Raw genomic sequence first — 72,089 nt, 5'->3', positions numbered from 1 at the left:
TCTGCTGTACACTTGATCTCTAGTTTGTTGTAAACATATTATTTGATTTATCCTTCTCTGCATATCATTTGGTTCAGCTTGACTTTCTTGAAGAAGTTTCATGACAGGAATCCCTAGTGATGAAGGGAATTTAGCTTCTAATCCATAGACTAACTCATATGGGCTGGTCCCAATTGATCTCTTGGTTGTTAGTCTATCTGCCCATAAGGCATTCACAAGCTTCTTATGCCAATTCTTTTTGTTTTCTTCTAGCACTTTCTTTATGATGTTTACCAGGCTTTTATTTGATGATTCAGCAAGGCCATTTCCTTGGGGATAGTATGCAGTAGAATGACCCAAGGTAATGTGAAATTTGTGGCAGAAATTCACTATCTTCTTGGATCTGAAAGCAGCAGCATTGTCTGTTATTATCTTGTCAGGACAACCAAATCTAGCCAATATGTTATTCTCCAAAAACTGAATGATTGTTGAATCATTTGCTTGTCTGCATGGAACAGCTTCAATCCACTTAGTGAAGTAGTCTGTAGCTGTTAGAATCCATCTGTGTTGGCCTGAAGATGAAGGGTGAATTTCCCCAATGAAATCCAAGCCCCATTGTTGAAATGGTCTCTCTGTTGCAATAGGCCTCAAAGGGAGTGGCAGTAATTTTCTCTTTCCCTCAAACACTTGACATTTATGACATGAGGTGGTGAATTTCTTGACATCAGAGAACATGGTGGGCCAGTAGTAACCAGCTCTCAATATTTTATCCACAGTGGACTTCCAATACAAATGTCCACCACAATTGCCTGCATGAAATTCTTCCATGATTTTGTTAGTCTCATTGTCAATTAAGTAGTTTAACAATATACCCTCATAGTTTTTCCAAAGCAAATTTCCATTCATAACACATAACTTTGAAGCCTTCATTTTTAGGAACCTACATTTAGTTCTGGACAGCCCTGGGGGAGCACACAGGTTTTGTAACACATAACAGATATCCGAATACCAGGGGGATTGTTCAAAGGCTACATTGATCTTTGGAGTCGCCAGCTCCGGTTCATTGTCCAGTTGGTTGATTTCCAAGGCTTGGAAATTTGTTTCAGACATTAATTTAGCCAGACCTTGTCCTTTTATCAGTTTGGTAGGTTTTATTTCAATGTCAAATTCTAAAATATTTGCAATCCATTTTCCTCTTCTGCCCTCTAAATTCTCTTGAGTAAGTATGTCTTTGACAATTGGGCTTGGTACATAGGCTATAACATGGGAGTATAGGATGTAGATCCTAAAGTCTTTAATAGCTTTGACCAAGGCATATGCTTGCTTTTCCATAATCTGGTATTTCAGGGGTGCATCTCTAAGAGCTTTACTAAAGAAAGCAATGGGTTTCTCATTTCCTTGGTCATCTTTCTGTAATAATACAGCAGCAATTGTGTGCTGGGAAGCAAAGGAAAATATGATAAATTCCCTATCAAATTGTGGATTTGTTAGGACTGGAGTTTGGGTGAGGGCCAATTTTATTCCTTCAAAGGCTTGACTTGCCTCTGTCGTCCATTTTACTTTTGAATCCTTTTTTAACATGTTATTCAGTAACCTGCTTAATTCGGCCAGATTTGGGATAAATCTCCTCAGGAAGTTGATTTTACCCAAAAAGGCTTGTAATTCCTTTATATTTCTTGGGTGAGGCATTTGTAAGATGGCCTGGATTCTATCTGGGTCAATTCTTATGCCATCCTTTGAAATGATGTGTCCTAACAGCTTACCTTCTTCCAAACCAAACTGGGATTTCTTGGGATTCAAGGAAATTCCATATTTCCTGCATGTTAAGAAGATCTGCCTTAGATGTTTCAAATGTTATTGATCTGATTTTGAGAAAGGTGTGAGGTCATCCAAGTAAATGACTAAAAAGTCATGAATCTCCTTGGCAAAAGCAATGTCCATTGCTCTTTGAAATGTTGCCCCTGCATTTTTCAATCCAAAAGGCATTTTTACATATTTGAAAGTTCCCCATGGGGTTGTAAATGCAGTTTTGTCTTGATCATCAGGGTGTACTAAGATTTGATTAAAACCTGAGAATCCATCAAGTAATGAGATCCTTGAGGCACCTACCACTCTTTGGAGGATGTGATCCATCTTAGGTAAGGGATAGTTATCTTTGAGGGATACTTGATTCAAGTTCCTAAGATCCACACAAAGCCTTATTTCACCAGTTTTCTTTCTTGTGGGTACCAAATTTGAAATCCAATCAGAAAACCTGATTGGTGCTATGATGCCAGCTTTGAACATCTTTTGCAGTTCCTTTTCAATTGAAGGGAGAAGCATGGGATTGATCCTTCTCAATTTCTGTTTGAATGGCTTTTGATTGGGCTTGAGAGGGATAGTATGCTGGATAACAGAGGTGTCATAGGATTTTAAATCCTCATAACCCCATGCAAAGACATCTTGAAACTCTTTGAAGAGGTCAATGTATTTAGGCTTTTGGTCAGGAGGTAAGGATGTAGACAATTTTATTATTTTGGGTTGTTCAGCAGTCCCAATGTTACATTCTTCTATGGCAGTGTTGAGGGGCTGCATTTTTGGTTTGTTGGGAACATCATTGGAGTCGAAAATGTCTTCTAAAGGAGCTAAGCCTGTTGGAAGAAAATTGTCCTTCAATTGTATCACTTCAGCCTCATCTTCGGCTGTCTCCTCATAGCTAATTTGTTGAATTTCTTGTATGTTCTCCTTGTTGAAAATGGTTGGATTTAGCATTTGTTTTGCTGTTTTGGGTGATATTGGGTGGTTAGTATGTTCAAACTGTATTTGTGATTGACTTGCTCTTTCAAGTATTTGTGATTGACTTGCTCTTTCAGTGTCAATATTTAGTCCTGCAAATTCTTGTTGCAAAGTCAAGAAGTTGTTTATTTGTGCATCATCTTCAAATACCTGCCAGTCTTTGACATTGTTTGGGACAGAAGGTCTGTGCTTTACCTCAGCTGTAAAGCAATGATGGGGCTCAAAAGGCAGCTTGCAGGTACTTGCAAATGTGGCTAAACTATGAGCGTGAAGATTATGGGTCCTAGAAATTTTGGTGATTTGGAATTCAGAGAAGAAGCTTAGTATTTCAGCCATAGCAGACCTATAAGACATCAGTCTCTTGTCATTGGTGACAAAATTTCCCTTTACTTGTTGGATGACTAAATCTGAATCCCCCATAATTGAAACTTTTGTGGCTTTGAAGAACTTTACTAGTTTGAGGCCTAGTAAAAGAGCTTCATATTTTGCCATATTATTAGTACACTTGAAATTCAGTCTATAGGCTCGGCCTTCTGCATGACTGTCTTGTTTATTGTGTATCCAAACTCCAGCTCCTGCCCCTAATTTGTTGACTGACCCATCAAATTCAAGGAACCATAGGATCTCTTGTTCCACGGAGAACTTAATGACCTCCTTGCGTGCTGGAATTGTAAGTTGAAGCTCTGGTTTGCCATCTGGTTTGTTTTCTAGGGCAGTCTCCTCACTTGATGGAACCTGTTCGCTTTCTTGAGCAGCAGCTGTGTTTAATGTTTGCTTAATCATTGTTTCTTGGGTAGAAGTTTGCTCATTAGTGTCTTCCTCTTGTATGAGTGTCTTGGGTTCAACCTCATTATCTGAGAGAGTTGTATTATCATTGAAGAGAATGTATGAGTCTATGTCTGAATGGACAACATATATGGGAAAGTTTTGAGGCTTTTCTTCACTGCTGACCATGTATTTCATTAATGTTTCTCTGTATAATCTCTTTGGTTGCCCAAAAACAGTGATGGTGGCATATGACATATCTAACTGCAGGGAACCTTGAAGTTTAGCCCCCCATGACCTTGATAACAACATCCCATACTTGGGTGGGATGTCAGCAACTACAACATCCATTAGAATTGTTTTGTTTGGGTACTGAACAAGAGACACACATAGATCTTTTATTAGGCCTAAGCACTTGACTTGGCTGGAATCAAAGGAGAATAGGTCCTTGTATGGTCTTGTAATATCCAGGTTTAGTATTTCCATCATTGATTTGGGCATCAGGTTGTGAGAGGCACCCGAGTCAAACATTGCATTGTGTAATATCTTGTCATGAACATGCAGGCTGACATAGAAAGGTAAAATGCCTACACCTGCTGTCTTTCCATCCACCTCTGGACCGAAAAGTAGCTCTGGGGTATCATCCAACACATTAACATCATCTTTGTTGCTAGTAAGTTGGAGGGATTTCCTGATTTGTTGTTTGTAGATGCTGTGTTTGGCCAATTCCGAGAGAGGAATTGCTATCTTTAATTTCCCAATTTCAGCCTCTAAGTCAAAAGGTTTATCAGGTTGAGTCTTTGTGTTGTGGATGACAGGCTTTTCCTTGTTCACTAGGTCTTCTTCTTGATTGTTGTCTTGATCTTGAGCTTGAGACCTATCCTTGTTGCTTATCTCTTGGGGAATAATACTTGGGTTAGGCTGCAAGGATGAGGGATCTATTGGCTGCTGTTTTGAGGAAAAGGTTTCAGCTATTTCCTCAACGGTTACCTCATCTGTATTTGGACCAGTTTTGTTACTTGGTTCTGTGACAATGGCTCTTTTGGGCTGCTGGCTGTCCTTTGTCTTTTCAGGCTGAGTTACATTTACAGTTCTACTCCTTAGCTTGTATTGTTTATGGACTTCATAAACAGCTGTGTCATAGCCCTGCTTAAAGTCAAATGACTCACCTGATTTGGTTTGGAACAGCTTGATTTCATCATTCTCATGATCTTCTTGTGTTAAAAAAACTTGACTTTCACCATCCAAACCCATTAGATTAATGTGGGGATCTTCATTGGGTTCACTTACTATGGAAGTCTCAGCATAATTCTCTTGGAAAGGGGGTCTTATGTCTGGGTCAGAATTGGCCTTGCCAACGTTTGGATTTTGAGTTCTCCTGAAATTTGGATTCCTAGGAGGGTTGTTTTGTGGTGCTTCCCATGATGACTTTCTCTCAACTGATTCCACTCTATCTCCCAATCTCTTCATACCAGTGAGTATTGCATCCAGTTTTTGATCAAAGGCCGAGGGTTCTTCTTTGTAGGTGGTTCTCTTTTCCAACCTTGCTCTGTTTCTTTTGGCAATCAGGTTAGCTTCCACTATGACGGCAACCTTTTGGGCATCTGCAAGGGTTTCAGGAGCTCTCTCCTTCAACTGGTAGGCCATATCAGGATCAAAACCATCAGGAAATTTGTATAAGGCCAAATCAGGGGGAGGTCTTAAATTTTGTGGGATTGCGTTATATACATTGTTGAATCTTGCACAATACTCCAAAACAGTCTCTTGGGGACCTCTTTTGATAGTGTCATATTCGCCAAGTATGTGCAGAGGATCTTTCTTTTTCTCCCATCTGTTAGTAAAGGCTTGATACAGCTCATCAGGAGTTGTGATGGAATTTGCATTCAGGGATCTGAACCAAGTTCTTACATCCCCAGTCAGACTTTGAACAAACATCCTCATTATCACACTGTCATCATCTATTTCATAGGTCTCAAAATGGTCTTGCATCCTTTTGGCATGCTGAATAGCTGTAAAAGGGCCAGTGGAGTCAAAATATGAGATTTTAGTTTGGTAGTCTTGGGGTAGAGCTGCAGCATTAGCTGGTAACTGCAAGGGTGCATATCTGTTAGCCATATTCACAAGTTTTGGGGGATTCACAGGAGCAACTGGGATAAAAGGAACGATGTGTACCACTGGGGTAACAGGGGTAGCAGCACCTAGAGTGTTGGTCAAGGGGATTTGTGCAGTGGGTGAAGATGTGAAAGGAGGGCTTTGAGATGTTGATGGTGAACTGGGGGAGACAGGAGTTGACCGAAACAGAACCTTGATAGGAGTTGGAACTGGTTCAGGGTGAGCTGTCTCAGGACTCAAATCACTAGGATTTTCCTGCCTTTGCTGCTTCCTAATTATTTTGGGAATTGTATTTGGATTTCCAAAACCTGCTGGTGGATTTGGGTCAGGGTTTGACCTAGTGTGTCTGGTTTCCCTTTTAGGAGCCAGCTTCTGAACTTCTTTTTGGTATTTTTAAGATATTTTTTAGGACTGTTTTAAGGGACTGCTCAAGCTTTTAAAACCACTGTCTTGGCAGACAACAGTTGAAAAACAATATGCTCAGTTCCCCAGCGGAGTCGCCATTTATGTTAACACCCAGGTTCTTCCGTATGACTCCCAAGGGAATATGGTCGGGGTAACCACTAACCAGTCTTTGGATTGCAGCCTCTAGCCAAGCTGTAATCAGAGAGGGCTCTCTCTTTAAAGTTTAGCTCTGTTTTGATAGTATTTTAGGCTAGCTATGATGTTCAAGGTTTTTTTTTTGAAATATGTTTGGTGATGATTCCAGTTAATATATATTGGTACTTACTAGCATGTCTTAGTCCATTGGGCATGGGGTCAGTGGTCCTTTAGTTTGCCTGATACTGTGTGATACCTTAGTGATGCTGCAGAGCCAGATTTGTGTCTGAGGAAAAACGTTCATAATAGTTATTAAATGGGGTGTATCCAGTTTATGTAAGGCACTTAAGAATCTCACAGAAAACTGCTAAAGAAAAGACGGTAAGAATATCAATCTAGAAGCAATGAAGAATTTCTAGTTAACATTGACACATATAGAATTAATAGACACATGAGCAGTTAAGAATTCATGTACATCGTTAATCCTGAAGACAAACATTCACAGCAGTAAAAATTGAGCACAAGGTGTAATGAAACAAATCCTGTACTATTCTTTTTCTTTACTGCTAGCTTAGTACAACATGAGTATGGTTTGATAAACATAAGAAGACAAGAAACAGAGATTGAGGAAAACTTGTTATTTCATCAGACAGCACAGGAATTATGCATCAGCACATCTAGCACCATCCAGACATCAAATACTTCAGGAAATCACTGAGCTGGTCCAGCCCTCTGTATTAGATAAAACTGAAAGTATACAATAGATTCTCCTTGGAGTCAAAAATCACCAACCCCTTATGCGTTACTAAGGGGAGTATTTATACAAAATTTACATGTAAAAATATCAAGAAAAGGAGTTAATGGCTCATAAATGTTATGCCAACTCCTGGAGCTTGGTAGCTGAAAAGTAAAAGCTGTAGTAACTTTTTATTGCTTTAGCTGTCAAAAATAGTCAGAAATTGATGACTTGGTGGGTGTCGAAGTCGGCTGAGGCTAAGCTGTCCAAATATGTGCATTTGCTTATCCTTTAGGCCAGATGTCATTGTTCTTGTGCTGAGTCATCTTTTCAGCTGCCTTTATTTCTGACTTTGTCATGCTGTTTGTCTTGTAGTGATCTGGAGCTGGCAGTGGCCGAACAACTGAGGCTACCGTGGCAAAATCTGAAGCATCGCTTGCCACCAATCCTCCTTAGGCATTTGATGTCTCCGAATTTTAATCAAGGTCTCATCTGCCTCTGTATACCTATAAAAGTTAAGAGGAGTTTCAAACAGATGATTTACCTCATTTTCAATGAAGAACAGGCCTTCAAGTTTTTCATACAAGCTCTGTCCTGTGGGGGGCCCTGTTTGCTCATATGTACTGCCAGATGCAATAATCTGATTTTCAATAGTGGTTGCCATTCTATTGGAAAATTGATCTCGAGAGATCAGTCTTCCTGCACCACTTAGGAGGCTGGGCAGTCCCTTTGATTGCAACACTGCCATCTTGACTTTATATTCCTCCACCTCAGCTTGTATCTCATAGCACTTCCTCTCCACAGTTTGTACATAGTTCCTAAGAGTTAGTACCTTCTTAGCAGTGAGGACAGCCTCGGTTCTGTTGGCAATGCCTATTGCTGCCAGTTCCTCCTTTTCTTGCCTGTTCAAGAAGTCTATCATCCTGTTGGCCTATTCTGGCTTGTCTCCCAGTGTTGTCTTGGCCTTATGGATTTCTGCTTGTGCTTGGCCCATTAAGTCCATCTATTCATGTATTGTTTTGATTGACCTCCATTGTTGATTGATGGAATGGCCAATTTTGGCCCATAGAATCCTCTTTATGTCGGCCATGGCAGTCTCTAGATTCAGTTCCTTCTCTAAGGCCTTGATCTTGTCTTTTAGGGCCTTTATTTCTCTGCCCTGCTCCGCTACAGTTACTTTCAACTTGTCATATTTGGCATCCAGTTCTGCCAATTTTTCCTTGGCCTTCTTTATTTCATTTTCCTGGAGCTCCATTTCCTTGATGGCCTTAGTCAATTCTTCTACACTTGTGCTGGCATCTGGAGTTGTTGTTGTTCCTGCTGCTTCTGTTGTGGGGGCCACTGCTGCCCCTGAAGTTGTTGCTGTTGTTGAAGTAGTTGGAGGAGCTTGGGAAGTGGATTCTCCCTGTTTATCTTGTAATGCTCCTTCCAGCTCTTTCTCCAAATCCCTGATCCTCTGGTCTTGCTGCATTATGAGGTCTAATTGGTCATCAACCTCTTTTTGCTTTTGAAGTTCTGCGGTTTGAGGGTGCTCTGTGGGCTGCAGCTTCAACCTCTTCTTTAATGCATTCAGGTCATCATCTTTCTTCTTCATAAGGGCCTTCAAACCCTTTGGATCACTAGGATCATGTCCTAGATGAATGATGATGTCCTCTAGAGACTTTATTCTATTGTCTTTGGCCAAGGAGGACATTCTCTCAAAGTCCAACTGTGTATTGGTGTTTTTCAGGGACTCTTTCAGCTCATGGGCCATGGTTGCCCTCTCCACCAAGGTTGCATAAACCATTTCTCCAGCTTGCTTGTGGAGTTCTATTTGGTCCATGGGATGAATGTCTTTGGCCATGACCTCCACCCTTGTCTTCACAAAATCTGCAGCCGACTTAGGCTACGGTATTGTAGGCTTAAAGTGACTGAGGATTATTTTTTCCTCTTTAATGTCATACACAGACATTAGCCTTTCTTGCTGGGCTGGTGTTGCATCTATAAATTGCTTGTAGACCTCAGCCCTCAGCAGATCATTCTGAGCTTTTATTTGTTTGAAAGAAACCTTAGTGCTCTTGGGCTTCTTGCTCTGCTGGGAGGAGGAAGACACCTCCAAACCAAGTTGCAATCCTTGCTCCTGCTGAAAGGAGCTTGTCCCTGTGTGCTGGCTGCCCTCCCTGTTTTTCCTTGAGCTGTCAAGGAATTCTTCAGTGATGTCTTCTACCTCTGGGGAGTCTAGCCTTTGCCTTTTGGCTCCTGGTTGTTGGGAGGATCCACTAATTGGAGTGGACTCTTCTCTATCTCTTTTCATACCCCTTTCTTCATGTGTTGGGGTCTGCAAACTAGGAGCAGCCAATGGCTCAGTCTGTGGAGGTGGAGTTTGCATTACTGGAGCTGCTGGTAGCTCCGTTTGTTGAGGGGCTGTTTGCTCTTGCTACTGTTCTATTTGCTGCCCCTGTTGGGGCTCTTGATGCTGCTCATTTGCAGGGGCAGGCTTTTCTTTCACTGCTTCCTCCTCTGCACCCATTATCCCTTTGCCTTTGTCTGCAGCTGGTGCTGCTGTGGAAGGTGCTTGTGTGACTGGTGCAGTCCTTAAGGCCGAGGTCCCTTCTCCTGTTGAATAAGGCCGCTTGAAAGGTACCTGCTGCACAGAGTCTAGGTCAATGGTTTTTTCAAGCTCCTTCATATTCTTTAGCATTATCTCTTCTTCAGTTAGCTTTTCAACTAGAGTACCCTGCTGCCATTCTTGCTGGTTGGCATATCTTTCAATGTGTGGGTATTGACAATGCCTATAACCTAGAAGCCTGTATTTGTTTCTTCTGGCAGTAATGAAGCCCTCAGGGTCATAAGGGACCCACCGAAAACTATATGATAGTTTATATTTGTCCTTGAGGATGAGGTCAGCATCTTCCCATCCTTCTTTTTTATTCATGATGAAGGGGCCCAACTGGTGTTTGAACTTGAGGTGGGCCTTCTTTCTGGAGCTGTGGAAATGGGTGAGGTCAGACTGAATCAACTGCCTATAATATTCCAAGGCAAATATCCTCATGGGCACATACTTTGGGAGTCTGTAAGGACAGAGCTCATAGCCATAGACTCTGATGACTGTGTGATCCTCATATAGGTACCAATCACCTATTTTACACTTTTTGGAAAGCTGCAGAGCCTTATGTATCTTAGTTGACATTCTGGGAGGAGGGGACCTCATCAATAGTCAAGAGACTGGATACACAAATTGGTCAACAAACTCACAATAGGAATAGGGTGAGTTTGTGACTTTGTGGTAGACAGAGGTCCAGAAGATGACAGATCTTCTTTCCCCTCTATAATCCAGCTTTTTGATATAGCATGGAAAAGCCTCAGACTGATAGTACATAAAGAGGTGGTAGATATAGGCCGAGTACTTGAAGACCCCCTGCCTATCCACTGCACCCAACTGATCATGGATTTTGTTAGCAATGAACTTGGCAAAGTTATATTTGCGGGCAGGGGGTTGGCCTGGGCTGTAAACAGCTAGTAATACTAGCATTGTCTCATCCACATGTTCGCTGGTTCTGTATCCCAGCACATAAGCAATCATGTCCAGGAGTAATCTGCCTACTTCAGTGAAGTGGACATCTAAATAAGGAGGTGGTCCTGCAGGCTGGCACTCAGGTCTCATGAATGTCCTGGTGACCTTTTGAATTTCCTCACTGGTCATCTTGGCACCAGTGTCCAGCAGATAGTTCATGGAGAATGGGATTAGCAGCTCTGTCTGATCAAAATGTAGCATTTTGTTGATGGACTCCGGATTAATGTAGAAGAGGATCCTCCCAGATGGGGTGCTGATGGCTCTGTGCTGCACATCATAGTTTTCAGCACATAGGCGAATGATTTCAGGAAACACATTTACAGAGGGGAGACAATAGTATGGCAGGTTGGACTCCCATATGCCATATGTATCATGACCATTCAGGTAGTCCTCTCTCAACTGCCTGAAGGTCTGCAGAAAGTCCCTGTTTCCCACATAGTCTTCAATAAGGTAGTCCTGGTCAGCAAGAGGCAAGGACTGCAGGTCTTTATTGGGTGGATTTAATGGAGCAACACTGAGAGTTGTGGGTGCAGGGGCAGCCATTGTATGATTTGATTTTGAATAAGATGAATGCAATGGTTTGCAAACCTCTTAAGAGCTCAAATGATAGGCCAACTGTAGACAATGTCTGAAATGTTCTTCACAGTGGAAAAGGCAGGCTTGGCAAGCTTGCTTCTGCAGTATTTAGTAGATTCACAGGGATTGTGAATTGCTAGGGGTAAATTGTAGAGGGTATGTGAGGTCTACTTAGGAAAGCAGCTGCAGCTGGTTTACACCCGGCAAAAGGGAACAATGCCGGGCCCCTCGAGGACAAATTTAGAATTTTGGTCCGCGTTTTAACTGTTTTAGTGTTGAATTATGGTTCCGGGGTAATGCAGGTTACCTTAGCTCACTTTTAGGTAGTAGACAGAGCTTGTACGGAATTTTGACAAGTGCTTTAATGGTGAATTTTACAGAGAAATGGTATGCATGGGCCAAATGGAAGAATTACGGTGAATGCCTGGATAAAACGCTTGAAAAGCCTGCGGGCCGAACTGTGGAGGCACAAGGTAGCTGAGTTGATAAGCTCGGGCGGCACAAATTCGAATTTTGGAGGTTCAGGAATAATCTGGCGCGGAAGCAGCAACAAGAGCTCTGTGTATTTTTGCTCGAAAATGACACAAAACGGCTATTTCGGGCGTTAATGACGACAATTTTAGCAAAAATGGGTTATTGGCGCTTTTCCGCCAATGACGTCAGCATGACGTCACGGCGGGCCCAGGTATGGAGGTGACGTGGACGGTGAGGTGGCGGCCAGAGTGGCAGATGCGGTGGCAGGGGAATGCGGTGGCCGACCGATGCGGTGGCCGACCACGTGGAGGGCCACGGGCGCAGGGGCGGGAGGTAGTCCGACGTCATGATGACGTGTAGGTGACGCAGGAGGGAAGGCGGAAACAGGGATGGTGGTAAGCGGTTTCCCCGCACCACCTTTGGGCAAAGGTGGTATCGGGGAGGGGGGCTCCGAACAACCCTGCCGCCTGCCACGCGTCCCTTGTACGGGGCGGAAAACCACCGTTCCCCAGACGCTAAAGGTCGGCAGATCCGACACTGAAAATGCCCGCCCATCATTGGATCGGGGGTGGCAGATGATGGACGGCTGACGGGCCTTCCGACGGATCGTGCATGTTGGGGAGGGACCCGCCAGCATATTAAAATATTTGATTTAATATTTGGGCGGAGAACTTTAGGTTTAGTGCTTTTTGTGGGTTTTTTCGGGGCAAGGTTAATCCAAGGGGGGAAAAAAGGTTTAAAAGTGGGTTTTGAGCAGAGGGAAGGGGTTCTTGTGGAATTTAATTGACAGAGGTGAGGTGATGGCTTAGGGGGAGGCTGTCACTCCAACCTGAGGTCAGAGCAATCCCATGACAGGGTTGACCATAGTCCCTGGTGGACTAATGTCTCCCTTAACAAACTTATTTAGCTATAGTGCTAAAGGGAGGATATTTATACAATGCTGGGATTTATACACCATAGTGTTATTATAGTAGGGAAAGGGGGACATAGGGGATTTAGATAGTAAAGTTAAGGGTTAATATGGATAAAAGAGGTGAATGAGGAGTGAAATCACTAAGTTTATTTGAAAACCACTTAGTTTTAGGGAGTAGATCAAAATGAAAAGAATTTTAGACAAGAAATGTGGCTTTTAAAGGAATAAGCACCAGCATAAAACCTCAAGTTCTCTTATGAACACAACTGATGAAGGGATGTTAGTTATGAATGGGAAAAGGGAAAATGGAATGTTAGACATGCTCCTTTGCTTTGCTGCCACCTGATGGAGAAGAAGAGCTTCTCAATCCATTGATGCTCCTTGGTGAATAGGTTAGCACATTTTCAATTGTAAGGAATGACATTTCTGCAACCCCATCTGCTTACCCATCTATTTGCCTAGCATTTTTTGTTTCTTCATGGAGGGTGCACTTAGACTTGCAGACCCTTATTTGCCTTTTCTTTTCTCTTGGCCTTTTCTTTTGATTTCCTATCTAGAACTACCCTTATTACTTCCAAGGTCCCAGATTAAGCAGTTGGGAACCTTAATTCTCTACCTAAGCTACTGGCCTGCCAAGATTAAACAGTTTGGACAGACTTCTTTCTCTATTCTACAACAAAAAATTGAAACATGGCATGGTCCAGATTAGGCTTTTGGACCATCCATCAAAATTGAGTCAACATAAAGCTATATACACACAGTGTGTTCTCTTGGAAATATGGGATCTTTGCATCATCAAAGCAGAGCATATTTGGAACTTTCTTTGCCAATCATGAAATATGAAACCTATTGGTATAGGTAGCTAACAGAGATGAGGTAGGCTTGTCTTCATCATTTTTCTTCTAGGTAAAGGATTTCTTTTAGGAATGTAATTTGATTTTTGAGCCCTTTCCAAGGTGGTCAGTTTGTTCATGTGTAATATATCTCATGAGCTCATCTCCTTGGTTAGCTAATCAACTTTCTTAAGGAGAACTAAAAGGGTTTCTTATGTTTGGTCCTTGGATTTGTTCTTCTTGAGCTCAATCTTAAATGTAGGATGTTCATCTACAACCATTTTGGAAATTCGATGGTTTTGTTCAACTTCCAGTATTAATTCCTTAGTCTCAGCCAGGGTTTTAGGTTTCTTATCCCTTAATGCATAGGTTAGATGACCATCCACAACTTTAATTAGTTTTTCAAGTATATAAGCATCGGGGGGTTTCAAGTGGTCAGGGATATCCTTAACTACCCTATCAAAATTTTAGATAAACTCTTTGATATATTCTCTTCCCCTACTTATCTGGTAAAATTTTTGAATGTTGAAAGTTCCATGTGCATCACATGACCATCTTATTTTGAACACATCCTCAAATTGGTCAGAGTATTCTATGGATACTGGGGGAAGACTTAGGTACCATTCCCTAGCTTGCACATCAAGGGATATTTCAAAAAGCATCATGATCCTATCTTCATTGAACACCAATCTAGGAGCAATTTTCCAATATAATTATTCAACATGGTCATGGGCACTTATTGTAGCATCATCCTTGAACTTGGGTATCTAGTTATTGTATTTACCATGTAAAGGATTGGGATCATTACTCAAGCTCATAGGGGCAAAGACACTAACCAAACATCTTTCACTTCGTGTCATTTTTGGTTGGTCTTACTTTAGGTTAGTGTTACAATATGTTTCCATGTTTGGGATAGGATCACTGACCTTTTCAAATTCAGGGAGAATGGTAGTTCTAATAGGTGATGGAGTTCATTCTCCCCTTCTTGCAGCAACCCTAGTTAAAGGAGGTATTTTTACACCTTCAAGCAAACTAGGAGATTGGAAAATGAATGTAGTCTCTCGAGGAATGTTTAAAATGTCATTTATGAATCAATTCCTCAATTATTCACTATGGAGGTAGACCTTCTTCCTCCCTATCAACAACGCAAAAATTTTACCGTTTAAACTAGAAGGGGTCGTAGTGTTGGGTTGTGTTATATTCTTTCCACAACTAGCCCACGTAGTTAACTGGGGGGTTAGAAGAGTGGCAAAGCCCCCCCTTCATTGCGCCGATTGCGTAGTGAGGGGAGTCACAGGGGGTTTGAGGGTTGCAGGTAACCCCACTCTATGGGGTCTGAGGCAGTGCCCCAGAAATTTTTGGTTTTGGACCCTATGTTAGGTTGGGTGGACCTACCTATGGTTTTGTGCATGATTTTCAGTCCATGGTTTGGAAACGATGGTTTTCAGTCCATGGTTTTGGACGCGATGGTTTTTCGGTCCATGGTATTCAATTCTTTGGCATGTATAAATATGTATTATAACATTGAAAGGAACATAATGAAAAATCAAGCTAGTAGTCTCGGTTTTGGGATCCAGGGGAAAATCTCTATGTATATGTGTTTTATATGTTATGCTCTAGCATTGTTTATTTTATGTGTTTTAGAATTCGTATGCAGGTAATTTCTGTATGGGGTTAAAACCTACATTTGGTATCAGAGCTATTTTGGCTTCAAGGAGATGCATTTGTTGCTAAGGGGTTTCACTCGGGCCTATGGTAGACAATGTTCAGTGGGAGATCTACGAGATTGATTCTGGTGGTGAAAGAATATGGCAAGCAGTGGAAAGATAGAGATCGAGAAATTTAATGGTCAAAGTTTTGAGTTGTGGAAACTCAAGATGGAGGATCTGTTGGTGGATAAAGATTAGTGGATCATTGTAGATCTAGGTACTAAACCAACGGGAGTGTTCGATGAAGAATGGAAGAAGTTGGATCAGAAGGAAAAGAGCACAATACAATTGTGTGTCTCAGATTCAGTATTATTGAATGTATCAGGGGAAGCTACGGTGAAGGCTTTGTGGGACAAGTTAGGGACTTTTTACCAATCTAAGTCTTTGGTGAATAAACTGTTCCTACGGAAAAAACTATATAACCTAAGGATGAAAGATGGAGACTCAGTGACAGAGCATTTGAATGTGTTTAATATTGTGGAAAGTCAGTTATCATCTATGGATATCAAAATTTCAGATGAAGATAAGTGCATTAGTTTGTTGTGTTCTCTACCAAATTTGTGGGATATTCTGGTTATTGCAATAGGTAGCAATGCAACTACCTTGCAGTTTGATGAAATAGTCTCATCCTTGCTGATGGAGGAGATGAGATAGAGAAATATGGAGAGATAGAATGGTGATGCCTTGTCTGTATGAGGACTATCCCAAAACAGAAACAAAAATAAGTCATCGAGTGGGAGATCTAAATCTAGAGGGAGATCTAAATCTCCAGGAAAACTTGTAAAGGTGGTGTGTTGGAAATGTGGAAAGGAAGGGCACTACAAAAGGGACTATAAATATAAAGCTCCTGACAAAGGAAATGGATCTGATGATGCTCCTTCTACAGAAGCGAAAACCACCTTAGATGAAGTTGAGGATGTGTACTTGGCTTCTTCAAGTACACATGTAGATCATGAGGCATCATTGATTGACTCAGGTGTATCCTTTCACTTCACTCCCCATAGAGAGTGGATCTGCGAGTATGAGAAATATGATGGTTGTGATGTATTCTTAGGGGATGATAGGAAGGATAGAATCGTTGGTAATCGAAAAGTAAAGTTTAAGTTCCAAGGTGGAAGGGTTAGAACACTTCTGTGTGTCCTACATATTCTTGCATTGGCCAGAAATCTGATTTCTGTAAGCAATCTGGATGATGCAGGTGTAAAAATAGTGTTTGAGAAGGATACCCACAAGATGGTTTGAGGAGCACTGGTATTTATGTTGGGAGTTCAGACTGGAACTCTATACAAGCTGCAAGGTAGCACTGTTGTTGATGGGTGCTAATAATTCCCTTTCTGATCTTCCAGGTCACTCTAGGTGCAAGAAGAGAGCATACTCAAGAAACTATTAAACCAATAACTTTCTCTTTTCTGATCCTCCAGATCACTCTAGGTGCAAGAGGAGAGCATACTTTGAGAGGTTATTAATTTTCCTTCCTTGAAATTTTCTTGTTTTTTTTTTTTAGAAATTGGCTACCTAATTTCACTTCCCCGGCAACGGCGCCAAAATGTTTGGTCAATTTAGTGAAGTCTAAATTGCAACTTTTAAATGTCAACCCGAGGCTCGTAAGCTGATGAAGTGAGGTGTACTATCTGTAATTAGATAACCATTTTCCAGTCTTTTGTCATTTTTAGTTTTTTAGTTTGTTTTCAAATGTATCTTTCCTACTGTGATGTGATGTGATGTGATGGAAATGAAATAAAGAAAGTGAAATGTGGGTGATTGTGGTGAGCTCTAAATGATTTCTCAAAACTTAAAAAGTATTCTATAGGAAAGCTTGAACACCAACTGCAATAAAATCAACTCTTAAAGGAAAATGAAGACATCAAATAAAAGACTAATGACATCGGCCCAGTATCTCTGCTGCTGCAAGAAAATGAAAATGAAATCTATATTAAATCCAACTAATAAGTAAAAACAACTATCTCACACTATTTCAACCTTTCATCTCAATCCTCTCTATGAAAAGATCTCATGGAATGTTTAAGCAATGTGAAATTGAAGTGAAACTACATAAAAGAGACTAGTCACAAATACTTTAACTTCCTCTTAACTTCTTGCCTTTCAGCTGAATTTATCATGTAAGAAACAGTTATGAATAAGTCAAGTAATGTGAGTTCTAAAGCAAACTAAACCAAGCTGTGCTAAGTGATATTTTGGCTATCAATAAAGATATTGGATTATGGAAAAGGAACCATCAATAGATTAACAACTTGATATCTAAGAGCAGAAAGTAAATATGCAAATTAAAGAAATGACAGTAAGGAAAATCAAAGCTGCAAAACAATTAAGGTCAGCAACATAGACAAGATGATCACGCATGCCACTAGCTATGAAAAGAAAAGAAAGAAAACTGTCTCGGGCTTGCCTAAGAAACCTGCATAACGCACTGATCAGTCATGAACAAAAGTGCAGAAATGTAAATCAACAGAAATCAACGTTTATGTACAGCTAATATACATGTCGAAAAGAAATAAAAACGCAGCCATTAAAAGACATCTGTACAGCTATTATACATGAAACAAGAAAAAGAAATGCTGGAAATTAAAGATTACTATACAGGGCTTCAGCAAACAGGGGCCATCTGCCTACTTCAGCTGGTTCAAGGAGCAGTTATATGCTTAAGTGTAAAACAGTCTTCTCATGTATTGACAGCAAATGTAAAAGTACAACGGGGAGCTCAAAATAACAAAGCGATTACAACAACGACTAACTATCCAGCGTTCAAAGACGCTTTATTTATAACAGAGGAAAGCAAACTAACTTAACGAAAACTAAGCTATTCAAGTAGCTGTGTAAAAACACGTAATCTTGCTGCGTCCTCGAATTTAGGCAACGGTCATTGTGGGCATTCAATCTGATGTTGGATTCATGTTTCCCACTCTCTTCGTGGCTAAGGAAGATGCCACCTATTCTTCACGTGCTCCAAAACAGAACACGCAAAGCCGTGCCACCGCCAATGACTTCTGTTGACTGTATTTGCCTCCTCGTTGACCACGGGTTTTTATGACCGGTTTGGGTGAGCTGGAAGGACACACACCATGTCCTTGGTTCCATGAACTTGCCCATGTGGCTCTTCTTCCCGGAGGACACCTGGAACATATCATTTAATAAAATGGCTGCGGAATCCAGGGTTGGCTGCGGAAACCGGGATCAGTTGCGGAAACCCTGTGTGAGCTGCGGAAACGCAGCACTTTGAACCAAAATTCTAAACCAACAACAGTCATTAGCATAATTAGCAAACCATGTAAAAAGTCCTAAAATACAATGATTTGAGCAATTTGATGGAGGGAATGAGTGGCAAAATAAGGAAATGAATAGGAAAAGGAGGCTGAGAGGATGTGTAAAGAAGTGTAGGTTTGAGGCTCAACAATACTCTACAGCAGAGGAGGAATCAGAAGATGAAGAGCCACAAACTCTAGGTGTGAGAAGATCAGTTCGAGAAAGAAGGTAGCTAGAAAGGTATAGCCCATCTTCTTTTTGTTCAAATTTTTCTTTATCTATTATTGATGATGATCCCAGAATTGTGAAGGAAGCAGTAGATTCAGAGGATGGAAAACTCTGGAAAGAGGCCATGGTTGATGAAATGACATCGTTGCACAAAAATGAGGCTTGGGATCTAGTGGAGTTATTGGCTGGAAGGAAACCCATTGGCGGCAAATGGGTGTTTAGGAAGAAGAAAAATGTAGAAGGAAATGTGGAGAAATACAAAGCTTGGTTGATAGCAATAGGTTATTCCCAGGTGTCAGGAATTTATTTTGGTGATATTTTTTCTCCTGTTGCCAAGGTAACTTATATTTGATTACTTTTATCTATTGCTGCTGCTTTTTATTTTGAGGTAGAACAGATGGATGTGAAGATGACATTTCTTCACGAGGATCTGGAAGAGGAGATCTACATGAAGCAACCTGAAGGCTTTGCGGTGAAGGGTAAGAAATAACTAGTATGGAAGTTAAAGAAGTCTCTGTATGGGATAAAATAGTCACCAAGGATGTGGTACCAGAAATTTGATACATTTATATGGGGACTTGCCTTCACTAGAAGCAAAGCAGATCATTGTTTGTATTTTAAATTAATTGGTTACCATGTTATTCATCTGGTCTTGTATGTGGATGGTATGTTGCTAGTTAAAAATGACAAAGAAATTATCAAGGATTTAAAGACCCATTTGTCCTCCAAATTCGACATGAAAGATCTTGGTGCTGTAAACTATATTTTTGGCATGGAAATTAAAAGAGATTGGACAAAGAAGAAGCTCTGGTTAAACCAGAGGAACTATGTTGAAACAATATTATAGAGGTTTAATATGCAGGGTAGTAAACTGGTGAAGGTTCCTATTCCTATAGGTATAAAGTTATCTGCTGAACAGTGTCCCAAGACACAAGAAGAGGAAGAGGACATGTCTCGTGTTCCATATGCAAGTGTAGTTGGTAGCCTAATGTATGCGATGGTCTATACTAGACCATACATTGCACATACAGTGGGAGTATTGAGCATGTTTATGTCAAAACCAGGGAAGGAGCACTCAACAGTAGTGAAGCGAGTTTTCAGGTATTTGTGTGGCACTAGTGATTATGGCTTGTGCTACCAAGGAATACTAGGATTGGATAGAGTGTTGGATATTCATGGCTCTCTAGATGCAGATAGGGATGGAGATCTGGATCAGAGAAGATCTACAAGTGGGTATGTGTTAAAACCTATTTGGAGGTGCAGCCAATTGGATGAGTAAGAAACAATCTATAGTGGCACTATCAACTACAGAGGTAGAATACATGGCAGCCACTCATGCAAGCAATGAAGCAGTTTGGTTGCAGAGATTGTGTTCAAATATGGGGTTAGTATGGGGAGCTATAAGGATATACTGTGACAACCAAAGTGCAATTTTCTTGGCAAAGAATCCTGCATATCATTCAAAGACAAAGCACATTGATGTTCAGTATCACTTTGTGAGGGATATGATAGAAGACAAAAAGGTGTTGCTGGTAAAGGTGGACACTTTGAAGAATATTGTAGATGCATTGACAAAATCTATGAGCTATGAGAAGTTCCCTTGGCGTAGAGAAACAATGGGTGTTGCAGGCAAGATAAATGACTAAGCTCTCTTGTGGCTCCTTGTGGAAAGAAAACAACAAGTGGGAGAATGTTGGGTTGTGTTATATTCTTTCCATGACTAGCCCATGTAGTTAACTAGGGGGTTATGAGGGGGGCAAAGCCCCCCCTTCGTTGCACCGATTGCGTAGTGGGGGGAGTCACAGGGGGTTTGAGGGTTGCAGGTAATCCCACTCTATGGGGTCTGGGGCAGCGCCCCAGAAAATTTTGGTTTTGGACCCTATGTTAGGTTGGGTAGACCTACCTATGGTTTTGTGCATGATTTTCGGTCCATGGTTTTGGACACGATGGTTTTCGGTCAATGGTTTTGGATGCGATGGTTTTTCGGTCCATGGTATTGGATGCTTCAGCATATATAAATATGTATTATAACATTGAAAGGAACATAATTAAAAATCAATATGGTAGTCCTGGTTTTGGAATCCAGGGGAAAATCTCTGTGTATATGTGTTTTATGTGTTACGCTCTCGCATTGTTTATTTTATGTGTTTTCGAGTTCATATACAGGTAATTTTTGTACGGGGTTAAAACCTACACCTAATAGGAGGTCCTATAAAGAAACTACTAGGTCAAGGGAAAAAATGGAGAAATAAATCATTATCACCTCAGCTAAGGCTCCTTTCTCTATATAGACTTTCATCGATGGGAGGAGACCTAGTATAAGGGAATAACTAGGATGGATGGATCTACGAATGGATAGAGAGTGGTTCTTAAAGCATATTCACAAGAGAGGCTCATTTCGATAGCTTGCTTGCTTTAAAAGCAGGGTGATGGGCTCTCTAGGAAACACTAAGAGTATTCTTGGGCCTAGGTTTGAAGGATATGCCTTAAAGAGTGGCTTTATAGACCTAAGAATCCTTATGGATGAGAGGCTTCTATGTAATCCTTGTTGAATTGGATTTATAAAGTTGCAGGACCACACGGATCCAAGTGGAGCCAAAACTAGGTCAAAGATATGTAGTTGATCAACCAATGAGGGGCTTGATGTAATTAGGGTAGGGTATAGGGTCAAAGGACCAATTTTCTTTTGATATTTGAATGTAATGATCCCGATGAGGATGCTAACCCAAGTCAACTTAAGGGAAAGAATTGGTCTTGTAGCTAGGGCTTGCTATATCTCGTGATTCCACCATCATCTTTTCTTCAAACTTGGAGGACCTATTGTTTGTCAATTTAATTGTCTTAGATTGATTACATAAATTATCAACTAGAGTTGGTAAACTTGTGAAGTGCAAGTGCACAATATATGCTAGAAGCCTATTTATTAAGTTGGGTTTATTGATTGATTGAGTTATTGGAAATGTGTTTTTAAGTTCTGTATTCCTATTTTAAAAATGAAATTAACATTGTTATCTAGTGAAAATAAAATGATTTTGAATCTAAAGAAATATTCCTTTCTTGAAAAATGAAACTATAAAGAACTCACACTTGCAGAATGAAAACTAGAATAACTCACACTTGTTGAATGAAACCTATATTAACTCAGACTTAGTGAATGAAAACTAGACTAACTCGCACTTGCTGACTGAAAACTAGATTAACTCATAGTTGCTTCAATTTAAGCTAAGAAATATTTTGAATAAAAATGCTCTGAACATAAAATTGAAAGGAATCTATATACCTAAATATATAGAGAGAAACATATTATGCTATGAATTTGAAATGCTTTTTGACGAAGTTCTAGAGAAGTCACAAGGAAACCACTGGTATTTTAATGAGTCACATCAACTACATAAATTGTAAAAGAGAGTTGTAATGTTATCATAAGAAGATGGAAACTATGAATGGCCAGGATTAATATTCGACGATAAAAAACAACTAACGAAGAATTTTGCTACTACTTTTCTAGTCAAAAGAAATATCATTGGTGCTATCCAATTCTATAATCAAATTGAGAATTATGAAATGAAACATGTATGAAAATAGTACATCAAATAATAACAAACAAGGAAATCTATAAGTTAAAAACCCTCACTGTTTGCAGGGGCCCTCCAGAAACAGGCAGTCACAAGCTCTAATGAACAATTAACTATGCATCAAGTCTTGAAAGGCGCTTCTATTAAATAAAAATACAGAGTTTTAAAACAATTACAATCACCAGAGATTCATTCATGTCATCCCCTCTTTTTTCCTACCTTACAATATTTATAAAATCCATTTAATGAATGTTTGAGGCTTTCGTGCCTACTTTCAACTAACATAGTTCTAATTTAACTATTAAACTAATAAATAGATAATGATTCGCTCATGATTTTCTATTTGGCAAAGAAAATCATGAGGTGGTTTCATCTCAGACTCTCACTCGCTTGCTCCAACTATGTGTTGACCATTTCCTTTGACCACATGATTTGGGTTTTCTTCTAATGATTTGGTGCAGATGAATAGGAGGATATCATTGAGGGGATCAACCTCTTTCTGCCCATATCTCTTTTTCCTACAATGGCACCTCGGACCTTTTTCAATAATGGATTTGGCTGCAAAAATAGATGTTAGCTACAGAATTGCATGAATCCGGTATCCAATGAAAAATTTAACTTAATAATAAGGAACATTTATGGAATATGAAAAATATGATAATTACTACCTTACCTATGCCAAAAAACTACAATTTGATGCCTATCAAGTTAAAGGAAATGGTCAAGGAGAAGGAAAATGAGTGAAGAAGAGTGTCAAGATGAGGCATTCACGAGGCTCTACATTCCCCTACATAGAGGTCATTGCATGTCCTCATGCAAAAATGCAAAAAATAGTGCCCTTGTAAGCTACTGCATCTCCTTTGAAACTTGAGCTATCACATCCAAATTTGTCTTTTTCGCCTTTTTCCTCGCCATTGCCATCCTTGGCTTCTTCATCATAATTTTATATTTCAAATTTATCACTTTTCTTTTAAGGACCTTATTCTTCTGTTTCAGCTTCTTATTTTCCTTATACCACAGACTCAAATGTAAGAGAATATTGTCATTTTGGGTGTTGGCATTATGATGCATGTGTTGTACTTGATGGCAAACAAGTCATAGAAGATCAACTCACTTATATATATCTAGATGAATCTATGGAAGAGATATCAGATGACAAATCTCAGTATGACAAGTCCAAAGGGGGAGATTGTTGGCATTATGAGACAAGTGTTGTCCTTGATGGAAAATCACACAAATGATAAATTATAGTGCAGCAAATTTATTTGATAAATTATAGTGTAACAAAGTTTCCTTCATATAGAGAAAATTTCACGCACTTTAATGAAGAGAAAAGTTTATTCCATGTAGAGAAACGTTCACGCACTTTTATGCAGAGAAAAGTTTATTTCATGTAGAGAAAAGTACACGCACTTTCATGCAAGGAAAAGCACGTATATGTTGGAGAACTTACCTTTGGTCCATGGTAGTTAGTCCTTGGTATTTGAACTTTCATGCAAGGAAAAGCGCGTATATGTTGGAGAACTTACCTTTGGTCCATGGTAGTTAGTCCTTGGTATTTGAACCTATGGTTTTTCATGTAGAGAAAAAGTTCACGCACTTTCATGCAAGGAAAAGCGCGTATATGTTGGAGAACTTACCTTTGGTCCATGGTAGTTAGTCCTTGGTATTTGAACCTATGGTTTTGGACCATGGTACCTCGTCAGAAGTGTTGATCTCACGCACTTTCATGCAAGGAAAAGCGTGTATATGTTGGAGAACTTACCTTTGGTCCATGGTAGTTAGTCCTTGGTATTTGAACCTATGGTTTTGGACCATGGTACCTCGTCAGAAGTGTTGATCTCACGCACTTTCATGGTTGGTTCATGGTATTAGTCCGATAGTTTTTGATCCTATGGTTTTGGCTCGTGGTATTGCATCCAAAAGTGTTGATCTCACGCACTTTCATGGTTGGTTCATGGTATTAGTCCAACAGTTTTTTGATCCTATGGTTTTGGACTGTGGTATTGAGAAAGGACTAAGGCTATAAAAGAGGAAGGAGATCATTTGGCAAAGCATCATCTGAATTATTGAATATCTAGATCTGGAATACAGTGATTGGGTTATGGTGCAGATCTGGATCTGAGCTAAAGAGGGATCTCACCGGTTGATGGAGAACAAGATCTAAGGATAGATCGGGATCAAATGGTTTGAAATGAACTATCTCTATATATTTGATTATGCTTATTCTAGATCTGTATATTGAATGATCTGAACTGGGTTAAGTTTGAAATCGCTGCAAGTCATGTTTGAATATTTATAGATCTGTACGTGGGTTGGCTTTGATGTAAGCGCGTATATATGTAGGTTTGGTTCATTGTAGTAGCGTATACAATTTGAGCTATGATATTTGAAGTCACAGGTGGTTTTGGTTGTTGATGGGTTCTGATGACAGTTTAAAGGTGTCAGTATTCTGCATATCCTGTTTGGTTGATTGTGTTTAGCTTTAGTATTGATGGATGAGAACTAATATTGGATCAGGATCATAATGACTCATATTTATGTGATCTGATGGGCTAGATCTAGGTGATAACACATATATTATCCTTGTATATGTATTGATCTGGTGTTTGGGTGATTCAGAAGATTGATTTATTATGTGCTTCAATGATATTAATGGGACCAGTATGAAAATTGGATGAAACGTGGCCTTTCAGATTATGTGTTGTGCTTCAGGAGTATCCAGTCTGAAAATGCATGAAACGTGGTACCTAGAAGAGAGAAGATTGTAGGCCGACATCTACGTACTAGTATCTTTGCTAGTACAAGAGCTAAGGGGGTTGTAGCTCCCTTCCAGGAGAAGCTGGAGAACAAGAGAGAGTTGTAGCTCTCTGCAGGTTGTAGCCTGCGTACTGGTAAAGGACTGCACCAGTACAAAATCATTGTAAAAGGAATTTTCTAATTGAAAGAAGATAGAGACATATTGCAGCAGGTGGTTTTCTCCCACATTGGGTTTCCACCTTATATCATGGTGTTCATGTGTGTGACTTATGTGTGATGATCTGTTCTATTTTACTGCACCTATTTACTGTTAATATGGTTGATAATGTTCTAATGCACTCATTAAGGATCAACTAACTGAATCATAAGAAGTTGTGGAAGTAGCATATATGAATCTGAATATGGAAATGAAAAAGTTTTATTGATGTGATAATACTGATTCACCCCCCCCCTCACTATTATTTCCAACATTGGGTCCTTTGGATTTAGTTATGCATTCTCAAGGCTTCATGTTCCCTTTGTATGTGTCTATTTAGCATCTCGAGTTCAAATATTTCTTTTTTTTTTAATTTTTTATGACTGGAGGTTCTTGTGGGCTATTAGACTGGTCTTCTTTTTCATGCACTATTGAGCCAGATGTGTTTTCTGTAGCTTTCTTTTCCAGAGATTCAACATAATCGTATATCTCTTGTTGTAATGGATCTATCTCCGATGTTTTAAGGCTTGAGATTTGAATGGGTGAAATGCTAGTAGGTGAGGGAGTCCTCTATTTCTCTATTTCCTCTTAATCACATTCCATGTATTTTAGAGATGGTTCCTTCAGTGTTGGATTAAGCCTAGAAACTATTCTCACAATTGATGGAGGATGGTTTTTTATTTGAATTCCTTTCTTTCCAATTTTGACCTCTTCTATATTCTTGGATGTGTTTTCTTCTTCTTTACTGACTTTCCTTCTTCTAATAGTTTTCTTTTTCATGCATTCTAAAATTTTGGCAGTAGGAATTTCATTCTCTGATTGTTCCTGGGACTGCTGTTGAGGTAACTTTTGAATAGGGATTTCATATACCCTTTTTCTCCCTCTTTTTCCTTTACTATTGCTAGTATGTTCCTCTGCTTCTTCCTTAAAATGGTTTCTAAGTAAGAAGTTTTCCTAGTCATCTCCTAAACCCTTAAGGTGGAATTCAATAAGCATTTTGATGAGTCCATGATGATACATACTTGTTTCTATAAATTGAATCTTTTTCAGTACATTTCCTGACTTTTTTATTAAGATATTCAACAAAAAGTATGGGATATTGATCTCATTCCCTTCCATAAAATGCATCATTAGGCAAATGTGATAAAAGAACATGCAGTCAAACCTTCCTTCACAAGAAATAAATTTTTGAATAACAAGTAATATATTTCTCCATTTACTTTTAAGTGCAGTGCTTGGGATTCCTTTCTTGAAAATGGATATGTCCATACCTGGATTCTTTAAGAAAATTCTCCACTCTTCATTTTCTATGCCTCTATTTTTAAACCATCGTTCTCCTCCTCTGGATAGGCCCGTAGCTTCAGCAATAAGGGACTCTGTCACTGCAAATTTGATATCTCCAATCTCAACTTCTACTCTATCAAAAGCTCTAGAAAAGGATTTGGTCACCTCTTTGTTGAAACCATCAAATTTGTCCATGAAATGTAGCCACTTCGCTTTCTACAACATCTCTTTCACTTGCGGGTAACCTTCCATGAACTTTCTTCCATTCGGCTAAAATCTCACAACGATCCCCATGATCAGAAAGTTTTTCCTCTTACTTGTTTCTTGACAGTAAATGGATCAGGGTTTCAAAATGAGGGGTTTCAGAAAGCATATAAATGAAAATTAGGACGAGAGAGGAATGAATGAAATGACTATTCTAGAGGATTTAATGAATGTGATTTGGTGATTTCGATGATCTCTTCAACAATGAATTTGAATTTGAGTTGGGAGTGTTGTGAAATGATTGGAGACAATGGGGTTGTTGTGGTGATATGACCAAAATATATTTCAACCTTAGGCAATGATGGTTTTTAACCGGTGGTACAATCATCATAAATTTCATATACTAAATGTTTTTTTATCCTTATTACTAAATTAAATGTTTGCATACCTTTGACTAGTTTTACATTGATATTTCTGACCTTTGCTTGCTCCTTTATTCATTGTCTTCAGGTACTTTCAAGAATGAATTTGATCACTGCTTCAATTTCCCAATTGATTGTTCCTATCAAACATTAGCTTTGGAATTCTGTAAAAGCTGCAGATTTCTTGCTATTGTATAGCTATTTTATTTTTGAAAAGAAAAGAGTGGGATATAAAGAAAATGGGTTTAGAACAGGTATGAGGAAAATTTAAGGTGTCAAAAATTGATTTTCACCTTAGATTTTTTGTATAAACATGCCAACCATTGTTGGTTTTCAAGTTTATACATTTATTATTATTATTATTATTATTTATTTATTTCCCTAGAAAGAAAAAGACTTTTGGAGATCAAGTTGGGGAAGAAGGAAAATATTTCTTCACCAACTTTAAATTATCATTATCTTGAAAATATTTGATAAATTCTTCCTTGGTCAATGGCTTACGATATATTCTCTGTCAGTGACAATTCACAAGAAAAGTGGTCCTTTCTTCATCAATAGTTCTAATCCTAACTGCACCATTATCAAATACTATTTCAATCTCATAAGGCCCAAGCCAATGAGTTTGAAATTTCCCTTGGAAATATTTGAAGTTTGAATCAAATAGTAATTCCTAATCTCTTGGGTAAAACTTTCTGTGTTTGATATATTTGTCATGCTATCTGGATTTCTTTTGTTAAGCTATATTGGTTCTCTGGGTTGTATCTTTTCTTATCTCATCAAGTTCATTCAGTTGTTCCATTCTTTATTTTTGTGCCTCTGAAAGATCAAGACCCAATTTGACTATTGCCTTGAATGTTTTGACTTGTAACTCAACAAGAAATATGACTTGCTTCCCATAAAAGAGATCATGTGGATTATGCCCTGTAGTATTTCTCCATGTGGTATGGTATGCCCATAAATCTTCTGGAAGCTTTTCTACCCAATCTCTTCTATGCAGATGTGCAATTTTGGTGAGAATTTATTCAATGACTTGATTTGTGGACTCCACCTATCCATTTTCTTGAGGATGATATGGAGTATACTTCCAATGTTTGATTTTGTACTCTTCGATTATCTTCTGTACCAACTTGGATGTGAATTGAGTACCTTGATATGTTACAATTTCTCTTGGGACACCAAAACGAGTAAAGATATCCTAAAAGAGAAATGAAACTAAAACATTTTCAGTAGCAAAAAGGAGTGCTTTAGCTTCTACCCATTTTGTAACATAATCAGTGCAAACAAGAACACACCTTTTCTATCTTGAAGGTGGCTTGATCTGACCAACAAAATCTAGAGTCCATTTTTCAAAAGTCTCAATAAGTACTTGAGGTTGTAGAGGCATCTCATTAGAAGGAACAAGTTTCCCCATCTTTTGACAACTATCACATCTCTTAACATACTCCCTCACGTCCTTAAAAAGGGAAGGCCAACAGTATCCTAAGAGAAGGACTTTGTAATAAGTTCTTTCATCAATGAAGTGTCCTCCACATGGCTCATCATGACAAGCTTTCAACAGCTCTAGTACTTCATCTTCTCTAACACACATTCAGATGATCAGATCTGGCCCTGTTTTATACCATTCTTCATTTATCCATGAATAAGATGCACTAATTTAAATTACCTTCCTTCTTCCTCAAGGGGACAAGTATGATGGTAATTTTCTTGTAGCCAAATAGTTAGCAATAGTTGTAAACCATGGAGATTTAGTAGATACTACGAAAATATATTCATCAGGAAAATAATCTTCTACGGGCATGTCATTGTTATCATTTTGAATCCTTGATAAAAATCCAGCAACTGTATTTTTTTTTCTAGGTCGATCCAAAATAGTAATGTTAAACTCTTGTAGCTAACAACCATCTAGTGATTCTGTCATTAGTGATTCTTTTATTCACTAAGAATCTAATTGCAAAATGATCAGTATGTACAAAAGTTTCATAACTAGTAATATAATGTCTGAATTTATTGATGGCATGAACAATAACTAAAAACTCCTTCTTTGTGACAATATAATTCAACTCTGCAAGAGTCAAATTTTTATTGGTGTAGTAAATGGCATATGGAGTTAAGTCTTTTTGTCCTAGTACAACTCCTAAAGCTATGTCTGAAGCATCAGTTCAAATGTGAAAAGGTAATTTCCAGTTTGGTCCTCTAAGAATGGGTGCTTTAGATATTTTCTCTTTTAATGACTAAAAGGCCTTTTGGCAATCATAATTCCAATTGAATTCACAGTCTTTTGTGAGCAGCTTGAAAAGTGGAGATGTAATTTTTGTAAAGTTTTCTGTGAATCTTCTATAATAACCAGTGAAACAAAGAAAACTTCTAACATCTGCTACAGAGGTTGGAATTGATAATTTATAAATAACTTCTACTTTATATGTGTCCACTCTAATTCCATTTCTTGAAATATGGTGTCCTAAAACAATTCCCTCAGTAAACATCATAAAAAAAAATTCACGGCTTAATGAGAGATTTTCATCTTTACATCTAATGAGAAATTTTTCCAAAATTTTGAGAGCTTCTTCAAAAGAATTTCCATAAACTGTAAAATCATCTAGATACACATCCACACAATCATGAATTAGATCAGTAAAAATGCTTAATACTACTCTTTGGAATGTTGAAGGAGCATTGCATAATACAAAATGAAGTACTTGGTAAGCATAAGTTCCCCATGGGTAGGTAAAGGTAGTTTTATCTTGGTCTTTTGGGGCAACTTAGATTTGATTGTAACCACTAAAACCATCTAAGAATGAAAAATATTTCTTTCCTGCCAATGCATCTAACACTTGATCTATGAAAGGGAGTGGAAAGTGATCTTTTAAAGTGGCTTTATTTAATTCCCTATAGTCAATACATGCTCTCCATTTCCAATTCTTTTTAGTAACAATTACTAAGGGTGAAACCCATTGATTGCATGATATTGGATAGATGAAATTGACATTCAACAATTTTTGTAGTTCTTCCTTAACAATTTCCCTTAGATTTGGATTCATCCTTCTTCGAGGTTGTCGAATTGGTTTGACATTTTCTTCAATGTATATATGATGTATACAAGTATTAGGATCAATTCCATTCATGTCAATATATTCCCATGCATAAGTAGAGGAATTTTCTTGTAACATCTTTATTAATTATTTCTTATGAAATTCTTCCAAATTATTGTTGATATTCAAAGTTTTTACTTGAAAGTTTTCAATTGTAGAATTGCCAGTTTTTTCCATAGAATGCAAGGATAGTTGACGAGATGATAAATATTCAATATTGCATTGTTCTTGAAAACTATAACTAGGTTCACAATATGATGAATATTCATTATTTTCCATTAAATTCAAAATTTGATATTCCTCATATTTGTGAAGTAGTAAAGATTGCTTTTATATCAATTTCATCATCTATCCATTCTTCATTTTCAAACTCTACTGTTGTTTTTGTTGGTGGATACAGTGTGAATTTCTTTGTTATGCTCCCATCAGAAATTAGCATATCGCTAGATCTACAACTTATAAAAGCATCAGTTGTAGCTAGCCATGGTCTTCCTAGAATCAATGGATGTTCTCCAAAGTTATTCTTGGATGTTAAAATCATAAAATTGATAGGGTATTCCCAAGAATCTAAGGATACATATATATCTTCTAATACAACATCAGGGTTGATTATAGATCTATCTGCCAATTGTAACAGTGTAGGTGTATATTGAAGATTATAAAATTTTAATTGATTCATAGTTTGTTACTCATGATATTTATGTCTGATCCTATATAAATCAATGTATTTGGGATCTCCCCACCATTGATGTGTGTTTTCACAATGGGACTTCTTGGATCAAGATATTTCTGAATTGTTGTTTTACCCATCATGATATCTACAATTTTTCCAACTTGTTGGATTCTTTAGATTCCTTTCCTTTTTCTTCCAAGGTTTTTTATGCTCAAGGCCCTAATTGTCTTTGCAAAAATTGGTGTTTCCTTAATGGATTGAAGAAAAGGAATCTTTATGCAAACATTCTTCAGTTCATCTAATAAGTCGTAATTAGGCAACAAAATCTGTTTTTCTACCCCTTCATCACTTTTTAATCTCTCAGGGAAAGGTGGTTTTGAAATAGAAACTGAAGGTTGTTCCATAATACGAGTTGAGTTATTTGAATGTGTTGGAGTAACTTGTTTTTGAGTTTTTTCCTTTTTCATTAAAAGACTTTTCTTCTTTAGAGATATTTTAATTTTCACTTTCTTGAATAACAACTAATGGGGACTTATTTTCTAATATTTTACAGGTCTAAGTTGAACATTGTTTAGATCTAGTGGAGTTATCATGTAAGTCTGAAAATTTTGTCCTTCCATATTGTAAACAGGTTGTGAACTTTTATTATTGTTCAGATTTGGGAGTGTTGGGTAGGAAATTGGATTGGTCTTTGAGGAAATGGCAATGAAAGTTGTGGATTCAAATTGCGAGGTTGAGTTTGTTGAACGGGTTGAGGATAATATTGTGGAGGAAAAGTAGGATATAATTGTTGAAATTGTGGAAATTGAGGATATGGAGGGTATTTTCCATAAGGATTTTTCCATCCTTGTGACCAAGGTTGTGGCCAATATTGCCAAGGCATTGGGGCAGTCTAATTACTTTGTAAAGATTGTGTAAAAGGTTGAGTGTTAAAACCTTGAGGTATATTTGGTTGTGGATTCTGCCAAGGTATTTTAGAAATAAAACAGAGAGGATTTACTTGATTTAGTACTCCTTATTCTTGATGGACAACTTTAATACCTGGTATTGAGGGACATTCTTTTGTATCATGATTTTCCGCACAAATAAGAAAACTTTCTACACTCTTTAAATCAAGAGGAAATTCTCTCAAGGCATGTTTCTTTCTTCACTTATGGAAAAAATGGACAATGCAACATTTTCAGCTTTTTCCTTGTTTTTTATTTTAAGGGTGTCAATTTGTTCACTAAGAATCCCTAAAATATCTATTTAAAATTATCAAGAAAATTTCCTAATTCTGCTCTACTTATTGTCCCAGCTACAAATTTATTAATCCTTGATAAAATAGGATCTCTTGGATTTTTCCTAGTTCTTGCTTTGCCTCTTGAAATGTGTATGCACAACTCATAAATTTATCCTAATGACAACTGAGAAATGTCTCTCTTACCCATTAGATTGAGAATATCAATTCATTCATCTCTAATGGATTTCAAATTTTCCTCATCTAAATTATTCATTTTTTCCATTTTCACATTATAAGAAAATCTTTCAACGAAGTCTTCAACATTTTCGTCTTCTTTCTATACCATTTTAAAGAATTCATCCTTGATATTATGGGGCATACATTAGTCCTTATATTTCTCTAAGAATGTAGTTTTCATTTGTTCCCATGTTCTTATGGAGTTTATTCCTAAACTCAAAAACCATTTTAATGTTGCATCTTTAAGGGTTGTATGGAATAATTTCAACTTTTGAGCATCATGGAGATAATCATATGATCTACACAAGACTTCAAATTCAAAGAGAAATGTCTCAAGATCTTCACTCCTTAATCCATGAAAGTTTGGAAGGATAGAGGGTGAGATATTTTTTATTGTCACAGTTGTATCTGTTGAAAATAATACTGAGGGGGGGGGGGAATCAGTATTATCTAGCAATTTACCAAATCTTCCTTATTTGATCTTTTGAAATATTCTTGTATATCAGTACCATAAAACAATGAGCATGAATAAAGAAAATAGACAGTCACACCAAAGAACACAAGATGTAAGGTGGAAACCCAATGCGGGAGAAAAACCACCTGCTGCAATAATGTCTCTATCTTCTTTCAAGAAATTCTTTTTACAATGATTTTGTACTGGTGCAGTCCTTTACCAGCACGCAGGCTGCAACCTGCAAAGAGCTACAACTCTTTCTCGTTTTCCAGACTTCTCCTGGAAGGGAGCTACAACCCCCTACTTCTTTTCAAAAAGATCGACAAGTATACAACAGATACAGTCTACTACAGATATCAGATCAGTAATTACAGAAACAACCCAGAACACCTTATGAACAGAAATATACAGTTAACAGATCATCTTGAGACAGGGACGCATATTTTCTTTCTGTGGCCTGCGACTGGACGCAGTATACCTTATGTTGTTCTGCGTGCAGACGCACTGTTCCTTTTTCTTGTCTGCGACCGACGCACACATCAACACTATCGCGCCGCGTCTTTCGCTTCAGAGACGCACCCAATACCACAGTCGCGCCGCGTCCTTCGCTTCAGAGACGCACCTGATCCTTTACTGTACTGCGTCCCGGCGCACTTTCCCTTCACTGAATCTGCGTCCCTTTAGATATAGAAGATAAGAGGACTTCAGAAACAACCCAAACACTCAGATCCACAGATCTGATCATGCGCCATATAGATCGTAGTCCATTAGAAGATTTACCCTTAAAGATATGGACTAGATCACACCAAGAGATGATCAACCAAGATGATGCTTAATCCAAATGAACTCCTTGGCTTTATATAGGCAAGCTTCTCCCCAAAGCGTGGAACAATACCACGAGGCGACACCATAGAAACACGCAACCGTCGGCTAGATACCACACAAGAAGCCCCCCACGAGCTTTTCTCTACCTTGAAATGTGTGCACTGGGCGGACGCACCTTCTGAACGGCTGGCCGGCGTCCCTGGACGCGGGTTCTGTATGGAATACCTGCGGGGACGCACTTGCTGAACAAAATTTCCTGCGTCCTTCTTGATTTACCACCTGAAAGCGTTTGCCATCAAGTACAACACCTGAATCATAATGCCAACAAACTCCCCCTTTGGACTTGATGGCAACCACATAATCTTCAGCTTCATCATTCTCCCCCTTTGACATCAAGAGCAAAGGGTATGCTCCCCCTATGCTCATGCTTCTCCAGAATTGTAACCAGAAATCCATCATGAAGGAGACAGAGACATATTGCAGCTATTTCCAAGATCTCCTTCTCCATAATGCCAACAATGCATTATGTGCTCCCCCTGAGCCTATACCATCAATAGGAAGATGGTCAACAGTGAGATGATGCATCAACAACCCCCAGCTTTTGCCTGAGGTATTCAAAAGTGTCCCTGGGCAACGGTTTGGTGAAAATATCAGCAACTTGTTCCTTAGAAGGAACATACTCCAACTTGACCTTCTGTTCAAGTACTTGTTCCCGGAGAAAATGGTACTTGATTGGTATGTGCTTGGTTTTTGAATGCATAACCGGATTCTTTGAGATGCTGATTGCACTTGTGTTGTCACATAAGATAGGAATAGGAGGTGTACAAGTGATTTGATAATCCTGCAAAGTCTGCATCATCCAAAGAAGTTGGGTGCAACAAGATGCAGCCGCAACATATTCCGCTTCAGCTGTAGACAAGGCAACTGAACTCTGTTTCTTGCTGAACCAAGATACCAGTCTAGAACCCATAAAGAATGCACCACCACTTGTGCTTTTCCTGTCATCCACGCTTCCGGCCCAATCTGCATCTGTATAAGCATGAAGAGTGAGATCTGTATCTCTAGGATACCATAGGCCATAATTTTGAGTCCCTTGAAGATATTTGAAGATTCTCTTTACTGCTTGAAGATGAGTCTCCTTTGGATTTGCCTGAAACCTTCCAACTATTCCAACTGCATGCATGATGTCTGGTCGGGTACCTGTCAGATATAGTAGACTTCCAATCATAGATCTGTAGGTTGGTTGATGAACTGCTGCAGATTCGTCATTTGCACTGAGACTACATCCTGTAACCATGGGTGTACATACTGGTTTTGCATCTTCCATGCCATATTTCTTCAAAATCTGCTTGAGATACTTGGTTTGAGATAAAAGGATTCCTCCTTTCTTTTGTTGGATTTGCAAACCAAGAAAGTATGTCAGTTCTCCTAGCAAGGACATCTCAAATTCTTTCTGCATGACTGAGGCAAAGCTTTGACTCATAGCTTCTTCATTACTGCCAAAAATAATGTCATCTACATACACAACAAGTATTAGTAATTTGTCATTTTCAACTTTTATATAAAGATTGCTATCTGCTGAACCTTTTGAAAAACCTTGTTGATGAAGATATTTGTCCAACCGGTAGTACCAAGCCCTTGGAGCTTGTTTGAGACCATAGAGAGCCTTTTTTAATCGGCATACAAGATTTGGATCGTTTCCAAGGATGAAACCATCTGGCTGTTCAATGTACACTTCTTCATCCAAGTCTCCGTTCAGAAAAGCTGATTTCACATCCATTTGAAATACTTTGAAGTTCTGACAACTTGAGAGAGCAAGAAACATTCGGATGGCCTCAAGTCTTGCAACAGGAGCAAAAGTTTCTTCAAAGTCTATTCCTTCTTGCTGTGCATACCCTTTACAAACAAGTCTGGCTTTGTTTCTAATTACTTCTCCATTTTCATTCAATTTATTTTTGAAAACCCATTTTGTTCCGATAACATTCTTATCCTTTGGTCTAGGAACCAGCTCCCAAGTATTGTTCTTTTCGATTTGCTCAAGTTCTTCATCCATTGCTTTCACCCAACATTCATCTTTGCATGCTTCTTTCACATTTTGTGGTTCAGTAGAGGAGAGTAATGCCAAATAACTTGAAGCTTCTGCAACTGTTCTTCTAGTTTGTATACCTGCTTCCTTTTGTCCCATGATCTGAGATTCTGGATGGTTCTTTTGAACATATCTGGATGGAGTCTTTTCTTCTATTCTTGTTCTTTCTTCTGCTTCTTCGTGAGGTCCGTCTTGAAATTGTTCTTGCGGTTCTTCTTCTTCATCATTCTGTCTTTGAGGGTAGCTTTCATCTTCTTCAATGTCTTCACGATGTATTTGCCTAGGAATGTATCCTTTCTCATCAACCACTACATCAATGCTTTCAACAATTCTGCCAAGTCTTTTATTGTAGCATTTGTATGCTTTGCTATGTGGAGAGTAGCCAAGAAGAATTCCTTCATCTGCTCTAGGATCAAGTTTGCCAAGCTGCTCCTCAGTATTTTTGATATAGCATTTGCTCCCAAAGATTTTGAAGTGCTTTACTGAAGGAGTTTTACCACTCCAGAGCTCATGAGGAGTTTGAGTGCTGTTCACTCGGACATTTGTCTTGTTGAGAATAATAACTGCCGCATGTGCAGCTTCACCCCAGAAGGTTGCAGGAGTTCCTGATTCATCAAGCATAGCACGAGCCATTTGCTGGACTGTTCTGTTCATTCTTTCCACTACTCCATTTTGCTGAGGAGTTCTAGCTGTAGAAAATTCTCTCCTTATTCCATGTTCATCACAGAAATCGAAAAATTCATTTGAAGTAAATTCTCCACCTCTGTCGGATCTGAGGCACTTAATTTTGTGACCTGATTCATTTTCAGCCAAGGCTTTGAAGGATTTGAATTTTTCGAAAGCTTCATCTTTGTGCTTCATAAGTCCCAACCAAACAAACCTGGAGAAATCGTCAATAAATAATATCAAGTATTCCTCTCCTCTAGGTGTTCTTTTTCTGAATGGTCCACATACATCTGTATGTACTAGCTCCAGAGGCATACTGGCTGATCCTTCTTTCTCTGGAAAGTTAGTTCTAGTCTGTTTTCCAAACTGACATGATCTGCACATGGTGTTGTCAGGAATTTTGATATCTGGAAGATCGCGAACTGCCTGATATTTGCAAGCTTTCCTTATTTGTGAGAAACTTAGATGTCCCAATCTTCGATGCCATAACCAGTGCTCTTCATCCTTGCTTAAATAGCATTGTTGTTGTTCTTCATCAAAAATGTATAGATTATTTGAAGTTCTTTTTCCTTTGAGAACTGTTTTACCTGTATCAAGATCACGAACAAGACATCCATTTGATCTGAATATAACCTCGGTTCTTTGATCACACATCTGGCTTACACTTAGAAGATTATGTTTTAGTCCATCAACAAACAAAACATTTCCAGCCTTAACATCTTCTTTTAAAGGAGCAATACCTTTTCCTTTTATAGTTGCAGGAGTATCATTTCCAAAAGAGACTTTCTTTCCCTTTTCTAAATTAGAATAAGATTCAAGTTTTTCTTTATCACCTGTCATGTGCTTTGAACATCCACTGTCAATGTACCATAGATTTTCTTGTCCTTCTGCATAGAATGCTATCCCACATCTTTCTGTTTGAGGTTCCTTTATTTTCCATGTTTTGGTGCCTGAGATTTGTTCCCTTTTTTGTTCTTGTACCTTTCTTTCCGGAAACCTGCTTCTGCATTCAACATCTTCATGTCCAAAATTATTGCAAATAGAGCATTCAACTTCATTTTCAAGAGCTGAAAAATTGTTATAGGTCCTTTTTGTATTCCCTGTCATGCTTCTTTGTTTTTGAGCTTCCCTAGTCATGATTGTTTTATACGCAACACATTGGGCTGCTTTGTGACCAAAGTTATGGCAAGAAAAGCATTGTCCATTGAAGAAGTTTCTGCGATTATTGAATCTACCAGCCGACTGATTGTAATTTCTATTTTCATCTATTCTTGAACCAAATTGAGAAGGTTTTACCTGTGGCTGGTTGTGACTTTTGTTCACCCTTAAGCTGGATTGCCCCTGATAGTTTGAAGTTTGTCCCTGCTTTACCTGATGATCTTCCTTGTGTTCTTGCTCATTTCTTCTTGCGGCATCAAGATAACTTTTTGAAGTGGAAGCTTGAGAAGTTTCTCCATTGTAGCCCAGACCTGTCTTATTTAGAGGAGATCGCTGCACACTGATAATCTCATTCAACGTTTCAGATCCTTTGACAAACTTGAGATTAATAGTTTTTGTTTTCTCAATTTCTTTTCTAAGACCAACAATTTCACCTTCTAATTTTTCAAGATGTTTTTCCTTTTCATCAATCTGAAATTGTAGAGTATCAATAATCATGTTCTTTTCTTCTATACATCTCTTGAGTCTAGTAATTTCATCATAAAGGTTATCCACATCTATAGCATCCTCATAATTATCATCTTCAAATGCCATTAACAATCTATATTTGTTACCTTGTTCATCTTCATCACTGTTTGATAAGCCATCGCTATCTTCATGGGTGTAGTAGCTTTTCTTATTTGTACCCTGTTTCTTGTTCCATCTAACTGGTTCCTTTCCTTTATCCTTATAAGGGCATTTTGCAGCATAATGACCTACTCTTCCACAAGCAAAACATTTGAAAGGTAGCTTACCTCTGAACCTTCCAGAACCCCTTTGAAGATTTCTGACAAAGTTTGATTCTTCTTCCTCTTCTTCTGGAACATGACATGCTTCATAGTGATCTTCTTTGCCTGATGCTTTAAAAGCAGCTTCCCTTCTATCTGATGGACCTCCCTTTCTCATTTCATAAGCAGTTAGAATTCCATGCAGCTGAGACATAGTGAGAACACGGAGATTTTCCTTTTCTTCTACTGCAGATACTTTAGATTCAAACTTGGGAGATAAAGATCTTAGAATCTTTTGAACTACTATAGTCTCTTTTATTTCTTCACCCAAATTTTTCATACAATTAACAATCTCATCTACTCGAAGAAAATAATTAGCCACACTTTCATCATTATACATCTTGAGAGTCTCATATTGAATCCTGAGAGTTTGAAGTTTAGCTTCTTTTACCTGTTCATCTCCTTCATAGCTAGTGATCATTTTGTCCCATATCTCTTTTGCTGATTTGAAGTGCATGACCTTCATGAACTCTGTTTGAGATATACTTCCTAATAGAGTACTGACTGCTTTTGCATTTGTTTCATACTGCTTTTTCTCAGCTGGATCTGTAGGAGTAACTGAAGGAAAGGCATAGCCTGATTCTACAATGTTCCAAACTTCTGTACCAAGAGATTGAAGATATGCAGTAACTCTTACCTTCCAATAATTGAAGTTTGTTCCATCGAAGACGGGTGGCCTGATTGATGCTTCTCTCTCGTAGTTGCTCATGATGAACGATCTACCTTCAAGCGATCAAGCTGTTCTGAAGGACCTTGCTCTGATACCAATTGTTGAAAATAATACTGAGGGGGGGGGGGGAATCAGTATTATCTAGCAATTTACCAAATCTTCCTTATTTGATCTTTTGAAATATTCTTGTATATCAGTACCATAAAACAATGAGCATGAATAAAGAAAATAGACAGTCACACCAAAGAACACAAGATGTAAGGTGGAAACCCAATGCGGGAGAAAAACCACCTGCTGCAATAATGTCTCTATCTTCTTTCAAGAAATTCTTTTTACAATGATTTTGTACTGGTGCAGTCCTTTACCAGCACGCAGGCTGCAACCTGCAAAGAGCTACAACTCTTTCTCGTTTTCCAGACTTCTCCTGGAAGGGAGCTACAACCCCCTACTTCTTTTCAAAAAGATCGACAAGTATACAACAGATACAGTCTACTACAGATATCAGATCAGTAATTACAAAAACAACCCAGAACACCTTATGAACAGAAATATACAGTTAACAGATCATCTTGAGACAGGGACGCATATTTTCTTTCTGTGGCCTGCGACTGGACGCAGTATACCTTATGTTGTTCTGCGTGCAGACGCACTGTTCCTTTTTCTTGTCTGCGACCGACGCACACATCAACACTATCGCGCCGCGTCTTTCGCTTCAGAGACGCACCCAATACCACAGTCGCGCCGCGTCCTTCGCTTCAGAGACGCACCTGATCCTTTACTGTACTGCGTCCCGGCGCACTTTCCCTTCACTGAATCTGCGTCCCTTTAGATATAGAAGATAAGAGGACTTCAGAAACAACCCAAACACTCAGATCCACAGATCTGATCATGCGCCATATAGATCGTAGTCCATTAGAAGATTTACCCTTAAAGATATGGACTAGATCACACCAAGAGATGATCAACCAAGATGATGCTTAATCCAAATGAACTCCTTGGCTTTATATAGGCAAGCTTCTCCCCAAAGCGTGGAACAATACCACGAGCCGACACCATAGAAACACGCAACCGTCGGCTAGATACCACACAAGAAGCCCCCCACGAGCTTTTCTCTACCTTGAAATGTGTGCACTGGGCGGACGCACCTTCTGAACGGCTGGCCGGCGTCCCTGGACGCGGGTTCTGTATGGAATACCTGCGGGGACGCACTTGCTGAACAAAATTTCCTGCGTCCTTCTTGATTTACCACCTGAAAGCGTTTGCCATCAAGTACAACACCTGAATCATAATGCCAACAGTATCTTCATCGAGGATAGCAAATCCAAAGGGTTCTCGATTTATATCTTCTCCTCTTCCCTTTCCTCCACCTCTTCCACATCCTCTTCCACCTCCTCTTACCCCTCCAATCCTACGTTATTCACCATTCAAATAATGTAACTCTTCTTCCCCTTCTCCAACCATTGTAGATTCTTTAGAACTAATATAGGGTTCTAGTTCTGGTTCTAATATTGGGTTTTTAAATTCCTGTAGTTCCTCTGGTTCTACTATCAATGGTTTTAAGTAGGTTCTTCCTCCTCTTCTTTAGTAAGAACTTCCAACTCTTGAGCTAGAAGTTATTCTCTAGTTGAATATAGGAAAATTACTGCTGTTGTTCGGGATATGTGATCTTCTTCTTGTATTATGGCTTTTGTTGATCAAGTTGGTGTATCTCTAGGTTGGATTTCAGATCTTAATACCTCAGGGAGTTTATGCTTCCTTGCTATGGATGGAATTCGAGTTTGTGTGGGTGGTGTGGCACTACGAGGTCGTGGTGGGCTAAGTGATGTTGTTTGAATTAAATTCATTCCTCTACCATGCAAATATACCCCTAGAGTCTCTTTCCCTATGCATATCATGTTTTTTTTTTATTGTTTGTTTGTGTTTTTTTTTAATCCAAAAGAAATCAAGACTTCTATTTTCACCTCCCTGACAACCGTGCCAAAATGTTTGTCAATGTAATTTTCTTAAATTAATTACATAAATTATCGACCAGAGTTGGTAAACTTGTGAACTGCAAGTGCAAAATATATGTTAGAAGTCCATTAATTAAGTTGGATTTATTGATTAATTGAGCTATTGAAAATGTGCTTTTAAGATTTGTATTCCTATTTTAAAAATGAAATTAACATTTTTATCTAGTGAAAATAAAATGATTGTGAATCTAACAATATTCCTTTCTTGAAAAATGAAACTATAAATAACTCACACTTGCAGAATGAAAACTACACTAACTCACACTTTTTGAATGAAAACTATATTAACTCACACTTGTTGAATGAAAACTAGATTAACTTACACTTGTTGAATGAAAACTCTATTAACTCACATTTGTTGAATCAAAAATAGATTAACTCACACTTGCTTCAAAATTGAAAGTTCAATCAAGTAAATACAATCAAACCACACTTATTTTTGAATTTAAGCTAAGAAAACTTTTGAATAAAAATGCTCTGAAAATAAAATTGAGAGGAATCTATATACCTAAATATATAGAGAGAAACATATTATGCTATGAAGTTGAATTAATTTTTGATGAAATTCCAGAGAAATCACAAGGAAACTACTAGTGTTTTAATGAGTCAAATCAACTGCATAAATTGTAAAAGAGAGTTGTAATGTTATCATAAGAAGATCAAAACTATGAATGGCCACCATTAATATTCGATGATAAAAAACAACTAATGAATAATTTCTCTACTCTTTTTCTAGTCAAAAGAAATTTCTCTGGTGCTATGCAATTTTAAAATCAAATTATGAATTATGAAATGAAGCATGTATGAAAATACTACAGTAAATAATAAAAAACAAGGAAATCTATAAGTTAAAAACCCTCACTGTGTGCATGGGCCCTCCACAAATAGGTTGTCAAAAGCTCCAATGAACAATTAACTGTGCATCAAGTCTTCAAAGGCACTTCCATTAAATAAAAACTTAGAGTTTTAAAATGATTATAGTCACCAAAAATTCATTCACGTCGTCCCCTATTTTTTCCTTCCTTACGGTATTTATAAAAGCCATTTAATAATTGTTTAAGGCTTTCATGCCTACTTTCAGCTAACAAAGTTCTAATTTAACTATTAAAATAATAAATAGATAACGATTTGTTATTCGCCAAAGCAAATTGTGAGGTGGTTTCATCTTGGACTCTCGCTCGCTTGCTCCAACTACATGTTGATCGTTTCCTTTGACAATGTGATTCGGGATTTCTTCGAACAATTTGGTGAAGATGAATAGGAGGAGATCGTTGAGGGGATCATCCTCTTTCTGCCCATATCTCTTTTTCCTTGAATGGCATATTGAAACCTGTTCAACAATGGAGTTGGCTGCAGAAACAGATGTTAGTTGCAGAATTTCATGAATCCCATAGCCAATGCAAAATTTAACTTAATAATAAGGAACATTTAGGAAATATGAAAAATAGGATAATTAGTACCTTACCTATGTCAAAAACCTGCAATTTGATGCCTATCGAGTTAAAGGAAATGGTCAAGTTGAAGGAAAATGAGTGAATAACAGTGTCAAGATGGAGCATTCATGAGCCTCGACATCTCTAAAGAAAACCTCATCAAGGTAGTGGACCAAACATCAAAGTGTTTGTATGGATAGAAAGGAATTCTATTGATTCAGCAGGTGACCTATTAGGGCTACACCTAGAAAGATGAGAGGAAGGTGAGTAAAATAATCTTTAAAAGTGACCATGAGTGGTTGTACCAATGAATTTCCCTTGGGAGAGATGGAGTCAAGGTGAATCTATGATTTAGAGAAACTACACCCAATCAAGAAAACCTCTAGACAACTTTACATGGTAATTAGGGCATGTGAGCAGCTACCAAAATATTTTACACTTTGATGTGAAAGAGATGATGACTTATCAAGGTGAATTCACCAAAGATTAACCTCTAGGAAAATTCATTCGTTATACATGACACATGTAATATATGAAACACTATAATAGATAAAAAAAAAATTCCACAATTTCGCATAAATTAGAGGCAATTTCAAACCTAGATAGTGAAAATGCAAACAACATACATGTGACATGATAAAAGTAAAGAATACACATTGAAAAGAGAACTTACATGTAGAATGAGTACATCCAATCATTAAATCAAGGCAATTTTTAAGCTCCAAGATTAAGAGAATAGTATCCAAACATCAAAATTCATCCATGAAACCAAACTCATCCCTCCAAAGGGGAATGAAAATTTCTCACAAGAGCTATTAAACCCAAATCCAATTGATGATGAGAGAAATTAATCACCTCTCATCAATTTATACCATCTTTAATGAGTTTGATTTGCTTAATTAGGCCTAATTAAACCCTAAATAATAAAACAATGTGCAATAATTGTTAGGAAAAATACTAAGAATGAGGGTGGGGGTGAATCAGTATTTTGCACACTTCAATTTCAAAGTTTGATTTTGATTTTTATACGTGACTGCTGTAAAGGAAACTAGCATATGTACATGACTGTTACTAAATAAACCCGTGTATATCCGAATAACTTATCTGATCACCAGTGCAATATTAATCAGTGCATTATTATTCCATTATTCATCAATTAAGTAGTAACTATGAGAAGTTAAGAAGAATATTGAATGTTAACACACACAACCATATGAACAATAGGATTTTTAGGTGGAAACCCAATGTGGGAAAAAAATATTGTTGTTTTTGTCTTTGTCTTCTTATTCTATTAAAAATAATGTTCTTACAATATTGTACTACCGCAAACCTTAACCACTACACAAGCTCGTACCTACAGAAGGCTACATCCTTCTCTCATTTTCCAACTCGTACTGGAAGGGAGCTATAACCCCCTTTTTTAATACTTCTATCCTCAACGCTTTATAGATCACTTTTCAGAATGTTTCAAACTGGATCCACTCCCAACAATTCTAAAATTTACTACTTAAATACTTGCTCATCAAATCTTCAAATGTAGCCAATGCAACTTGATCAAACTAAATCAGAACAAATTATACCAATGCAAGTCATTCATTAATATATGAAGTCAAACATGGTTACCCATCATAGAAACCAACTACATCCATTGTAAACCTTGATCAAGCATGCATCATATTGTATGCACTTTTGTTCTTAATCATACTTGTGTATGTACGCACTTTTCCTGAAGAATACCCACATATAGATTTCAAAATATTGATAACTGAATCTGAATCACTGTGCCACTGAATCAATCACCCAAACAAATACTTTATCCAACATAAATCACTGAACCAAATACATATCATCACATAGTAGAATCATCACTTAGTCAACTTCTAATTCATAATTAATTTGGCCCAATCAATACTGTCAAACACAGACTAACACAACAAAACAGATTAACAATTATCATCAGATCATACTGGAAAACCCTAATAGATGTACGAGACTCTTATAAATCATTTCCATGTATGTATGCACTTTTCATACTTCACACATTCATCCATATTTTTCCATACTGCAGAATATATATACGACTAGTGAGAAGAAGATCCACGTATGTACGCAATCTCGTAGAGGAAAACCAATGTACAAATCTGAAATCACCAAGTCATGCTTTCACTACAACCACGTAATATAATTTGCAACCCTAACTGTCTCATATTCATGTCAGATTATTATTAACATCACAAATCTATCACAGTTAGATATTTTCAACAAGAAAATCAAATAAGTACATATGATACCATACTTCAGATTTTTCAGATTTGACTTTTCCTTTCACCTTGGCGCACACTGCACACATAACACTTTGATATCCATCTCCTTATATAACTTATGCCTTAACTAATACCTTAGTCCAATCCCTTAATAATGTCGATGCTATTCTTTGACAGGATCAAATATTTGTTGTCACGCTCATTACTATGGTCCAATACCTTGGTAAATACCCCTAGTATTGACAATACTATGGTGTGGAAATTGTATGCGGATTTTCTTCTCCGTACACACATATGTACATGACCTTTATTCATAGGACCCGCATATACTTTCCAAACTTCACCTTTATCATTCCTCTATCTGAACTGATATTTATTTATCTATCTCGCTTGTAGCATCTACATAACCATCATGTTGACATGTTTATCAAGTAGGTTGCCATCAAGGACAACACATTAGTCATAATTCCAAGAATCTCCTCCTTTGGACTTGATGACAACCAGTTTGATGTTTGGTCACCACTACCTATAGATATATGTATACTAAGATTCTTGCCAAGTATTCTTTTCTAAGGGGCTGACCAATGTTGAATGAAGACTTCTTTCTCCCTTTGTAGATAAGACCACTATAGGTCTGATATGCTGAATATGAACACTAACCACACTCCCCCTAAACATATATTGAATCTTCTAGAAGATTGTTATTGAAGTACATGACTCTATGACTCAACCAAATATTACATTTCCTATCACAAGGACTCATGCTTACATCAATCACCCAACACAATGGGGTTACATATTTGACTCAACATTACATCAAATTCCTGAAATAATGGGATTACATACATAATTAACTTGACCCTAATAGTCCAAGCATGACTGAGTATTACAATCATTACATCATGGGTATTTACATGACATTTACATCAAGAGACAAATATGGAATTTATGACCAAAATCAAAGACCTCAATAGTGAGGTAGCAAGACCATGAGAGTCTTCAACAACCATCATATACCATATAGGATCCTACATCATCATCATGTATCACCAACATATAGGAGAACCAAGGACATCATCATAACAACTTTTTCATATGTAGCTCAAGAAAAATAGGCATCATGCAACTTAAGTCATCATAAAGCAACATAACATAATCAACTTCTTAAGAAACATATAGTCATCATCCAAAAATTCAACAAAAAATGTGTCATCAACAACATCAACAATCATAGGCATCATTATGTAACAATGAATTCTCAAGAAATCAGAATGCCAACAATGCGCTTCTAGAAATATAACAAATTCTCCCCCTGAACCTGTGCCAACTATTCATTTTCAAGTTTGATCACATCCAATTCATCAATTTGTAAAGTCAAAATAGCAGCAACAACTCATGACCATCATAAGATAATATCACTTCTAAGTAACATCTGAATATTAACAGATTGTAACCATTCAACACCAGAACTAGAGGGCCAAAGAACAAATAACTGAAATATACTAGAACATCTCACTGAGACTGTCCCACTATTTATTCATCATAGAGAAACCTACTATCTAGAACCAAAATTGCATATATACGCGACTGTCCTTCATGAGATTCATGTACATAAAGTAAATTGTAATAATTTATAGTGTCAGCTCCCCCTGAACATGAAATATCTATCAGAATAATTAACGAAGTGATGAGGCAGAGACCACTCCTTGTTTATGTTTGATATATTCGAAGGAATCATGTGGAAGTGGTGTTGTAAATATATCTGCAACTTGTTCCTTTGAGGAAACATATTCTAACTTAACCTTTTGTTCAAGCACTTGTTCTCTTAGAAAATTATATTTGATTGGAATATGCTTGTTTTTTAGTGCATGCCAAGAGTTTTAGAAATACTTATGGCACTAGTATTATCACATAGAATAGGTATGGGTTGAGGACAAGTGATTTGAATGTCTTGCAATGTTTGTGTCATCCATAGAAGTTGAGCACAACAAGATGCAACAACAACATATTTTTCCTTTGCAGTAGATAAAGAAACGGAGCTTGGTTTTTTGCTAAAACATGATACTAGGCGAGGGACCAAATAAAATTATCCTCCACTACTACTATTTCAATCATTGATATTACCTTCCCAATATGTGTCTGCGTAAGCATGAAGTGAAAAATATACATCTTCGGGATACCATAGACTAAAATCTTGAGTTCCTTGTAAATAATTAAATATTCTCTTGCCTCCATGGAGATCAGTTTCTTTAGGATCTACTTGAAATCATCCAACAATCCCAACTATATACATAATATCCGGTCTTGTTCCCATAAGGTAGAGCAAGCTTTCAATCATGGACCTATATTCTAGTTGATTAATTGAAGGAGAATCATCATTCTAACTAAGGTTACATCTTGTTACTATTGCTATTGGTATGCATATAGGCTTGCAATCTTCCATTCAATATTTCTTCAAAATATGATTGAGATACTTGGTTTGTGAGAGAAATATACCATTCTTTGTTTGTTGAAATTTAAGACTAAGAAGTTATGTTAGTTCACCAAGTCGAGACATCTCAAATTCTTTCTGCATAACTGAAGCAAATTATTGACTCATAGTTTCTACAATACTTCCAAATATGATGACATCGACATAGATAACAACTATTAAAAGTTTATTTGTATTAAACTTTATATATAGGTTGCTTCCTGCAAACCCCTTTTTGAAACCTTTTTGTTTAAGATATCATGACGAGAATACCATGCACGCGGAGCTTATTTTAATCCATACAAATCCTTCTTGAGCTTGCAAACAAGATTTTTATCATTTCCTAGAATAAATCCTTCAGGTTTTTCAATATAAACTTCTTCTTCTAGATCCCCATTTAAAAATGCAGATTTAACATCCATTTGAAATACTTTGAAGTTATGAAAGATTGAAAGTGCAAGAAACATTTTTATGGCTTCAAGTCTGGCTATAGGTGCAAATGTTTATTCAAAATGTATTCCTTCATGTTCAGCATAACCTTTGCATACAAGTCTTTATTTCTTTGTAATCACTTATCCATTTTCATTTACTTTGTTTTTGAACACTCATTTTGTGCCAATAATATTTTTACAGTGATGTATTGGTCCTAACTCCCATGTATGATTCTTTTCTATTTGATCAATTTCTTCATCCATTGCCTTAACTCAACATTCATATTTTCTTGCTTGATTTAGATTTTGAGGTTCAATTGTGGATAGTAAGGCCAAGTAAGTGGAAGTTCCAACAAAATTTCTTCTAGTTTGTACTCCAAATTCCTTTTCACCTAGAATTTGAGATTCCAGATGATTTTTCTGAATATACCCTGAAGGAGTCTTTCCTGATTCTTCTCTGCTTTCAATTCCTTCTTCTAGTACTTCATTAAATCATTCTCCTACAACCTTTTGGCTTGTTGTAGGAACAAGTATTTCATCTACTTGTACTTCCTTTTTGGTACCTAAGGATGCTTCATCGATTGCAACATCAATGCATTCAACAATATTTTGAAGAGTTTTATTATAGCATTTATATCCTTTTCTTCTCGAGGAATATCCAAGGAGAATTCCTTCATCAGCTCTAGATTCAAACATTCCAATATTATCATCATTATTATTTATGTATCATATTCTTCCAAAAGCTCTAAAATTTTTGATAGTTGGAGGCTTACCAAACCATAGTCCATAAGGGGTTTTATCACTATTTACCTAAATATGAGCTTCACAACTGTATGTGCTAGTCCCCCCCAGAAAGTATGAGGTGCTCTAGACTCATCAAGCATGACACATGCCATTTGTTGGATTGTTTTGTTCATTCTTTCTTCCACTCTATTTTGTTGAGGAGTTTTAGCTATAGAAAACTACCTCTTGGTGCCATGCTGTTCACAAAAGTCGAAAAACTCATATGATCTAAAATATCCTCCTCTATCAAATCTAAGACATTTTATTTTCAAATCTAACTCATTTTCTACTAGAGATTTGAAGACTTTAAATTTATCAAATGCTTCATCTTTATGTTGCAATAAGCTAATCCAACACATTCTAGTAAGATCATCAATGAATAATATAAAGTCTTGTTCACATCGAGGAGAATTCTTTCTCATAGGACCACACAAATCAGTATGAATATGTTCAAGTGGCTTACTTGAAGTACATTCTTTAGCATTAAATTGAACTCTGATTTTCTTACCAAATGACATGATTTGCATATAATTTTTTCTAGCAAAGACATCTTAGGAAAGTCACGTACTACTCCCATTCTTCTTGACTTGTGTAATTGAGTGAAGCTTAGATGTCCCAATATTTGTTTTCCAAAGCTAACTTTCTTCTGATTTGCACAAGTAACAATGCTCTTGGTCACCTTCCAAGATATTAAAATTACCCGGACTTCTTGTTCCCTTTATTATGATCTTACCTGTATCGAGATTCCATACCACACAATTTTTTGATCCGACAAAAAACTCATGCCCTTGGTCACACATTTGACAAACACTCAACAAATTATGTATTAATCCATCATCAAACAAAACATTTCCAGCTTTAACCTTATCCTTTAGCAAAACATATCCTTTCCCTTTGATAACAACAGGGGAGTTATTTCCAAATCTTACATTCTTTTCTTTATTTATTTCATTAAATGAAATAAACTTATAGTTATCACCTGTCATATGCTTTGAGCATCAACTGTCAAAGTGCCACAACTTTTCTTGATCTCCTGCATACAAAGCTAAACTACAATTTTCAGATGTGGTTTTCTTTTTCCATACCTTGGATATTGTTGCATTTTGTTCATTTTGAAGATTTGGTCTCATTCTTCTTCCGTATTCAATCTCTCTATGCACAAAATTATTGCAAAAGGAACACTCTATTCCATATTGGAGAGGTGAAAAAGTATTATAAGAGTATTTCTTTAACCTTGTTGCACAAAATATTGTCACCATGACATTCTGCAATCGGTGTGAGTCTATCATCGCCCATACATTCCTCCTTTGCAAGTATTAAACCTCAGTTCTTCATGTCAAGCCTTGAAAGATAAGAGAAAGCCATTAAAAGTCTCTAAAACTCTGGTTTCGCACTTTCTCTTAGCATTACCTACGGCCCGCACCTACTGGTCATGTCCCCTACGTACCTGACCACTCTGTCTCTGTGTAATGGGTGTGGACCCCTGTAAAAGTCAAAAAGGCACAAGTACATTCTTAAAAACTCACTTTGAGTCATTTCTGGAAGCTTTTAGAAGGAATCTTGAGGTGGCAAGTTCGCTTCTTTAAGGTTCATGCATCCGATACCTTAAGGAGCTAACCCCTTGATGTGAGGAGCTTATCCCTTTGAAGGACGACTCTATCTCTTCATAGGTGGACCTGTAACCTGCTTCCTTTGCACTATAAAATGAAGCATTGGGCTGGTTACTGGGGAGATTGAAAGCTAAATATTTTTGAGGTGAAATGCTGCTAGAACTTAGTCTTCCTAATTGAGCTTAAGTGAGGAAAGATCACATACCTTGTTGATCTCATTTGGAAGAGTGTGAGGCTTGTCAAAGTAGAGGAGATTCTTGTTTTGGAACCTGGGAGGAGCTTGTACAACATCAAGGCACCAAAGGTTGTAATTTTTTTCTATTTTCAAAGTTAATACAATCAAGTTTATTTTTCTCAATAAGCTGCGTTTTATGGTTTATTTCATGGATTCCTTGATCACCATGATGAATATGGTTTATTATATTGGCTATGTAGGTGTTATTTGATGTGTGCTTGTTTGTAATTGCATGTTCTTAAAAGGAAACTTGTTCGGATGGTCGAAGCGTGGCTGCCACAAACTAGCGTTGGACTTAAGGTAGGGTCTAAAACACCTATTTAGTTTTTATTAATGAATCGCAATATATTTAGAGAAAGGTATATTTGCTTTTCATATTTGTTGCTAGATATCTATTGATACTAGGGAGATCGGTCTTATCCACAAGAACAATTTATCCGGCCGACAAATTGGCGACTCCGCTGGGGACTTGATTTTGGTTTTTTGCTTTTCCTTTTTTCTTTGACTTGAGAAAATTATCCTTGTTTTTGGTTTTTGCTTAATGTGTGTGGGATTGGGTAGTTTTTAGGATCTGGATTCTTTTTGTTTTTTCCGAAGTTTACAAGGAACCACACTTTCTTTTTACAGATAGTGCGGACCTCTCCGCATCTTTCTTTTAGTACACAGAGCGGTATCGCATCTAGTTCTACTGGAAGCCTGCGGACACTGTTAACATTTTTGAAAAACTTAAATTGTTTTCATCCAGTTAAGTTAACTTTTATTTTCAACTTTTAGTGTCTACCTAGATTTGCATGTGTTCTGTCAAGAATCTCTTGTGAGTGAGTTCCATTGGCATTTTGGTTTTCGATGATTTTCTAGAAGTTCTGCATGCCTGGATTAATTTTCGCTTGGTCTTTGTAGTGACTCAGAGATTAGAAGCCTAAGAAACCTTAGATTACCCTGGTTTTTTTGGTCTTCTTAATGAGTGACTGATTTGTGAAATCTGCCCTTGGTGAGAAATAGATTTCATTTTCTCTTTGCAAAGCTTTGAACGAACTTGCTTGTAAGTTTTGAATTTCATTTTTATAAAAGAAAACATAGCTGGGTGTTTTTTGATTGATTTGTTATTCTGAACGAATTAATCCTTAGTTTATTGAATAACTAAGTAAAACGTCCTCAAAAAGATTTAAAGCTTTTATTTCAATTAGATGTTTAGAAGTTCAGATCTCAAGATTAGTTTTACAGTTTTGAGTGTTTTCTAGAAATTATAGAATCTCTATTGAAAAAAATTGTTTTCTGTAGTTTTTGAGAATTGAAAAAGAAAAGGGATTTTTTGTGAGAATAATTATTAGTCTCGTTTTGAGTTTATTGAAAAAGACAAAAAATATTTTCTTTTCATTTACATGTTGAAAGAAAGATTTGTTTTTCAAAGAATTTCATTCTCAACTCTTTCTTTTAGCCAAAAATTTGTTGAAGAAAAAGAATTGTTTATCATCTTAGGTGCATTTTTAGTGTTTTTGGAGTCGAATCTTCACACCATAAAGTTTCATCTCCATTCCTATTGACTTAAGAAAAAACCCATAAAAATAACTCTTTAATTAAAATTGATATAGCAATCTTTTTATTTCTAGGGCTCTTATCACCAATATAGCTTAGGCTAGTATCTTGGAGTAGGGAGTAATTAACTCTCCAAGATAATTAAAACAAACAAGTATCTATATATTGCGGTAGGAAATAAACGCAATTGTAATTGATATAATCTGGGAAGCTCCTCTTAAAGGATTCAATCATGAGATCATGTCCGAACCTTTGAGACAATCAAGTTTGTCTCATTGGGGAAGATAGAAGATTTGCGCGTATTAAAAACAGTAAACCTCAGATTAACCATTGTCGAGGAGCCTAGGGTCGCTTGTTGGTAAACCTCAAATTGATCATGTCGAAAAGCCTTCAAGGGGATTGAGCTTTGTTACTCTGCCCTTGCGCGTAGATCGGATTGTAGACTATTCCCCTAGTTGTATTTGTTACTGTTGGTATCCTTAGTGACCATAATCTTAAGATTCTTTCATAAGGTGACGGTGAAGGACGGGTCTCACTGTACCTAGAGTAGACATCGACTAGACTCACTTGGACTCTCTAGGGGGTTCTCTTCACTTAACACGGTTTTGTGAAGAAACTTGTGCTAGCTTGTTTCATTAAGCAGGTTGTCGGGGTAACTGTTCCAACCGCCCTTTCTGTATTGAATTCTGTGACACCGAATTTCATCACCAACTAGTGTTTTTGGTATGGAAAGTTATTGTTTGTGTGTGGTTTGAACTCTTAGAGTTTTTAGGCGTGTGATTCAATTGTTTGGTTCTTTATAGACTTTAGGTGGTTTCATTGAGATTTTCTTTGTTTGCGTGTGAAGTAATTAAAATATTTAATCGTGGCTGAATTACTGAGACAATCCCATAGACTTCGGGGGCAACCTCCCAAGTATAAACCAAGCCAGCTTGAAGGGCTACGAGCTCTTGTATCACCTAGTGACAATAGATTTGGGTCACCAGAAGCCAAAGAGTCTTCTTTAATTATTCATCCTGATTATCAAGTTCAAGCAACGGAGTATATTTCTGAACCAATTTCATTTTCCGAAGTTACTGGTAGTATTTCTTCTGCTAGTGAATTAGCTCAAGAACCTAAAATTTCTGAGCCTGAAACTGAACTTGCTGCTACTCCATCCTCGGGATTTTCTTCTCCAACTTCTAGTGGTCCTAGTTCACCTAGGGTAGGAAGGATCATTACCCAAAATCTTCCTTTTGGACTCATTTCTATTGAAGAACTTGTTATTCCGGAAGAAGATATAACTCTCCCTGAAAATCAACCAACTTTAGAACTTAGAGAGCGTGAATCAATTTTCTACTGTCCACCTAGGAGGGATACTTGGTACGTCTCAATGACCAACTTTTTAGAAAATCCAGGTCTTAGTTTTTCACCACCTCAAATTCCTTTTCATCCAACACCTAGAGATCATTATCCTCCTTTGAATATGTCGAGACAGTCATCCATGTTTTCCCAATCACCGGAAACATTTTTATACGGCGGTCCTTCTGTTCCTTCTAGGTATCAGTCACTCACTGGTACTTTTTCAGGAGCATCTCCTCAACCCATTGAACATGGGATATAAACTGGTAATAACAGAACTCAACTGTTGAGCGTAGAAGAAATTCTAATGATGTCTGGTACTATTCCAAATCCGCAACCTCAAGGTACTCAATTACAGCCTAGGGGGCAACCTCAAGGTAGTCAGTTACTGCCTGGGGGCAACCTCAAGGTAGTCAGTTACTGCCTGGGGGCAACCTCAAGGATAGTACATACCTTCAGGATAGTACATACCTCAAGGTCAGTACCCAACCCAATGTTTCCAACTACCTTCTGGTCAATCATTTGTACAAGGAACTGGAAATGTACCATTTAATTATTAGCACTATGCTCAACCTAGTTATGGCCTTTCATATGCTCAACCTTCTATGGGTCCATACCCTGAAATGAACATGGTGTGGGATCCATCTCAAACTCAACAGATTTTGAAACCTAATGTGCAGTTGTCATCTCAATCTGGATAACCTTTGGTTTCTGGTTCAACCCAGCAACCTGTCCAGCCTACTATTCAAACATCTGCACCTGGTGTAGCTCATCAATCTAGGCCTAGTTCACCTCGAACTCCGCCTTAAATGACTGCTGCAACTACTGAAGCTCTGTTCAATCTACCCCACCTACTTCTGGAGTATCGGCACCCCCGGTTCCTACTGTTCCTGCATCAACTCCTCAAACCTCTTTACCTTAGTCGGGAACTACAATTCAGACTTCGGTTCAGATGCCTGTAGGACAACCTAGTCCAAGTACGGTTGTCACAAGTCAACCGCAATTCACTTATCAACCGTACCATGGATAGTACCAATTCAGTCCTGTTGTGCAAAGAGTAGCTTACCAGTATCAGCCGTACCCTGGTTTTACTTATCAGCAACCCCAACAACCCCAGTTTGGTCTAGTTAATCCTGGTTTTCCAGGAGGATATAATATCCCAAATGCAATTCCAATTCCAAGTTATCCTGGATATCCTCCTCCTGGGGCTGGTCTTATGACCTAGATTTTTTGTGACCCTAACTGTCAGTTACCATTTATTTCAACTTTGGACTTGCCTGATTTGTCACGCCTTACAAATGATCTGATTAATTATCTTCTGTTTTGTCTGTCAATGCAGAATAAGTTGCCTAGTGATATCCCAAAGTTTGAAGGTAAATCCGGAGAGGATCTGTCAAACCATGTGATGACTTAACACCTCTGGTGTGCATCTAATTCCATTATTGATGATTCAATTCGCTTACATCTTTTTCAGCGCATTCTGATTGGTCTTGCGGCCAAGTGGTACATTGAGTTACCGTGATCGTCCTTTTATAATTTTATTCAGTTAGCCACTTCTTTCTTAACTCATTTTCAGTTTCCCGTCAGATATGATAACGGCACAGAATTATTAACTTCATTAAAACAGTCAACGTCCACATATATTTCAATTCATATTCATGAATGGTGACGTAGATGACGTTTAGTGAAAGTTCTGATTCCGGATCAAATTTTAGCAAAATGGTTTGTTAAATCATTATTACCTAAAATCACTAAAGATGTAGCTAAAGCAGGAGTTGTTACTAAAGAGCAAGTAATTTCTCAAGCTCAGTACCTTGACCTCATTTATACGTAATCGGGTACTTTAAATGAAAAAATCCCTGACCTTCTGAAACAAAATCAAATAACTGCAGCTCCTTCAGGGTCTCATGCTACTGATGGTATGATTGGTTCAGTTAGCACCAAAAGCAAGAAGAAATCTTCAAAGAATTCTTCTCCTATTATAACTTTACTAGATTCCCCGATAGGAGACTCTTCCGCTAAAATTCCTGCCGATATTCATGTCATAGAATCATCTACAGCCAAATCAAAATCTGGTGGTAGAAAGAAAGGGGAGAAGAAAAATAAACAAAACTCAAAAGAGAAATCAGATAAAATTGAATCTACTAACGAGAAACATAAACCTCGCTATCTTTGTCCCATTTGTGACAAGGAGAATTTTACAAGAGATTGTCCACATCGAGCTGAGATTGCAAAAATCGTCAAAGGTTCTCAAATGCCTGCTATCTTGAAGGATCCTTTTCCTAGTCAAGATAGTAAGATGATTGGTTCTTCCTCAAATGCCTCAGAAGAACCCATAATGATGATGTCTCATATCAGGATTGCGATGCGATCGCAAGATTATGGTAGTAAAAGTCTTGTTGGTGGTAAGGAAGCAGAATCTTCTAATTCAAAACCATCAACTTCAACTCCTTCTGGTATTGATCCGCTACAAATCGAGAAACCTAACCCAGACCTAGTAATCAAACCGCCTGCTAAAGGTATACTTTAGAAGTTAGCTTTCAATCCGCATGCGAGAGTTGCTCAGAATTATAACATTGTTGAAGATTTAGCTATTTCCCCTTCAACAATGTTGGCTTTGGAGGTGCTACAATCATGCCCAGCACAACGTAAATTACTATTGTCAGCTATAGGAGCTATTGATATTCAGGATTCGAACATTATAATCTTCGATTTAGAAAACAGTACACCTCACCTACCTCATCAAATGGCTTTCCAGATTCCAATGTTAGTCAAAACAGAACTTGCTTTAGGACTGTAATTGATGAGGGAGCCTCTACATGTAGTATGTCAATCCAGTGTTGGATATCGCTTGGTTCTCCTACACTCAATCAATATTCAACAATTCTAAAGGCTTTTGATGGCCATGGGTTCCATCCTTTTGGCATCCTACAGGATTTACCTATAGGGGTTGAAGGAAAAACTGTTAATCTAGATGTGGAAGTGGTTGATGCCCCTCTAGATTACAACCTTCTCTTGGGTCACAGTTGGTCTTATGCTATGACTGTTGTTGTTTCATCAATCTTTCAGCTTATCAAGTTTCCTCATAATGGAAAGATTGTAACCATAGACCAACTGACTTATTTCTCATCCGATCCAACCTCTTCTGAAAGTATCCAACATGTCGGTAAGATAACTATCCCTTACAATGATGTTGGGGTAGGATTGATTAAAGGTTCTAGTTTACTAGGAACTTTTTCCTTGCCTCCTCCTAACGTATCGCCTCCTACTGCAACTATTCATATGATTTCATCAAACACTATTGATTTTGATGATCCTTGGATCATACCTTCCGAGTCTGAGGTGGATTCATTTGGTGATGCGATGCCTTTGAGTCCCTATGAAATTGCATATCAGGCTATACAATCATTTTTTGACCCTTGTTCAACCGAAATTGATCTAATGAATGTGGTCCATGGAGAATCACTTTCAATATCAACCTTAGATTCAACAACTTTTTCCTAGCTTTTTCATACTGATGAGAAAATTCGTGAACTTTTGTCTATTGATGATTTACCAAGGGAAGATCTTCATCATCGATCTTCATTCTTACCTGAGCTTGATCATTTTGAAAATGATTTTTCATCTATTTTTACTACTGATTATGTCAAAGAACCACATAATCCATTGCAACATCCTGATTTTGAGTTAAATTTGGGAAATATTTCTCAAATGGTTCCTATTGACATTTTAGTTAAACCTGGAATTATTGAAAACATTCATATAGGTGCTTCCTTTACGGACAATGAACTCCAAAATTATAAAGCCCTATTTCAAGAATTTTGTGACATGTTTTCCTGGTCATATGAAGAAATTCCAGGAATTGATCCATCAATTGTTGTCCATGAAATCAAAACTTACCCGGATGTTAAACCTATCCGGCAAAGTTTGCGTCAGATACATCCATGAAAAGCTGCTTCTATTAAAGCTGAAGTTGAGAAATTACCTCGAGCAAGTTTCATTTATCCAATTCCTTTAATGGATTGGGTATCAACTATTGTTCCTATTAACAAAAAGCAAGGAATGATAATAATATGTATCGATTATAGGGATATTAATCGAGCTTGTCCTAAAGACAATTATCCAACCCCCTATATCGATCAAATCATTGATGATTGTGCTGGCAATGAAATATTCTCCTTTATGGATGGTTTTTCCGGTTACAATCAAATCAACTTACTCCCTGCTGATCAACCAAAAATGGCTTTCATTTGTCCATGGAGGACATTTGCTTATTGCAAATTATCTTTTGGATTGAAGAACGCTGAAGAAACTTTTCAAAGAGCTATGTCTTACACGTTTCATGAAATCAAGCACATTTTGCAGCCTTATCTCGATGATTTACCAACCCATTCATTATGTAGAGCTGATCATCTCACTCATTTACAAGCAATCTTTATGAGATGTAGGCATTATCGAATTAGGATAAATCCACACAAATGTGTTTTTTGTATAGAAACGGGTCGTTTATTAGTATTCGTTGTTTCAAAAGCCGGCAACCAACCACTGACCCAGAGTGATTTCAAAATATTACTCCGTCTCGATGGTGATCAGTCATGGTATCCATAGCATTGTTTTTTTCTCGGCCAGATCCTGACTTCGCTCCGCTCTTCCCCTGCGAGCCCGATCGACTTGACAGTTTCTCCTGCCCCCCTAATGTAGCCTCTCACTTCATTTCGTTCTTCCTCTGTACCGTCGAAAACAAACCCGATCGACCTTAATTTCCCAAATGCCCACCACCGGCCCTTTCCAGGAGAGAGTCAAGGGTACACCTGGGGGGGCTCGCCCCGCTTGGCTGGCTCTATGAGGGCAAAGGCAGATGGCAAGCAAAGCAAAGAGGCCCCTTTCTGTGTCTCATGAACTGGTGCAGGCTACTCATGTCGATCCCTTGAAGGTTGAAGATATTGTCAAATTGCCTCCTCCTTCGATTCTTCGCCAAATCCAAAGTTTGTTAGGGAAAGAAAACTTTTTACGTCGTTTCATTCCTAACTACGCCGAGATAACAAAGGGTTTTACCAAGTTGTTGAAACAAAATACTCCATTATCCCGGGATGAGATAGCTGACAAATATTTTGATGCACTTGACAACGAGTTGACCCATGCACCATTTTTGCATCCTCCCAACTACAACCAGGATTACTTCTTGTACCTCGTTGCTTCTCATTCCACCATTGGGATGGTTTTAGTTCAGGAAGATGAATTCAACAGTGAACATGTGATTTACTATATTAGTCGAACTCTGAATCTAACTGAGCTTAAATATTCGCATGTGGAGAAATTGGCCTTGGCAGCTGTTCAAGCTGTCCAAAGATTTCGTCATTACATCTTACTACGCAAAACTATGGTAATTTCTGACTGTAACCCTATGATCTATATTTTGACCAAACAATTACTAGGGGGAAATTATTCCAAATGGATAGTTATCCAGTAGGAATTTGTTATGAAACCAACTCAAGAAAAAGATAGAAAAGATAGATCAATGCCTTAGAATTCAGCCTCTTAGAGGGGGCAACCTCCTTTACATTACATAAATGAATAATTCTTCGATGATACAAATGAAAAGACCTCCTTTCTATATATAGGAATCTAAGTGGTCATAACATAATCAGAGCCGACATAAAAATAATAATGTAAGGGGACAATAATAACAATAGTGCGCTTCTATGGGGCACAATAGTAACAATATGGGCACTACATGGGTACATCAATATAATAAGTGGGTTATACTAATAACAATAAGGGGTTACATTAGTAGTATAGGGGACTAACATGCCCCTCTCCTTCAAAAAGTGTTGTCCTCAATGCTTGAGTAGTTCTTGATGCTTCTGTATAAAATTCTTGTCCTCCCATGTGGAATCTTCAGCGGGTAAGTTCTTCCACTTGATGAGATACTCTGAATTTGATCGATTTTGTAGCTGTCAGGTTCTTGTTTCTGTGACTGCTCCTGGTTCCAATATGATTTTTCTTTCCTCTTCAATTTTTGGCAATATTGTTTGAATTGGGATCTTTTGCAACTTTTGAATAAGTGGCCATACTTCTTCATCCTTCTTCCGTTCATCCCTTGCTTTGTTTATCCAATCTGGTTGGATAATATAAATAGCACAAAACAATGCTTCCACATCCTCATCCTTAAAGAGTATTCCCATTCGGTAAGGTCACCATTTTTTAAGTGCATGTAGTATTGCCAAAATTTCCTTCTCATAAATAGCTTGCTTGAGATGTAGTAGTAAAAATACCCAATCACCTACATCAAAACATTTTTCACTACGATGCTGATCTACCTATTGTTTCGTTTGGTTTTGCACTAAAGTGGCATTATCCTTTAAAAGTTGGAGAACTTGTTGTTGATGCTCGATGTGATCCTTCACTGCTTGAACCTTTTTCTTCTAGATATGTCCTTCTATCTCTAGAGTTTGAGGAGTGGTAATTTCTTCCAATCCTTTACAGGATATGGTCGGATTCATTTCTTGATGCTCGATGTGATCTTTCACTTCTTGAACATTTTTCTTCTTTATATGTCCTTCTATCTTGATAGTTTGAGGAGTGGTAATTTCGAATAATGAATTACAAGATATGGTTGGATTCATTTCTTCTTTCTCGATGTGATATTTCACTTCTTGCACCTTTTTCTTCTTGATATGTCCTTCTATCTTGAGAGTTTGAGGAGTGGTAATTCTTGCCAATGCTTTACAAGGTATGGTCTGATTCATTTCTTCTTTCTCTGGGGTGAGGTCCTGACGTATATCTTCTTCTTTTGTTGTTTCTTGATCCTTTTCTTCCTCCTCTTCATATTCTATGTAAAATAATTTCTTCTCAGCACACTTATGACCTTTCGTGCATTTGCTATCACAATTTTAACAAAGCCCTTTTTCTCTTTTTTCTTCCAATTGTTGTGGTGTAACCCTTGTAGGTTGTGGAAGGCTAGGAGAACCAACACTTCCATATTTATAGTTGTGAGGGGTACACTTCCTGGTTTCCATCATTTTTCTTTCCACTATGTCACAAAGCCCTTTTACTCTTTCCAATTGTTGTGGTGTTGCTCTAAAGAAGGTGTTGCTCTTTGTATCCTCATAATGTGCTATCATTTCCTCTGTGAAAATTGACAACGTAACAAGTTGTTTACGAGAACAAAGCCCTTTGTACCATAAAAATTGATCTGGTTCTAAATATGAGGATGCAATACATACCTTTTGTAACAGTTATACACCATGTAGATCAAAATATTGCTCCATCTGAAGTATCCAATTTACCGGATCCTTGCCATCAAACTTCCTCATCTTTCTTTTTGTTGATTTTAGGAGCTGGACCTTGAAATGACTGTAACTCTGTACTTTCGGATCTTTAAGTTCTAAAATTGTGACCTATAGTAGCCCTATGTGTCCTCTTTCCAATGCCACCAGTCTGATCCAAATTGGATTCTGCAAGAAAGAGTTATGCACAATCTCCCAAGATGACCTGATTATAGACTAGTTCAGTAGAGCGAATTTGTACGATGTGCCACGAGTCACTGTTTCAACCTTTGGATCTGAAAAATGCATAAAATAAACTACAGTTCGTCCTCTTTCTATACCTTCTTACAATATTTCAATCCAATCCCCAGAGAGAAAGTTATGACAATTTTCCCCAGGTCACCTGTTTTGAATGTAATTCAGGAGTCTGCAAAAAGACCAAATTCCTCAGATCATATCTCTGTAAATATCGTGCGAAAAACTCTGAAATTCAGACCCACGGTTCAGCATGATTTCTTCCCAAATGGGTTTTTTTTCCGACTTCTGAAACGTTACAAAAAAAAGTTATAGTGAAAATGCCACGATGACCTGTTTGGAGCATTGAAACCCTAGAATCCAAAGCTCTGATACCAAATGTTATGAAACCAGCTCAAGAAAAAGATAGAAAAGATAGATCAACGCCTTAGAATTCAGCCTCTTCGAGGGGGAAACCTCCTTTACATTACATAAATGAACAATTCTTCGAGGATACAAATGAAAAGACCTCCTTTCTATACATAGGAGTCTAAGGGGTCATAACATAATCAGAGCCGACATAACAATAATAATGTAAGGGCACAATAATAACAATAGTGGGCTTCTATGGGGCACAATAGTAACAATATGGGCACTGCATGGGTACATCAATATAATAAGTGGGTTATACTAATAACAATAAGGGGTTACACTAGTAGTATAGGGGCCTAACAGAATTTGACTTGGAATTTGAAAAATCCAAGGCAAAGAAATCTTTGGTATTTGCGGAACTGATGTGTGATTTCCCGCGTGCTGATATTGAAACTGTGGCGGAAGAGCCCATTGCGGACGAATATGTGTTTCTTATCAGTACTCTTGACCCATGGTATGGATATATCATTGTTTATCTCCAAACCCAATATTTTCGGCCTGAAATTTCACGATCTCAGCGACAGAAAATACGTTTCCAATCCCAACAATACAATATTATTGGAGATACACTCTATCATCGTGGGGCGGATTTTGTTTTCCGATGTTGTTTAACTCATGAAGAAGCTGAAAAGGTTTTAAATGACTATCACTCTGGAGCATGTGGTGGTCATATGTCTGGGTATGCCATAGCCCAAAAGATATTGCGCGCTGGTTATTTCTGGCCGTCTTTATTTAAAGATTGTATCTATGCGGTTTGAAAATTCCACAATTGTCAAATTTTTGATCGTAAGATGCATGCTCCACTTGCTCCTCTCCACCCTATAATTTTCATCAGTCCTTTTGCAAAGTGGGGTATCGACTTTATTACATGTAACCCTCACTCGGAGGGGGGGCATGCGTATATCATCCTTGCAGTAGATTATTTTACTAAGTGGGCTGAGGCGATGCCTACATTTTCGGCAGACGGCAAAACTGCTGCAATTTTCGTTTTCAATCATATAATTACTAGATTCGGTGTTCCTCAAGCGATTATTACTGATCATAGGAGTCATTTTCGAAACATCATGATGATTGAACTAACAGATCAACTTGGCCTGCATCACAATAGTTCTACTCCATATTACCCACAAGCTAATGGTCTGGTTGAAGTTATCAACAAAGTTCTAGTCATTATGATCCGATAAATCATTGTTATTCATAGGTTGAATTGGCATAACATGTTATTTTCAGCACTTTGGGCGTAACGAACCTCAGTAAAAACATCAACTGGTTTACAGTTTGGAAGTAGTGTTACCCATTGAATGTGAAATTCTGTCATTGCAAATGGCCATAGAATTACTCCCAGCCACTTCCGAAGAGGAGAAAAGTTTGTTGTACTTAGCTCATCTAGATGAAAATCGACGTGAATCTGCATTAACAATTGAAACTCATGCGAAAAGAATAAAAGCTCAGTACGATCGAAATGTTACACCCCGTAATTTTTCGAAAGGAGACCTAGTCTTACTATATGATCAAGCAAACGATAAGCTAGGGACTGGAAAATTTGTACCTATGTGGCATGGTACTTATGTTGTTAAGCGAAAGTTGGCAAAAGGGGCCTATGAATTGGTAGCTTTTGATGGTGTCTCTTTGGGTAAACCCATAAATGGTATTTATCTGAAGAGATATTATGCTTAAATATCAGTGTGGAGATTTTTGTTAGATTAGTTTCTTTCTAGCTGGTGTGTTTTAGATTAGAAAAGTGTGCCTAGTTTAGAGAGTGTTTTTATCATTATTCCTGCTTATCTTGATTTTACTCTTGATATTGCATATGTCGACGTCTCTTCAAACATACATTGGTTTCGTTGATGGTTCTTTTTGATGAGCCCCAATTTTTGGTAACAATTTGGGCTCATTTGGCCTACTTACCTTGCTCAACCATTCATTTTTTATCACTTATGCATCATTTCTTAGTATATTCGTGTTATTTGTAGGAAGAAGGGCAGTCATTATGCCTATGTCGCTAATACATGATGATTTCACGTTTTTCGACATTAAATGGAGCAAAGACCACGCAAATGAGGACAAGGAGACAACCAAGGTGGCATTGCAGGTTTATAGGGAGGTTGTCCACAGCCTTGAATGACCTTCCTCGTGATCTCCACCCCAACTCCGAGCTCCAACAGCTATCACCACCGAGCTAGAAGGCAGCCAACGGATCCTACAGGAACAAAAATTTACTTTTAGTTGGACAGCCAAGCCCCACTAATTGAGGAGGCCAGCTTGGCCCTCATCATGTATAAATATTGAGGCTGTAGCCTTCGATAAAGACTCTTGAACCTTTGTTGTAGATTTTGAATCACGAGCTGTAGCTCTGTTTTTGCTCTTTGTAAGCCAATTTTGGCATGTTGTTAGACTCATGATTATGATCTTTTAATAAAAGGCAGGCAGATTTGGATTCAATTTTGAGTTCTTAGAGGAGCTATAGCTCTCAGGTTAGGGCCCAACCTGAGATCAATAGACCTCCTTTTCTTTGTATTGTTACTTGTCTTTCTTTTATCATTGCATTTCTTTCCTTTACATGCACTTGGAAAACACAGTTTGCTGAGTTGACTGTTTCGGTTTGGTTATGTAGGTTAGTTTCATGAATGCAGTTGTTTCATTAGTTCAGAATTAGCATAGGGAGATTGAAGTTACGTTGAGTTCTAAAAAGGGTTGAATGCATGCTCACTTTCACCTCTGTTTGGGGACCGGATGTGTAGACCGTGCCAACTGCCAAAAACACTGTTTTAACATATGCATGCAAGTATTGATGTAATGTTTTCAGTTGAAGAATTGTCCATACGATTATATCTTGAGTAATGACTCTTTGGTTCAGCATCATGCACGGTTTCCCTTCAACTTACATTGTTGTTCTTTGATTCCTAATAAAACAGTTAGAATAGGTTAGTGAACTTTCGTTTACATGCAAGATAAGGGTGATTTGTTTCATTTACACTGCGTAGCACCACTTCATCGTGTTCTTATCCTTCTAAACCGTGCCTAAGCCACCTACTCATCCTCTGTTTAGCTCATTTTCCTTCCAACCCTTCTACTGTCCATGTTGCTCAATCTTTTTGACCTTCCATTACTACTACCCCCCTCTAGACCAACCAGCTTTACACACACCTTCCCCATCTCATCTCTCTATCCATAGGCCATCACAAGCTCCTCTGTCATCTTACCTATCCACCCATACAGCTCCTTCACTCCTCCATCACCCAAAACTCCGACTGCAGAACATCCTGTAGAAGTTAGCAGACTTCCTGTAGAAATCCCGAGCTTCCTGTAGGATCCCCTGCAGACATCCTGTAGAAGCCTGCAAACACGGTTGCCAAGCACCTGAATGTTGTGAACTTCTGTGGAATGATGTGAAGGATCCCCTGGAACCTCTCAGAGTCCTCCTGACCTTTCCCAAGCCTTCCTCCCCTTTGAACTACCCCTGCACAGTCAAGACCCAGTAAGAAGCACAATCATAATGACTCCACCCACTTGAGCAAAAATACAAAAATGTGTTCTCTTCAATGGAAGTAGTTTAAATGCATGCATCTCATCTCACTAGAAGTAATGGAATCATTTCTGGAAGTTGCATTCCCACCATTGCATCATAAGGATTAAGCTAGTCAGATTAGGGTTTACTAGGGTTTCCATGTTTGGTTGGCTTTCAGTTCATTCTTGCAAAATAGGTTAATTTCCTTTGAGATAGCCTTCATTCATCATTTAGAAAGCTTCTTCTGAGAACATATAGAAGTTGGCTTGAACCCTAGCGGACTTGTGCCAGCTGACCAAGTGACAGCTGCGACAAGAGCTAGTACTTGTGCATACAGCACCGTCGCTTCCAAGTTTGTTACGAACTACTGGGTTGATAAAATTAGAGAAGGAAGCTCCAGGAGTTGTATCATTATTGCTACAATACTGGAGCCCACCATTCTTTTTGGCGCCGTTGCCGGGGAAGCGTCAGAGTATTAGTAATTGTTGCTTTTCTTCTGTTTTCTTACTCTCGCCTTCTGCCAAGTAGTTTATTTCATTTTCATTCTGCAAAAGTAGCATAGACATTTCATGCTTTCATAGATTAGCATTTCAATTCCGCAATTTCAATTTTGCAAGCATAGATTAGCATTTCAATTCTGCAAGCGTAGACTAGCATTTCCATTCCTGCAATTCCATTTGAGCAAAGTAGATTAGTCCTTTCCTGCTTTCATTTCAATTCTGCATTTTTATTTCAGCATGATAGTTAGTTGTAGATCAATCTGTTTCAGTTTTGCAGGTACCAAAGAAAAAAAACAAAAGCAATCAAAAAGTCTTTCCATTTCATGCCTCGTAGGAATCGAGATAAAACAGGCAAATTCCTACCCAACACCCCCACCACATCACTGAGTCACCCTTTTCTCTTCTTCAGTGACAGTGATCTGGAAGAACCTATATGTGAACCTACTGAGATATACGAAGATCCTATAGCAGAAGAAGAATTAGAGACCATCCCATCTGAAGCTATGGCTGACAATAGAGGAGAAGATGAGAGAACAGAAGGTGCCTTCCCCATCTGAGAAACCAATGGAGACATGAAAATGAAAAACATTAGTCCCTCCACTCTGCCTCACTTCCATGGACTGACTACTGAAGATCCTGATACCTTCCTGTTTGAGTTTGCTGTCCTTTGTAGAACCTATGACTATACTGAAGATGAGCAGAAGCTGAAACTCTTCCCTTCAACTCTTAAGGATGCAACATTACGCTGGTTCATGGGCTTACCTGGGAATAGTATCACCACTTGGGTTCAGATGCAGCAAGCTTTCAATACCAAGTACTAGGACTATTGTAGATCCAAGGAAACCAGGGGAGAAATCTTTCGGATGACCATGGGAAATGATGAGTCCTTAGAGGATTATGAGGAGAGGTTCCAACTTAGCTATAAGCGGGCCAGGTGCACACTTGACCCTGAATCCCTCAAGTTGGTCCTGCTCCGAGGAGTCCCTTAAGACCTTTTAGATACCCTTCACATGTTAGCTGGGGGAGATATTTACCAGCTTCCTTATGAGGACATCAAGACTGTGTTCAGAAACCACTCTAGGGAAGCCCGGAAATGAGGTAGAGGAAACCTTCTCTCAGCTGGTATTCCTTTCTCCAAGCATGAGTTTGCAAATCAATTAGAAGATCTTAAGAGTGAGGTGAGACAGACCATCGCCATGCAACTGGACACATTCAGGATCTAGTAGAAGAAGGAAGAAGCTGAGAGGGCCTTGGCTATCTTCTGCCCTAGATGTACAAGGAGACACCCTAAGAACGAATGCCCATTGCATTCGGTTGAAGTGTGCTTCGTTTGTGAGGAGGACCATCCCACAAATCAATGTCCAACCTTACCTGGGCTTAAAGCTATGTACCAAGGGACAGAAGCTCCCACTGAACCTCTCTATTTCCTCAACCAAAGGAGGCCACAAGGACCTAGACCTTACCAGCAGGGGATGCAAGGGGCACCCCAAGCTTATTACAGCCCCAACCAATCGACTCCTATGCCTTCCTGGGGTCCCCCTGCTCATCCTTCCTGGTCTATGCCTCCTCCATGGTCTTATCCACCTCAGTACCCTACTCAACCCACTACTCATTCATATCATTCACATGCCCAGCCACAGCCTCAGTGGAATGCACCTCAGTCGGGGTGGAGGCCCCAGTACAACACTCCTCCCGCCATTTTGCCTCCACCACCAGTTCAACCTCAACCATTACCTCCTGCTCCTCCAAGGCAACCTCAAATGCCTGCTCAACCGAACCCGAACCCCAACAATAGACAGGCCCAACAGGTATACACTGGGGAAACATCATGCCCTACCTATGCTGTGGAGATCCAGGAGATCAATCTTCGATCTGGGAAGACTCTTCCGGATCGCCAACCTCCTCCCCCAGAGGACGAGGAGGACAAACAGGAAAGTGAACCAAAGGCTATTCCACCCTTTCCTGAGAGACTAACAGCCACCACACAACCCAACCCAGAGGAGGATGAGCTTCTGGGAGAGCTCAAGCAGTTGTGTGTGAAAATACCACTTCTCCAAGCCATCAAGGATGTGCCAATATACAACAAGCTGGTTAAGGAAAAGTGTTTCAAACACCCAGGTAGGCGAAAGAGAGATGCTTCAACCATCAATGTCTTAGGACAACTGTCTGACCTTATGTTAGGACAAGTCATCTGCCCAAAGTACCTAGATCCTGGGAGTCCTGTAGTAGATGTCCACATCAATGGCACCATCATACCTCACACCTTGATTTATCTGGGGGCTGCCATTAATGTGATGACCAGGGATACCATGCTCAAACTCAATCTTCAGGGTTCCTTGAGGAAGACCTCGACAATACTGCAACTAGCAGATCGCTCCACTCTGACTCCCGAAGGGATTTTGGAGGATGTCTTGGTCTCTGTCGACTCTTGGGAATACCCTGCAGATTTCTTGGTTCTGCAACCCAAGGCACAGCTTACTAGATATCCTCTTATTTTGGGAAGGCCTTGGTTAGCCACTGCAGATGCTTACATAAGTTGCCGTGTAGGAAACCTGACTATCAAAAACGGTCCTATGTCCAAGCAGCTAGTCCTATACCCTCCTGCCCAACCCTCCTTAGAGCATGACTTACCACTGTGGTTGGAGGAAGGAGAAGAGGATGAGGTGTACTCAACACCTTTTTGCACCCTAGTTACCACTAGAAGAGACCCCCCAACCGAGGATGACTTGATTGAGACTTTGATCCAGAATCCACCTTCCAGTGCACTATCCTTAGAGAAATTGGTGGAGGACGCCCAAGCCAGCACCTTAGTGGACCTTTGTGCCACCAACCCTGTCACTCCTAGAGTCAAGAATGTGGAGTTCGGCCCTGAGAGAACGTTAAAGATCAGCTCCTCCCTATCTCCTTCCCAGGAAAAGGAGCTATGTAGCCTGTTGGCCAGCCATCTAGATGCTTTTGCTTGGAGCTATAAGGAGATGAAAGGAGTCCATCCTTCGGTCTGTACCCATCACATATACATCAAAGAGGATTGTAAACCGGTTAGGCAACCTCAGAGGCGAATGAATCCAGCCCTTAAGGACATTGTCAAGGAAGAATTGCAAAAACTGTTGGATGCCGGATTCATTTACCCCATCTCAGATAGTGAATGGGTGTCCCCTCTGGTGTTGGTTCCCAAGAAAAATGGGAAGTGGAGAATCTGTGTGGACTACCGAGAACTGAACAAAGCTACCAAGAAAGACCATTTCCCCCTACCTTTCATAGATCAAGTGTTGGATGGACTGGCAGGAAAGAAGTTCTTCTCTTTCCTGGATGGGTTTAGCGGGTACAACCAAATCCAAATCAGCCCGGAAGACCAAGATAAGACCACCTTCACTTGTCCTTGGGGTACCTTTGCCTACCGAGTTCTCCCCTTTGGGCTATGCAATGCTCCTGCTACCTTCCAGAGAGCTGTCTTGAGCATCTTCTCGGAGCTGGTCCATGATGCGGTGGAAATCTATATGGATGACTTCACTCCTTATGGGTCCATCTTCCAGGAAGCATTGTCTAATCTGGGAAAGGTCCTAACCAAATGCATTGAGATGAACCTGTCCCTTAGTCCTGAAAAATGTGAATTCCTGATGACTGAAGGGACCGTGCTGGGCCATACCATTTCTTGCCAAGGGTTACAAGTGGATCCTAACAAAATTGCTCTCATCAAGAAGGTTCCACCTCCCCAAAAGGTAAGGGATGTTAGGAGTTTCTTAGGGTTAGTAGGGTATTACCAGAGATTCATTAAAGACTTCAGCAAGCTAGCCTCGCCATTGTTTGGCCTGTTGGCAAAAGATGTGGAGTTTAAATGGACTGACGATTGTCAGAGGGCGTTGAATGAATTAAAGGACAAGTTGGTGTCAGCCCCAATCCTGAGAGGTCCAAACTGTGCCCTACCTTTCCACATCCACACTGATGCCTCGAACAAATCCATAGGAGTATCTTTAGGACAAGTTGAACAAAAAATTCCATATGCCATTTACTTTGTTAGCAAAAACTTGTCCAAAGCCGAACTGAATTACACTGTAACCGAGAAATAATTCTTGGCTGTGGTCCATGCATTGAACAAGTTCCGACATTATATTACTGGCTATCAAACCTTTGTACATACGGATCATGCTGCAATTAGATATTTAATGAATAAATCAGATGTGGATGCTCGTATTATTAGATGGTTACTTTTGTTGCAGCAGTTTGATTTGACCATTGTTGACAAACCAGGTAAAGAAAATGTTGTTGCTGATTTTTTATCTAGATTGGATTTGTCTGCAGATGAGGAGGGAATAGTGGATTACCAGATGCTTGATGAACATCTGTTTGCTATCTCAGTACTCTCTCCATGGTTTGCTGATATAGCAAACTACCTTGTTTCAGCACAGTTCCCGCCGCACCTATCTTCAAGGGAGAAGAGCAGAATCATCAGAAAAAGTGCCTCATTTACTTGGATCGGGGCAATCTCTTCAAGCTTGGCCCTGATCAGATCTTAAGGCGTTGTGTAAGGGAGGAGGAAGTCTTTGATATCCTCCTCACCTGTCATGATGGGCCTTGTGGAGGACATTTTGTAGCAAAGAGGACTGCCTTCAAAATCCTGCAGGCAGGCTACTATTGGCCCACACTTCATCAAGATGTCAGAAGATATATCAGCCAATGTGACCGATGCCAAAGAATGGGGAAACCGACTCCAAGGGATGAGATGCCTCTCCAACCTCAAGTGACTCTTGAGCCATTTGAGAAGTGGGGTATGGATTTTGTGGGTCCAATCAACCCTCCTTCGAGGCAAAGGTCTTACATCATTGTGTGCACTGACTACCTGACAAAGTGGGTAGAGACTAAAGCAATCAAGGCAGCAACAGAAGAAAAGGTGGCTGGGTTCTTGAGGGAGAACATCTTCTACAAATTTGGCTACCCAAGAGAGCTGGTCACCGATCAAGGGAGCCAGTTCACATCCAACTTGATTGAAGACCTACTAGCTCACCACAAGATCAAGCATAGGACTTCCACCCCCTATCATCCACAGGCAAATGGGCAAGTGGAAGTCACCAACAGAGCATTGGAAGGGATTTTGACTAAGGTGGTGAGCAGCAGTAGGAAAGATTGGGCAGATCGCCCGGTTGAGGCCACACGGGCTTACAACACCACCTGGAAGACCACCACCGGCTTCACACCTTATGAGCTGGTCTATGGGAAGAAAGCTTTGCTATCCATTGAGTTTGAATACAACACTTTGAGGATGGCAGCTCAGCTAGATCTAGATCTCAGCCATGCACAACAAGAAAGGTTATTGCAGCTGAATGGACTGGACGAGCACCGGATGCAGGCCCTCCTTCACTCAGAAGTGGTTCAAATTCAGAGAAAGGTGTGGCATGACCAACACATCCATGACAAGCAATTTCAGCCGGGAGATTGGGCCTTGTTGTATGACTCCAGGTACAAAGATTTCAAGGGGAAGCTGAGAACCAGATGGCTAGGACCATATGCAGTGGAAAAATGCCATGACAATGGATCTGTTCTTATTCGAACCATTGATGAGGAAGCCATCCCCATGCTTGTCAATGGGCATCGATTGAAGATCTACAGGAAACCTCTCTCAAGACAAGAGTTCATCAAAACTATGGAGAAATCAGTGTTGGTCATAGAGAAGGGTTCTGCCTCTGCTTTGGGCATACCCTGAAAGATCTAATAATAATAATAATAATAATAATAATAAATAATAATAAAGATCCTTGGGTGAAAACCTTTCTGAGGCTCCCAAGGCAGGTGGTAGGGGTGAAAACCTCATTGAGGCGCCCCTATTGTCTTTCAAAAAAAGAGATTTAAAAAAAAAAAAAAAAAAGATCCTTGAGTGAAAACCTCTCTGAGGCGCTTAAGGCAGATGGCAAGGGTGAAAACCTCATTGAGGCGCCCCTGTTATCTTTCAAAAAAAAAAGAGAAAAACAATAAACAAAAAACAAAAAAAGCGAGGACAGCAAGTTTATAATGTGAAAATGCATGCAGGTTGCAGGTGTTCTATGAAGGAGAGGAGGTCTTTTAACGCAAAGCCAAAGATCCTTATCATGCTGCCAGGAGACCTCACCAGCACCTCCTCCAAGAATACTCATTTTCTCCAAGGTATGTGCACAATTTCATCACGGCTTGAGTCTTCTACAGGAAGATGCAGACTTTCTACAGGAAGGTGCAGACTTTCTACAGGAAACGCAAACTTTCTACAGGAAGTTCTGTATTTCTACAGGAAACTTCCTGTAGAAGTCCGGGACGGCCCAAAATTCATTTTATGAGGAGATATAACGACCAAGGATCGGTTTGAACGCATGCAAGCTACTGTTTTCACCCTTATACACTGCTTTCACCTCTTTCTACCATCCCTGTCGACATGCAATGAAGTTACCTGCACCATCAAAGCAGATCATTGAGTTATCAAGAGAAAAGCAATTTTTTAGATGAAAAATGCTGAGATGTCATACCATATCCATCCCAGCCATCCATGAGCTCTGTGAGCGTGATAGTGGGGCCATAGCCTTCGTCGTGCAGCATGCACCCGAGGAGGAAAAAGCTGTTACAGGACATCCTGCAGGAGTCCCGTAACAGTTAAGCCCGCTAGAGTGCACACCATTCACAGCGCTTGCCATATACAATGAAAACGCGAGCGCATGCAGCTGAAGCATCAAATCCATCATCAGCAGCCTGTGAATATGAACCTCCGGGCCTATGCAAATCCACTAGCAGCAAATAAATCCACTCATCATCGTCCAAGAACCGAAAAATCGCGTTGCGGCCGCACAGGTAAGTGTCTCGACCCTTTCTTCCGTCGAATTGCATGAATTTTACTTTGAAAATGTTTGCAAGTGTGAAGTGAATGGGTTGAGCGGTTGTATGGCCATTCGACTGGCCACGTCGATCAGTTAATGGTCTAGTCGTATGTTTGGGTGGCGGTCGTGGCAAAAGAAACGGGCAGTACACACGTGAGAGCAATCCTGTAAAAAAAATGAGTTTAACAGAAGAGACGGTGGCGGATCTCCGGGGAATGATGCGGCAGTAAGGGAACTCGCAGGAAAATGATGGGATGACGTTGTCCAACGGTCCGGCAGGGACAGCTCACCCTCGCGCCACGGATTCCGCCGATTCAAATCTAATCGGCTAGATTGCCACCCCATGCATTTATCATTCACCGTTTGAGACTCGAGTGATCATCCGGATCCCTCTGCA

Source organism: Pinus tabuliformis, chromosome 5_2 (genome assembly GCF_031772625.1).
Source record: "Pinus tabuliformis cultivar Carrire ecotype Pingquan chromosome 5_2, CPIR1, whole genome shotgun sequence".
Classification (NCBI taxonomy): Eukaryota; Viridiplantae; Streptophyta; class Pinopsida; order Pinales; family Pinaceae; genus Pinus; species Pinus tabuliformis.
Note: the sequence above shows the minus strand (reverse complement) of the source record.